Source organism: Dryas octopetala, chromosome 2 (genome assembly GCF_963921425.1).
Source record: "Dryas octopetala chromosome 2, drDryOcto1.1, whole genome shotgun sequence".
NCBI lineage: Eukaryota > Viridiplantae > Streptophyta > Magnoliopsida > Rosales > Rosaceae > Dryas > Dryas octopetala.
Window position 1 is genome coordinate 13117703 of NC_141367.1, and position 72089 is coordinate 13189791.

Here is a 72089-nt window from a genome sequence, read left to right on the forward strand (position 1 = left end):
TATTCGTGCAACCGAATCATTCAAATATTAAAATGCCCTTGTTTTGTATTAGGGTAAGGCTAACTGTGATGGCTGGATATGGGCAGATGAGTTCCATTGCTATGGATTATGCCCACCATGACATACCAGTAAGGAGGTAATGATGTATTCAAATTTTGGTAGTCATTCACTCGTTATACATAGTATTTTTCACTATTTGCATTACTCTTTGCAGATGTTCAGGGACCTAACTGTGGAAATTGCAGAAGTCGCATGGAGTTGTTCACGTCACATTCAAGAATGAACCCCCTTGCAAATTATTGGAAATGTGCTGGAGAGAATGTGAGCTTATACCGTTTGATTTTTTCACCAAAGGGAATTTTCTTGTTTTAATATTCATATTTGTTACCATTGATGTTATAGGGTATTCTCCATTGTGCCGGTTTCATATGGGACGATCATTACAATGGGGGGAAGCCTAAGGGGGACAATGATGATGTGATATTCAGCAATGTCCCGACATCACAAAAACCCAACGATAACCGAGTCTCACATGTCGCGGATTGATCACAAGTCTCAGATGCCCCTAAAGCATCTCAACTGTCCAGACCCCTCACTGATGAGGATCTTGAGAGACATGACGAGGATGAAGCACCCGGAAACGACTATCAGGCAGAGTCATCGCCAGACCGAGCTCACTGTGATTGGCATCCATGGTGGCCATCTAATTCACCGTGGTCACCTGATCCTAATGACATTTACTCACCATTATAAATAATGTAATTCTAATATGCAAGACTAGTTGTTACGTCACCAAACTTTGGAGGCATTGTTATTCGGAATGTATTAATTTTTTGGGTTTTTTAGTAAATTAATGATGTTGCTACGATCAGGGATGATTGCAGTTATGTACTCTTGATTTGAGTCGCAGTTTTCATGTTGTGAGAATTGCTTCTTGGGTATCTACTTAGTTTTTTTTTGTTTTTAGACTCAATCTAACTACTCTAGTTGAAGTGTATACTTAACCATTTTTTTATGCATTTTTTTCTTTTCTGTTGTTTATATATGTGAGTCATGTGACTTAAGAATATATGAATATGTGGGTGCATCAAGTGGTAAATAATTGATGTATATGTATGATCATTCTAATTAAAACAATTTTAGTTTGAGATGTTACTTTTTCATGTGCTTGGAATGAGTAGATTAGATGGGGGTTCTAATCATTCTAATCAGAACGACTTCAGATCTATAATACAGTTTAACCCTATAAACTTGTTACCAAATTAACTTGGCGGTTCACTTATGATGCATTATCCTCTTGACTTTTGTGAACGAAATCAGTCATTACTTTGTCCGTAAAGTATTCAGAATTTTCTCTCCTATGCCATTTATAATTGATGTTACTACAAATTCGTTCGTATATATTCAGGCACTCCAATTGTTGCTACCTTTGGATTTTTGGATATGTTAGCCTAGACAAATACATTCCTTTTGTAAGATGTGCTTAAAAAGATACTGGCTTGGGTTGTTGTTTCCTTTTTCACATATGTATGTTGTATGTTCAGTGATATGATTTGCACTTGATAAAATTTAAAATTGTTGAATGATGTTCAATGCATGGTAAATAAACAATTGACTAATTTTAACATCTTGGATCCGTCAGGGAGCCATCAGGGCGGAACATAAAGCATGAGCTTGCCTACGTAATACTACGTCTTCTAGGAACCCGAGTTGTGCACGAGGATGCAAACCTATCCTTCAATCCCTTGCAGAGTCCTTTGTCCAAGAAGGAGGCAAAGTCTTCAATAGATGCTGCCTCTACCGCCTTTCCAGACTTATCAAACTTTGTAATTTTGGATTGCATGTCAAAACCTGATTGGCAAACAGTAGCTTGTATTTAATAATCAGAGAATGTAATTGCTCTTTTGTATGTATACAGTTGCGATGCATAGTTACCACTTTCTTGACTGACATATCAAGAAAGTGGTAACAATTGTGTTTTAGGCATTTACGAAGTTACCACTTATTAAAACAACTGTCAAGAAAGTGGTAACTCGGAATCAAGAAAATGGTAAGTTTCCAAATCTTAATCAAGAGTTACCATTTTATGAAGAGATAATCAAATTTGTTGTAATTTAGATCAAGCTTGTGGTGGGTTTTCACATTCTTGATGCGTTGTTACCACTTTCTTGACTGACAGATCAAGGAAGTGAGTCAAGAAAGTGGTAACTTGTGTTTTAGGCATTTATGAAGTTACCACATATTGAAACAATTCTCAAGAAAGTGTAACTCCGGATCAAGAATATGGTATGTTATCAAATCTTGATCAAGAGTTACCATTTTATGAAGAGAAAATCAAGTTTGTTGTAATTGGGTTCAATTAGCTTGTGGTGTGTTACCACATTCTTGATGCGGAGTTACCATTTTCTTGACTGACAGATCAAGAAAGTGGTAACTTTTGTTTTAGGCATTTATGAAGTTACATATTGAAATAACTCTAAAAAAAGTGGTAACTTCGCATTAAGAATGTGGTAAGCTACCAAATCTTGATCAAGAGTTACCATTTTATGAAGAGAAAATCAAGTTTGTTGTAATTAGGTTCAAGCTTGTGGTGGGTTACCACATTCTTGATATGGAGTTACCATTTTCTTGACTGGCAGATCAAGAAAGTGGTAACTTGTGTTTTAGGCATTTATGAAGTTAGCACATATTGAAACAACTCTCAAGAAAGTGGTAACTTCGGATCAATAATGTGGTAAGTTACCAAATCTTAATCAAGAGTTATCATTGTATGAAGAGAAAATCAAGTTTGTTGTAATTGGGATCAAACTTATGGTGGGTTACCACATTCTTGATGCATTGTTACCACTTTCTTGACCATTGTTACCACTTTCTTGACTGACAGATCAAGAAAGTGGTAACTTGTGTTTTTAGGCATTTATGAAGTTACCACATATTGAAACAACTCTCAAAAAAGCGGTAACTCTGGATCAAGAATGTGGTATGTTACCAAATCTTGATCAAGAGTTACCATTTTATGATGAGATCGAAAATCAAGTTTGTTGTAATTGGGTTTAAGCTTGTGGTGGGTTACCACATTCTTGATGCGGAGTTATCATTTCTTAACTGATAGATAAAGAAAGTGGTAACTTGTGTTTTAGACATTTATGAAGTTACCACATATTGAAACAACTCTCAATTTAGATATTACCACAAACTTGATCCTGGGTTATCACATCTTAAATGGACATTCAAGTAAGTGGTAACTCCGGATCAATAATGTTGTGAGTTACCAAATCTTGAAAGAGCGTTTTATTTTATGAAGAGAGACTCAAGTTTGTAGTAATTGGGGATCAAGCTTGTGGTTGATTACAATAATCTTCATGCAGACTTATTACAAACTTGACTGATATATGAATTAATAAGTTGCTTGAAACATGGATTTTTTTTTTTTTTTAGTTTGTTAGTTTTGCAAAATGTAATTCGTAATTGCATGTCCAAACCTGATTGGCATATAGTAGATTGTATTGTTTGTCTGAGAATGCAATTGTTGTTTGCCTTTATACACTTGCAGTGAATGGACAGTTCATGAATTGTTTACTTAAAAAATATCACTTTTTTGCAGGAGTTACGTACATTGCAATTGTTACTTATACAGAAGTTGTCAAATAGGAGCTTTAATTTACTGGACAATAAAGCAATTGCATTTATGCTGCTATATAATTGTATCAATTGCATTACATGGTCATTTGGTAGTGTGGCATGTGAACTATACAAAAGGAATCCGAACCATGCACTATACAAAAGGAATCTAAACCATGTACAAAAAAAACCGGGTCTCCTGGTTGATAATTTTTTTCGTTCGACCCCTTCCTCTTTTTGTCTCTTTTTCTGTTTGTTTAGACACTTTGGTAGATGGAGGCTTCTCTGACATCGATTTTTCAAATGAGTCCTTTGGCGACTCGGAATTGGGGTATGATCCAGTCTCAATGTCCTTCAAGATCGCATAGAGCCTAAGGTTTCGTAGATGTTTGACAATTTCAAGGGTGATTTTCATCTGCTTACCTACTGAATCAAAAGGCTGCATGAAACCCAATAATATTCACAATACAGAAACCCAAACACTCAAATAACCAATAATGCATAGGATATTAAAAAAATTCACGTCTTTGCCAAATTCTAAGGCATTTTCAAAATCCATGATCCACCTCATTACAAATAACCCATAGTCGTAGCCATTAGGCTGTTGCGGGACACCATTGGAGTAAATGAGTTTGAAACTACTGAATTCCCACATGTCCTCTAACCGCTCGTTACAAAATAACAAATCGAGTAGGCGCAAATGAGGTAAATTCAATTCAAACGAACATATTAACAATCAGTAGAGCATTAAGAAATAAGATACATGCATATATCATACATCGGACAAGTCGGAAACCATCCCTTGACGGTGTAACTCACAATTAGGCGTCCTAAGTGAATCTCATATCTCAGCCTCTTTTTTGTGAAGCTTAACAACTAATAAAAAGAGATAAGGTGTTTCGGCATCGCGTAAAGTGAAAAACATCTATAACAATTTTAAGTGGTGTCATGCTTGCACCCATATTAAGGAGGCTATAGTGTATATAGATTTATATAGACTTTTGTAGACTTTTTTTAAGTGATAGACTTTTTCAGAATTCATAGATTTTCACAGAGTTCTATAAAGTTCTACAGAGTCTATAGAAATCCTTAGAAATCCGCAGGGGAAAGGTCGAATTTATAATGACTTTGAAATACACATAAAAAGTCTTTCAAAGTCTATTAAAATCCATCATTAAATAAATTCTATAAAAGTCAATGACTTTTTAAATACACTTAGACTTTTACAGACTTTTTAAAAGTCATTAAAAGTCTTAATTGAATACCACATGACTTTTATAGACTCCTTAAAATTCTTAATCCAATACATAAAGACTTTTACGGACTTTTTTTAAGTCTTTAAAAATCTTAATTAAATACCACATGACTTTTAAACTCCACAAAAGTCTTTTAAAATCCATATACAATACACCCACTAAGTAACTCTGTTTGATTAACTAATTGATTGATTTATTGACGAACACAATAGAGAATGAGGTATACCAACCGACAGTTCTTGAAAGGGCAAGTATCTGTTGTTTCAATGAGTGTATTCTCCTCCCACCTTTTCAATTGTTTTTCAGCATTGGCCTTATCGGGAGGTAGCATGTGTGCCTTTTCCTACAAACATTTCGAAAAAATCTCAAAACAGTTTCATTCACCATCAATATTTATCACTATAGTAAAGATATTAGGGTAAGGTACCGAGAATAAAAAAAAGGGAAGAACCAATCTGTAGAACCGTTATGCCTTTGGTATATTCCTACCACATCTACCAAGTCCGTGCTGATATGCTTTTCAGGCCACAATGTTTCAAAACGCTACCGATACAATGTAAATCTATATCCTTTGTCAAGGTGAACAATGTCACATCTATATGACATATGACCTACCCTATGAGTAAGTTTGGAACATCAATTATGTAGTGTATATTGAGAAACTTCTAGTAAGTAACCATTTTATCTGTCAAACATATCCTTCTTAAAAATGAAGGCACACATTGAGATGTCATCATAAGATATATGGCCGGGTAGAGGACCCTTGAAAGGTCTGCATCCTTACCTCTCAGAGATCTTATTAAGTTTCATTTCCAGTATAGAGGCTTTGTTCACTTTACCAGAGACAAAATGCCTCTTGAGACCTTTATCTACATTGATGGTGCTTATCATGCTTGTGGACTCATCGTACTTTGACTAATCAACTAATCAACCAGCATGAACACAATATAAACAAGAACCAATCAACACACCAATACTTGCTATTCAAGATTCCAACCAACAACACAGCAATATGAATAAAAGCCAATCAACACATCAATACTTGTTATTCAAGATTCGAACGACAACACAGCAATATGAACAAAAACTAATCAACCATTACATTTTAACACTACATATACTTGTTATGAAAAACATGGAAAATATTTATTATTCAAGATTCTAAATCTGGAAAATAATTTATATATTAAAAATGAATTGTAAACACTTGAAAAACATGGTTAATACTTGTTATTCAAAGCTTTTTCATACCTCTTTTCGAGGTAGCTCCTCCAAAGACAGATCTTTGACGGGTTATTCTGGGTTCAATTTGTGGTTGTGGTTGCACTTCATTAATTGAAGGTAATCGATTACGAGCTGTTTCACCTTCATTAAGCGAGTTATGGACAAGTGTAATTTGAGAAACCGCCACCATACTAGCAATTTGTTCACCCACATTTTTAAAAAATTCTTCTTTAAATTGCATAAATCTGTTGGACATTAATTCATTGCCGTCGACAATGGATTTCTGAATAGCAAAAACATTTGCATTCATTTCAAGTTGGGATTTCTGGAGGACATAAACAGCTTCATTCCATTTAGCCATGGCTTTCCCCATGGCAGAAATAGATGAGCAAGCATCAGCCACAGACTTCTGGAGGGCAGAAACAATATGGGACAATGTCGCTACCTCGCCCTTTAAGGATGCCACATCAGTATGTAGGTGAACTGGCAAACAACGATTGCCTAGTTCAATTTCAGTGCTTACAAATCCCCCTCTCTCTTTCACCCATTTCATCAGCCTACTTGTCTTTTGCTCATCCCATGAAACCACGGCGGGCAAAGAACGGTCTACCATTGTTCTGCCACGTTGAAGAGCATCAATATAGTACAGCTGCAAAAACAGAACGCAGCCGGATAGGAGGAAAGGACTTGATTCCATCCACCAGATGCTTCAGAGAATAACTTGCCCATTTACCAAGTCGTATGGTATTCGGTTCTTTGAGTGCTTGCAGAAATTTTCTATTCACTATGAGGGAAGAAGTTGGGCAAAAAATAGTTCCCAAGGCGAACAACATAAAACTAATCTGAAAATTGTAGTCAATTTTATCTGCCTCAATAAGCTTTTTTTTGTAAGTCAGCAATCGTGATCTTCCCATCCTTGTTGCAATGGATATTAGCCAAATTTTGGACTTCGCTCTTGTTTAGGGAGTCCGTAGTCAAAATTTTTATTTCATCCTCAGGAACACCCATTAAGACTCTAAAATCTTGGGGAGTAATGATCAAAGTCTTTCCATGTATATTAATGGAACACGTGTCCGGTTCAAAGCGATAAACAAGAAAACGACAGAGAGTGCAACGCAGGCTACTGCACTTAATCTGAGCAAGCATACCGAACCCCATATCATTTACAACTCTCATTTTATCAGCATTAAACCCACCAACGACTTCCCGAAATAGATCAGGGGCGCATCTAGCCTTTATTGTGCATGTGGCTTCCCCAACCTCCTTAGACTTTGGCTTAGGACAATACTCTGCCTTTTGCTTCGCATCCAATTCCTTCCATTGAGTGGACATATCTTGCTTCCACTGTCAAAATCGAGTGCTAAGTCATAAACTATAATAGAAAATAAACAGTTCATCAAAATTCAATAAGCAATTCACCTCAACCCAAAATTAAATATAATAACCTTTTTGTCATTCTTGAACTGTTTGCCAACTTATTTGAGTGTCTCCGACTGGGCTTGCCTAACCATTGACCAATGAAACAATGATCTTACCATTCATAGTGTATTTCAAATAATTTATAAGGAAAACGGATGAGGACATACAGATATTGGAAAAAGGCACCATGCGCAACAGTCGGCATATCGGTGTCGGTTTCTCCCTTTATTGCAAGGCTTTGATTTGAGGGGATTTGTCTTTTCTTAGACATCGAATTGTTGATGTGTGCCTTCAAAGAAGATAAGGAAACTGTTGCAAAAAAAAAAAAAAAAATTAGATAATGATAATTTATTAGTAATTGAAGTGCATGCTTAGTTTAGCTATATGTGAATATGCACTACAAGGAAATATTCCATTAGATATCAGTGGAACACCGATGTCTATTAAGTTTGCGACCGATAAGGGCAGACGTGATATCTAATGTATTCTATTTTCAATATCAGTTTTGGGCCGATGTCTATATCAAATTAGACATCCTATTTGTTAAATATCCGATATTGTTAATAAAAAATATATATCGATTTTTCAAGTTTCCGCTATCTAAATGAACGGATTTCGATATGTAATATACTTTCAATATCATTATTTTTTCAAGAACTGACATTAAAAGGTATATTAAATATCTGTTTGGTTCTATTTTTCGATATTATAAACTCATCAAAAGCTATATTTGGTAGGTTGTTACACCAACTTTTTTATCAAAGCGATATATAATATTTTTAACACATCGAATTTGTAACTAAAACCGATATATATATGTACACATTAGATATCTGTTTGTTCGTTGTTTTAGATATTATAAGTCTCTTAAACATCAGGTTTGAGTTACAATGTGATATAAAAATAACATTAGATATTGGTATTATTTGTTATTTTGATGTATATACCTATATAAATATCAGATTTAATAGATATTAGATATCAGTGTTTAACTGATATTGTAAATGGTTTTTAATTAAAAAAATAAAATAAAATGGGTTGTTAGATATCAATTTTTCCTGCCAAATATTTGATATAAAATTTCCAACATGCAACATCCAATTTGTGCAATTTAAATGCTTCCATAAATTTCATCCAACATTCTCATACATTTCCAACATCCAATTTCCAGAACATTTGTAGAGAGGGAATCTTAACATTTCTCATGTGCATCACTTACACTTACAGTAATTTAATATAAAGCACCACAAAACTGAAACAGAAGCATCAATGGAGAATAAAAATATTTATACTTGTATTAGAATTTGAAGCAATACATATTCTAAGGGTAAGCAAACCAAGATATATGATTCACCATAACGATTAACATGACATATGCTTTTTTCTGTTTTACATAGTTTACCCACTAACTAGGGAAAGCCAATGTATCATGTTTCACTACTAATTTATAACGCAAATCACACTTTTGAAGTAATTGGTGAGAGAGGCTTTATCTTCTCCAGCAACTTTTCAGCTTCAAGAAATCCAAATGATCCCACAGACATATATTTTATATATTTCCATCTGTTCAAGTGTAATTAGGTATGTCACTTCAATGAACAAGTTGGAGGTAAGAGAAACCTCAGGCATATCGTAAACCCCAAAATAGCTTACTTGGGTATGTAGGGTAGTGCCAAACAATGAAGGTGCAAATGGTTAACAGAACTAAATGGAGGCTGATGAAAGCCAAATCTGTCAAAAGGACATAATAACATCACACTCAAAACTCTTTCATAACCAAATTCATCTGCAGAACCTTAGTTCAAAGTAAGTAAAAACCAAGTAAAGATTATTTTGACCTAATTGTTTTTCAGATGAATACTGCATGCATGCCTACTCTAATTCAAGTTCATTTATTCAATTTTTTGTGTGTAATCATTTTAGGTTCACAAGTATAAGTGGATATATAGGAATCAAAATCTGCTGAATAACTCATGTATTGATCTTCTACTTCCTAGGTCTCTTCAAATCATTACAGAAAGACATCTTCCAAAGAAGATGTAAAGGACAAATTGGTCAATGTATAGCCCAAATTACAGAAATTATGAACATTCACATTCTTAACCAGCCCATCTTTGCATTAAGCAATATGGGTGACATGTTAGTAGGACAGACAGAATATAAATATTGAAACTAATCTAGTGTTTTTTATTCTTTGACAGTCAACAACCAGTGTTCACCACCAAGGCACAATTTCACATCCATCGTTTCCATGGTACATAATAAGCATTCAAATGGCTTAAAGAAACAAGAGGGGCGGGCTATGAAGCAAATGTTGGTGCAATCGGTGCCACAAGAATTCAAGAATAGTAGCATAATAACTGAATCAAGTTGTAATACAAAATTTCCAGCAGAGGCAACGCTAGAGGAAACAACCTAAGAGAACAGCTTCTGAAAATCAATCTAACTGTGCACAATTGCACACCCAAAAATCAATCTAATTGTGCATAATTGCATATCAGAAAATAATACAAAGATAAAAGCTTTCGAGAACAGGGCAATACCTGTACTGATGGCATTGAGGTGCATCTCGTTGTAATAGAGTTTTCCCCACTTCTAACATGTGACATACTGAACAACAATGATAAACAATGGGGTGTGAGATTAATACATATATTGATGAAAAAACAAAGAAAAAAGTCCCACATTGGTTGAACCATGAATCATTTAAGCTTGAGCAACATTTAGATTACCCAAAGAGTAGTCTTCAGGTGTTCTTTGAAGATCCTTCACAGTTGGGATGTGATCCACAGGAATAACCAAGTAATGCCTACAAGAATCAAGATTGTTATTTTAAATTGAAAATGGTGACACTGATGAATGGGATTGGGGGGAGTCATTCAATACCTTGCAGCAGCGGGTCTGATATCTTGAAAAGCAACGACCTTGTCATCCTGCAAGACAACCCAGAGACCAATTACAGCCCCAAGATCAAGAGAAAATATGAAACACAGCGTTTGGTTACTGAGAAAATGAAAATTGGGACAAACCCATTTGGCAGCTTGACTTTCTCAGCAGCCAAAACCAAGTAAAAGGGAAAAATAAAACGGAGAGAGAGAGAGAGCAGACAGCATGGAGGAGAGTGGTAGAGGTGGATTTGGTGGCAATTTGGCAGAAGATGCACTGTGAAACTGCTACTCCCGCCATTGGCAACCCTATGCCTGGAGGCTGGAGTTTGCTCTGTGCTTTTGTGGCATCATTCTGGTATTTGGATGACGCTGACTTTGCTTTGCTGGAAACTGATTTTGGGGTTACTTCTTCCAAGTTCCCACAAAGACTACAAAGGCATGTTCCCTCATACATTAGAACCTATAGTTAGATATATATGGGGATTTCAAGAGAATTCATGAGGTGAGCAGTTTCCACAGAATTCTCATGAATAAAAACAGATCATATATAGCTAACAGTATACAAATAAAACATATTGATGATGAAAATAGTACTTATAATATTCAATGCAAGTGGATTATTAAATGAAAGTTTATAATATCAAAGTGAAACCCCATCAATTATTTTTCCGCCCCACACATTCTTTTTCGTCAACCAAATAGAATAATTTGCTCAAACCCACACTTCTCCAAAGTTCCACCAAATATACAAATGGAACCTAACCATAATACATGTGTACAAAAGGTTAACATAAATACACCAGATCAACATAAACCCATATGTGCATATGCCCATATGCATAAACAGGAACAACTGAAAATGGTAATTAAAAATTAAAAAGTGATACATGTCACAACAAAAACTTAAAATGGTAATTAAAATTTAAAAGTGATACATGTCATAATTGATTTCACGTGCACTTTCCCCACCAACCAAACAGAATAGTGGGTTCGTCCCAGAAAAAGAAAAAAAGAAAACAGATCCCAGAAAATTCAAAAAGAAAACAAAGCAAAGCAAAAAATTAGAACTATTCAACACACTCTATACAATGAAATTCTTATAAACGGCAATTCTCATTTTGATTTGTTTCCTTTTCCTCACTTTCTCATCAACCAAACACAACCAAATAAAAAACTCCTGTAAAAAAAGAATAAAAAAAAAAAAAGAAAAAGGTCTGCAACCAAGAATTGAAGTACTAAAAGAGAGAGACGGAAATTTGTACTAACTAAAGCGGAACGAAAATTTGGAAGTTCGAAATCATACCTGCTTGTGATAAGCATGCCAAGGATACCTAACATGACCAAATTAAATGATCCATATATAGCCTAGAACCCCAGGACACACATGAAAAATTAGTAAAATAAATTCAAAACTGAAACTTTAGTCTCAGAGACAATAATGTAAAATTAAAAAGGAAGAAGACAATAATGATAGTAAATTACCAATTTAGAGGCATATGTTACTCTACTCTAGCAAGCGACTCTTGTCTTTGATCTCAAATATTGAATTAAAATGAAAAAAATAAAAAGAGTGATGAGGAATTGAGGAAGAAACAAATTAAAATGAAACATATATCAAATAGGAAAAACATTACCAAACACATTACATAACTTAAATATGTTGAAACACATCATGAGATGAATGATTACCTAATTGTAAGCCAGACTTCATAAAATCTACTTCTTATGTTTTATTGTTCTTTTTCTCCTGTATTTGTTTGTATTTGGCTTTGGACTGGGTTTCTTCCCTCCTCTGCCTTTGCCTCTGGGCGTAATGAATTCAGTTTCGACCCAAAAAAAAAAAAGCCAGACTTCAGAACCCTAAATGTAACAGAAAAAAAAATATGTATGATATCCACAAAAAATATGTGTTTAATTATGACAACCTCTTTAATTATAGCCTTTAGGCAGCACAAAGCACACAAAGGCCATCGACTAATTATATATAGCTAATGTATGTGTACGTCTCTGCTTGGCTGTTTATCAACCTTTCTCCACAGCTACATACAGGTTCAAACTCAAGTACTGATGCTCCAAACAAACTTTGTAAAATTAAGGCAAACCTTACATAGCTCGTTATCACAATACACTAGCTGCTGCTCGCTCAGGCTCACAAGCTCCCCAGTCGAAAAAAATTGTACACCTACCAAAGCTCCTGTGGTGCTGAAACCAAAAGCCAAAATGTGGATTAAACCAAAAGCCAGAATCAGCACAAATAAAAACCCAAAATTCATAAGTTAATTCACATAATCAATCATGCCTAGAAAACCACAAAATAACCCCCTAATTTAAAGAAGCAAATGAAGCATTAAACCCATAGAAAATTAACCCTAATTTGAAGAAACAAATCCACCATATCCCTAATTTCATGAAGCATACGAACCTAGCTAAGAAATCCATAATTTGAAGAAAAACCTAAACAACAGAAAAGCCCAATTTTGAAACCCTAATTTCAGTAAAGAGAGAAGAGGACAGAGAGAAAGAGAGAACGCAGGATGAGATAGAGAGAAGATCGAGGACAGAGAGAGAGAGAGAGAACCCAGGACGATGACTAATCTTACCTTTTGGTTGCAACCCAGGACAATGAGCGAGGCAGAGAAAGCTCTTGAGGGCCAACGTCATCGCCAAGGTCAACGACGCGACGGTGACAAGGACTGTGAGAACGGCGACACGACGGTGACAAGGACTGTGAGAACGGCGACGCGACGACGAGGTCTGTGGGTGAGAGAGAGAGAGAGAGAGAGAGAGAGAGAGAGAGAGAGAGAGAGCTCGGGGTGAGAGGGAGTGTCTGAGAGTTTCTGTGTTAATTGTGTTTGAGAGGGGAGAGAATCGGGTCTAACTTAAGTCAAAACATTTAAGTTGTAGCAAAAATTTGTATACTTGATTTTTAGCTGAAACAATTAATATCAGTTTATAGTGTACATATCGGTTATTATAGAATTTTAATTTCTACCCAAAAATTTAGATATCAAATTTAAAAACTTGGCGATATATAAATGTGCTTAGACATCATTTTTAGAAAACTAAAAATCCAACTAATATAAAAAACTTTGACAATATCGATTTTTTTAAAACCAATATATTTTTAGTGATATCTATTAAGGTTTTTCTTGTAGTAATGATTAGTAAAAACATGGAAATAAAAGCATTAATATTTTAGAACATATAAAGTTCTCTGTGGCTTTACGTTCACAAAGTGTTACATTGTTGAACAAAAAAAATAAGTCCGGCAAGACACAGGCCTTCTAGGCAAATTAATGAGCATAACAGGTAACCAAAATAACTTTTGCAATATTTAACTTCATGGTTGCAAGTTCACTCGTAATTGTCAAACAGTGGGTCGTTTCGACAATTTTAATGTTGCAATTGCCTTTCCGTCCCAACAAAATTGTAACCTTCAATCAAGACTTCAAACAACACCATTACAAAGGAGCTAACCTAACAAAAAGGAGCTAACAGACGGTTTCATGTAAGTGTATAAATAATCCATAAACCCAATCAAGGAATACCACCAGACCACACCAATCAACCAAAAGACCATATTCAGAATAATTTTGCAAAGTAGAGTGAGAAATCCAAAAACATCAATTATAAACAGAGCCCAAACTTGCAAATTCCCTAAAATGTCAATTTTAAACAGAACCCAAATCTGCAAAACCATTACCTGAAGGAGACGACGAGAAGAACGTCGAATGCACAAAAACCGGAGAAGACGACGATTACCACCAAGTGCCCAAATAGGCAAAGACGACGATCACCACCAAGTACCCAAATCAACTGGAGAAGACGACGGCGAAGAGGAGGAAAGCTTGTTGTGCAAAGAGAGAGAGAGAGAGAGAGAGAGAGAGAGAGAGAGAGAGAGAGCGCTTTTTGGTTTGAAATTGACAAAGAATAGAGAGATTTGAGTTGAAAGAGGAGAGAGCAGGAAAGCATATACCCTGCAACCGGTTGCTCACATGTGAGTTGCACATGTACATAAGTTCTCACCTTTTACCTTTTCAGCAGGTTATCTTATATTTATAAACCAAAAAAAAAAGTGCAGGGTATCTTATATGTAATGCCTGAAGTCATGATAGAAGCTCTCTTGTCGCTTGTGCTTAGACCGGCAGGATTATGTGCGTGCTCAAATATTATCAAGGAAGATTAGTCCAAGAGTTTTCGATATTGATACTTCACAAGAAAAAGAAAAAACCTAAAGAAGGTGACAATGTTATTGATCTTTTCACACAGTTTTCTAAAGCCTGACTATCTTATTTCAGGTTTATGAGACATCAGATTTTAATTTTGAGTATGGTTGTTATTGCTCTGTTTTGACGTCGCTTGTATTATAAGAGTGGACTCCTTGTCCACTGTTTGTAACATTGAGTTTGTGTAATAAAATTTTCTCTCTCATAGAAAATAGGAGACATCAGATTCTTATATACTCGTGTACAGTCTTATATATGGACAAAGAGTGCCATCTGCATGATAAATAATTACTTTAATTGTAAATATGTACTTACTGAAATGCTGTTATTAGGGTGTTGAGAAGAAATGCAAAATATATTCAAAAGCTCTAAGGTAGTGGTTGTTTTGTGGTTTTGACACTTGGGAATGGGATTCCTTTCCTGTGTTTGGTAAGTGCAAATGGGTATGGGTTTGCCTTTCTCATGGGTATCCAAAATGGACAAATGTAGATTACGCATTCTCAAAGGAAGAGGTGTGTTTCCCATTCCCTGGTTTTAGCTTTATAGTAAATTATAATGATGACTATACCCTTATATTTATTGTTTCAAAAAATAAAATTTCAGCTGTGTTCTGATAAATGCATTTTCAAACACTTGAATGGGAATGTTTCCATGTGTTTCTAGAAACCACATTCCAAAAATGAGTATGGAATTCCAAAAATCCAGTTCCGCGAAACAAACACCACCTAATTGACTTAGTGCAATTACTGGTATGGTCCATGCTAATTTCGTTTTCTGTCATTGCTTCACTCAAACCACGATTGTTAAGGAACAAAATATTTGATGTCATGAACTTGTATTGCCTTTTGGTTTATTTATTTATTTATTTTTTCCTTTTGAACATGGAATAATGATCATCAGTGACTACTGACTAGTTTATTAAGTGATATATATTTAATGACTATTATAAATGATTTTTATCTCTATAAACTTAGGTATGAGATCCATGAATATTTCTTTTTTTGAGTTCAAGATGCTAGAAGTTGTGTTGCTTCAAAAGATACGTGAATAGTTAAATTCCTTAGGAAATGTTGGATTACTTAACAGAATTACATATTGGATTTGGTAAATCTTCAAATTATCTATGAAGAAATTGCATGCTATCCAGAACCAAGTGGAAGGTGCTCTTTGCTTCTTGGATTTGGAAAAGCTTCTTTCCTGGAAAATCAATTAATCCCTCGTTCTACATTGTTTAGGTCATCCTATTGATCACAAATCACTTGCTGAACCAAACATGAACAATGAAAACCATTTCAATGTTGATTTTGGTATTTTGCAGAAATTGATGCTATGTGATTCTTTTTAGTTTAATTCTTAATTGGTCTCTCTAAACCATCTGAATTAAGGATCTCTCATTTTAGGAGTGCTTTCTTGTTTTGTTGGCAAATAAAATGAATTATTGATGCTCTTTTCTAACTGCCTCTGTAGGTATTATTTCATAACAATGATTACCTTGAGATTCCTTCTGTTAGAGAGAATCCAGCCCAGTTGATACCAGCAAAGCTCTTATTTATATTATCTCTCCCGAATTCTGTTGAGCTTTTCTGATATTTTTCTTCCTGTAGGTCTTGAGGAAAATCTGTTGGTACTTGGTTATGTCACCATATGATCCCATGCAGTCAAGCCTTCTTAATTCCACCCTGGAGGATAAGAATCTGTATGAGATTCCATAGTTTAGGTATAATTTCAGCATTAGCATCTATTGCACATCTCCCCTCATTGGGTCACATATTTAATTCATGCTCTTAGTATGACATATGAGGCCTGCCTTTGTTATTCTGTTGTAGGTTGCTGTTGAAACAGCTGGTAACTATGGAGATCATACAATGGACAACTCTTTGGAATACATACAAGGATGACTTTGAGAATGAGATGAACATGCTTGGAGGCTCTTTGGGTGACAAAGCAGCCGAAGAGCTAAGACAGAGAATAATTGAACATGTAGGTTTTCCCTAGACATCGTTATCTGCTCTCTATTTCACTATTTAGTTATCAATTACTTTTGCTGACATGTGATGCCTTTGCAGAACATTCTTGTTGTTTCAAAGTACTACTCAAGGATTGCCTTGAAAAGACTTGCAGAGCTGCTGTGTCTGACTGACCAGGTTTGGAAATTCTAATTCTTGTTTCTTACCAATATTTTACTTGCAATTGATCTTTCCTCTAGAAGTGCATATACGCATTTTATGTGCCATGCATTCCAGATGATTTGTGGTTGGCTTTAGTATAAAAGTTACCTCTAGAAGTGCATATACCCAATGTTACCTCAACCCACGATCCAGGTAACATTGGGTTAGAAAGTAGAAAAGAATAAAAGTTGGTAGGAGGGGGAGTTTATGCTTCATGGTTGGATTTAGATTTCATTTGCTTAAGCTCCTTTTGGCATGGTGCCTTTTTGATTAATCTGACAGTTTTGGGATGCCATGGCTGGAATTCTTTGAAATCTGCAATTTCTTTTGTTCTTGTTCCTTCCAGTCTAGTTTTATCTATAGTTTTGGTCCCTTTCTATTCAGGAAGCTGAGAAGCATCTTTCATATATGGTTGTGTCCAAGGCACTGGTGGCCAAGATTGACAGGCCAATAGGAATAGTCTTCTTTTATACCGCAAAGGATAAGCAACAATGTTCTTAATTTGTGGGCTATGAACTTGGAGAAACTGCTTGATCTTGTTGAGAAGAGCTGCCACCAAATGCACAAAGAAACCATGGTTCACAAGGCTGCTATGAAGGCTTGAGAAGACTTGGTGTCACAAATTGCAGGTAGAACTCTTCTGCGTGGCATATGCTTGCGGGCTAAAAGATTTTTCAGATTCAAGCATTTGGATTAAATCTTCGAGTGACTGGGTTGATCAGGGATATGTAGCAAAGGAAACATACCTTGCTAGTTAACCAAAGGAAACCAAATGATATTTGTTTCTGGCACTGGAAAGAAATTAAATACTAAAATTGTCTATTTTCTTCTTTGGCCTTGTTTACGATTCCTTACACTCCATGTGGTTCCCGCCTGATATTTCGTGCGGTGATTTCAGTATGATGAGTACGTAGGATAAACAACTGGGTATGTTAGCACTGCCTTACATACCAAAGTATTAGTTTTGTCAATGCTGTATATAAGCACCAAAGTAGTAACAAGCAAAACAAAGGTGTTACTAAAAACCAGGTCAAGTGACATCAGAGATTTTTTGCGGAGATGGGGATGGTGAGGGCAAACCCGACCCACCCCACCCCGTTGTCATCCCTAAATTTTCTAATGAACCAATACAAACGTGTTAGTTTTTTTGAAGAAATCCAAAAACAGATTGTGCTTGGTTTCATCCATATTTGAGCAATTATTAATGCAAATGTATTGCACATATAATTTAGTGGGTACGCCGTCCTCTATGGCTATGGGGCTGTTCTGCTCCATGATATTCATCACATTCCAAATAAACGGCAGGGTGTTAGATTTTCTTGTCAAAATGTTTGCGACAGAACAACAGTACACGAAAACGTATTGTCTTGTGGAAAGTTAGAAAAAGGGAGGTTGGACTATATTTGAGTACATTGCATTTACAATTTTACATGAATATCATATAGCTCAGCACAATTTGATGCTAGTCATATATACAATTTTGAGTGAATCATGCTTGTATATTTTATCTTTACAGTTAATAGTGAAGAAACAATGAAAGAAGAATATCAGAAATCAGAGTTCATAACTATAAGAAGGACAGAATAAATTTCTTCAAATCCTTTGCAACTTCTCTTCCCCAATGATCCACCTCGTCAACCAGCTTGGATCTTCGGCGAAGGATTTACAAGCGGTAGGGATGCTCACAAGATCACTGCCAATTTGAAAGTACTCCTTGAGAGCTGCTTCCATCTCTACTTCAACAGCAGCATCATCTACAATGTTAATTGTTCCCATGTGAAGAGCATCAGCATAGTGCTTCTCCCTCTCACGATCATCTTTGAAAGGCTCAATGCCAGGGCCCTGCATGTTAAACATTTCAAAAAGAATATTAAGGCAAATGGAAACGTACAGCATATGACCAAGAAAGTAAATCTTCACTTTTGTGTAATTGTCATCTTAAATTAGATGTTATACACCTATACATGACAAATAAGTGTAAATCTAAGCTCAATGGTGCAAGAGCATCAAAATATCAGCATAGCATCCAAGAAAGTAAAACTTTGATAGCGAAATCAGGGACACAAGTAGCTAACTTTTAATGGCATTTGTTAGTCTTTTCTTTTGTTTCCTTTTTTACCTACATTGAACAAATGCCATTGAGGCACACCCAGAATGCATAGTAAGTATACAGATTCATCCGTTATAACTGTTAAAACACATAGGAAAGAGGAGATCTTTTCTTGAAAATAAAAATATTAAATACAAAACCAGAAGCATGGAAAAACACAGAATGTCAAACAATATGTTTTGCAAGCTGAACAATAAAAAAGAAGCCCTTTTTTTGGTCAGACGAAGAATGTGAAGAAGAATAGAGAAGTATTTCATTATTTAAAAGCAATAATGCCGGATTCTAATATTTAAAAGCAATAACAGGCTTGTCCATTATTAGAACACGAAAATTATACTACCTGACATAACTCAGCATAGTGCTTATATATCTCACTGCTTTCATCTTGATCACCTAGCAGTGTCCCACCGTACCACCCATTGGCTTCATCAACTGATGTCGTTGATAGGTACCTAAGCACGAAAGCGGAGGAACAAATGATCAACCTCACACTCCATACGATACACCAGTGCATTTTAAACAAAAAGATGTATACTGTAATAGCACCTCCATCTCTACAATTATTGAAAAACAAATTTGAAATAAAGAAATGAAAATTAAATATGAAACATGAAGATTCACACATTTTTATGTGTATATGTACTTTTTTGGAAATGATTTATGCCAACAAGGTAGTAGCATAGAATTTCACATATAATTCTATAAATGCTAGATTTGTTAGTTTAATGATCCTAAAATAATTAAGATACTCGTTAAACAAATCAACGAAAATTCAAGAAGTTCAAGCTCACTATTTGAAAACATTTCAAGTTGTGTATTTGCCTGTGCACCCACATACACACTCCAGTCCAACCTATGCCAAGTAAATTATGATATGCCAAGTAAATTATGATTAAGTTGCACCTGAAGCTGGGCTCACAAGAAAAATATAATCAAGTTGGCCCTAAGTTGGGCCCGCAGGGCATACAATAGAGTCAAATCATTAATTCATAGTAAATCAAGCAGCTGAAATTCTCGGCCTGTGAAAATTGGACAGCTAGGCCAGTTAATGACCAGACAAAATGTAGGAGTTTCTTCTCCTATGTCAATGTAAGAGTTTCAGGTAATATACCTGAGGAAGATATCCTCCTCATTATCATTGCCACCAGAAGAAAGCCAATTTAAGTCACAAAAGCCTTCAACTCCTGTCTCATTACGGGAGCCTCCATTTATGATTTCATGTGAAGTAACTTTTAGTCCAGAGCCACTTTCTTCATACTTTCTCTGGCCAAAAAGCCAATTTGGGCTTTTCAACTGTATTTCACTGAAAAAGAAAATGCAAAGGTTCAGGGACTATATTAATTGCATTTGCCTTGGTTGCCAAGTGCACAGGATAATGTCCCTAAACAAACTAACCACTACAAATTCTGCATTGTATTCTCAGCCCACCAGAAAATAGTGGTCAAAAAGAGTAAATTCAGGGAAAAGAGCACAAGATGATGTCCCTAAACAAACTAACCACTACAAATTCTGCATTGTATTCTCAACCCACCAGAAAATAGTAAGTTCAAACAAGAGTAAATTTAGGGAAAAGAAAAAAGATCAGAAAAAAGATCAAACAAGAGCAAGGCTTTGTAAATAGTTAATAAAAATAGCCCATGACCAATACCATTTGAATACTCAATATTAACAAATATAACCCATATTACTCACAATATTCTCAACAAATATAATCCTTGTAAACAAATAAAATTCTTTTGTCAATTTAATAAATAATTCATATATTTATACATAAATTATGGAAGTATAGGTCACCAGCGTACATTGTTTTCGCTAACATGTCATACATTTAAAATGGAAATGCTATTTTATATCAATTACATGTCTAGTTTATACATTATTGATTGGTATAGCATCTTCTAAAGTTTCATCCAAAATTTCCATGTTTTAAAGCAAATTTTACTGATAATGACATTTCCATAAACCCGAAAAAAAGAGATATTTATACTGTTATATGATATTTTCATTAGTTTCAATCATTTTACAACTACCATTTTGTATCTTTCACCAATATTTCTACTGCTAAAGTCAAAGTGGTAGCTATGAACTATTGAAACTTGCAGTCAACCTATGAGAATTAATTTTAAAAAAACCCAAAAGGAAGTCGAGTATATTGCTATGACAGCATACCAAAGAGCAACCATCAAAACAGCAAATGAAGAGCACAGAAGTGCGTGCGCTAGTGCTCGCAAGCATACGTTAGAACCAAAGAGAGAGAGATGAATAATAAAAAATCACACATAGGATGAAAATTTGTGGGGTAAGAACTGCTTGGGTTGAGAAATAATTACGCTGCATCAGGTGCCACACTAGAATTTGCAGTAACACCTCCTGGTCTTTGGTCTGGCTCACTGCAAAGTCTTACATTCTTTATTGAACTACAGGTCTTTTCAATCAATTTATCAAAGGATGTCAACTTCATCCTTAAAAAGTCTTCTCTGCAAGCTGGAACAGGGGCAAGAGTGTTTCCCAATCCTCCCGAGTGCACAGCATTATCATGTGAACTACAAAGTTGAAATCAAGTATCTTATTGTCAAAAAGGGATTATTAAATTGATACATTAAGTAATTGTAAACGTACAAGGTGCATCTATGGATGTGTATCACATGTGCAAAGGATGCAAATTAACTCTAAATCCAACTAGGAAACAAAGAAATAGAAATGCTAAATCTTGGAAAGCCTAGTAGATGCTCCTGCATCACATGCGCAAAGGATTTAAGTCTAGATCATATAAAAGAAACATAGAGATTTTACCATGTGTCAAGGAAAAGGTCATCAAACCCGGATACATGAAGATAATAATCAGAATCCAGCTCCCAGAGAGCAGGCTTCCCTTCCTGAGGTTTAAAGTAACCCAAAAATCTGGTGAAACCACAAAAAGATTAAAGTTTTAGAAGAATTTTTAAGCCAAAAGACAGTATGACAATGTGCAATATAGTATTGTATGGTACATTGCAATACAATAAAATTTAGTGAAACATAATATGATATAGTATAATATAGCAATGTTTTCAATACAATATAATACAATGCAATACAACATAATATAGTATGAATAAAGTTAAAGGAATAATGTATTATAATCTCAGCAACACAATGAGATTCCATATATTCTAATCTCAGCAACACAATGAGCTTTATCTGCTAGGTAAGAGAAGATCATATGTTAAAAATATAAATATAAATTCGCTAGAAACTATGGGAGAGGAACAAGTACAAATTTATGGCATCTTGCTTTTCACCGTCAGTGTAAGCATTGCTGTAGTATCGTTTAATAGACTTCAGAAACTCTCTCGATTGCGTTGTGGCTTTCCACTTTCCCTGTCTCTCAGGAAATACCTGGCATTCATGACAAAAAAAAAAACAATGGTTTCAGGAAGTAAAAAACAAAAAAAAAAAAGTCTCTCTTCACAAAGAAAGAGAGAGACAGAGAGACAGAGAGTATCTAAAATAAGTAACCAATCCTAAACCATTAGACCCAAGCTTAAAACACTTTAATGGTCAAGATTAAAACATTCTCCCTTTTAAGTGTTCTAATCAGTAAATTGTAGCAAAAGTTCCTCAACTATTGCCTGATTACCACACTTTAGTCCCTCATTTTTGAATTATATAGTCCTCCACTTTGATCAGCATCTCACTTTCATCCTTATCATCAATTCTGTTTTATTTTCAGTCTATTTTAGGGGTATAATAGGCAACCAACTTTTTCCTTTATTTTGTCTCTCTATTCTCTTCTTCACTCTCTTTTGTCTCTAGACAACGAAACCAAAGTCTCCACTTTGCAACCTTTGATTCCACAATCAGCCATCTCAATTTTTTTTTTAATGAGAAACAGACTTCCATTAAATGATAACAATGGAGTACAGCCGTACAGGAAGGTACAATACGGTAAACAAGATATCCACCTATCCTAAAAGACCCAAGAAAAAAAGGCTCAAAGATATTATAAAAGCCAACAAACATAGTACAAAAGTGTAGCAAAGTCAGCAAGAACCAAGCCCTAAGACACAACCCAATTTTTTTCCCACCTTCAAATACATCAATTAAGAAGGTTGTCAAACTTGCCCACTGAAATCTTTTTGCATTCTCTATGCGCCTAGGCTTAGAAAGACCTATTTGTAGTCTTCAGTCAGAACCAATTGAACAAACCAAGAAAGAAAAAAAAAAAAAAAAAAAAAAAACAACTCCAGCTTGAGTTTCTCATATCAGATGGGTTTGGTCGTAAATGGGTTCTTTTTGTTGTGAAAGTGGCTCGTCAGAAGTTCTAGAAGGTTTGGCCGACTGGTCGGAGCTCTGGCTGACCGGTCGCCCGAGATCAGTGAGGAAGGGAGTCGAGTTTTTTGGGGCAGATTTTGGGTTTCCTAGAAGGGTACGGTTTTGGAAGACAAAGAAGACTTGCGCAAGACTTTCCTAGTGTGGGAAGGAGTTCTAAAGGGTTTTCCTTGTGTACAAGGGAATAGACTTAGCTAATAGGTGAATTACCTAATTCTATTAGGTTTAGGAATCCATATTGTAAGTGGTAAGCCTATGCTCTATAAATAGGCCACTACAAGTCTCATAGAATATAGAATAGCTAGAGACTTCAAGGGAAGAAACTCAAAGGGAGACTCGGGTTAGAGACTCAAGGGTGAGTGACTTCAAGGGAGGGGTTTTTCAAGAGGGAAAAACACAAGAGGGCTATTTGTGCAAGAGAGAAGAGAGCGGTTGTGAGTTGGGTAGTCTAGGGTTTCAATAAGCTCTTGTAATCTTATTTTATACATAGTGCAGCTGTGATTCTCTAAGGATCACACAGGGACGTAGGCAAAGTTCGCCGAACCTCGAGAACAAATCTTGGTGTTCTTATTGCTTTATTGTTGCTGTTATTGTGTGTGTTTGCTAATTGTCTAATCCTAGAATACATCAAAGAAAAAGGTCATAGGGAAGGGTGTTAATTCACTACACTTTTCAATAATGGACAAAGAAGTTTTTGTCAATCAAAATGGGTTTCTTTCCCCTGTTCTCTCTCTCTATTTGTTTGGTGTTTCAAAAATAGTAAAAATTAAAGATGGTATGGGGAGATCGGGTGTAAGAATTGAGCCAGATAGTTGTAGGTCTTGTGAAAGATGGAAAGGGAGTTGGGGTTTCCTTGTTTTGCAGTCATGGCCCCTGTTTTGTAAAGAGAAGAAAGTGAAATAAGGGGATGGGGAAGATGATGGGGAAGAGGAAAAGAAAAGGTAGAGATTTTTGTTTTTTAATATTTTTAATTTTTCTTCTTCAATTAATAATTAGGAAGCCAAATTCTCATTTGCCCCTAAAAAGTAGTAAAATAGAGAAAACGAAACAGAATTGATGGTAAGGACGAAAGTGAGACAAGGTCAAAGTAGGACTACAAAATTCAAAAGTCGACTTGAGAGACTAAAGTGGGAACCGGGAAATAGTTGAACGACTATTGCTACGATTAACCCGTGTTTTAATCCTAACTGTGGAAAGATATTTAAAAGCTCAATATTGTTTACTTATCTATAGTCTATGCACACACACCCACACAAGTGGTCTGATAAGGACTTAACTTGAATATAATATTGTTGGGGCCCACCCCCCAATGAGCGCAATGAGGTCACATGATCCAAAACATCTATTTTTTAGGTATCCCATTCAATGATCATGCTTGGAAAAAAAACAAAAAATCAGCATATCGAAAATTATTTAACCATTTGATTCATCATGGTATTTGAATATATATCTGCAACGCTATCTTTGTCTATTTATTTGACCACACTTAGGTGACAAAATGATTTCTAATCTGTCTTTGCAACAATTATTCTTTAAGAAGCCTTAAAAGCAATTCAGATAATGGGGAAACATTACGGGTTGACCCAAAAATCACACATGATAAAGAAATAAAAAATAAAACTAGTCACACACACACACACACATGAATATAAGTTGTTAGATCAGATCTGAATGGCAGATAAGCATCTCACCAACTTACAACCAATTATCTTAACCATCCATATTTATCTAACAATTTAAAAGCCCTTATGCGAAGTCCTCAAATTAGGTCATCAAAAAAATTTCGCATGTGGGCCCAACCCCCAATGAAATCCAATGATCTGAATGTCCATTTGTTAGGTCGCCACTCAAGCATCATCCTTACAAAAAATCAACTAAATTAGAAACCATTTAATCATCTAACTATGACCAAATAAATAGAAGAACACAGTGTTTCAAATTAAATGGTCAAATGAGTTCCTAAAGGATTCCTGTATAGAATCCCATCCGGACCAGGTGTGGATGACCTGGATGTGGATGCCAGAATCCCTAGATCTACGACACCCCGGACATGAAAATATGTATATTCTAACCCCTAAAGAAAAATGAAAAATATAAACAAGGAACTTCAATCTAGGTGGGAAAGAACATACAGTGTTGTGAGCTGCAGAGCCACCATACTGCTGGGCAAGAGCATCCCCCATACTCTGGTACATGTCCATGAGAGCTGCAGCAATAGTACTATCAGGATCCACTTTAGGCCTGTTCGTCAAACCAATGGCATGAAGTTGGCGGCCTAAAGCTGCAAGGCCATAAGCATACTGGGCAACATTTGTACGATCCAAGCAATCAATGCAGTTTGTGCGCAAAACACCACTTTGAAAATGTGGAGGTTCACCACCAGAATTATCATTCTTCTGTTGACTAGGATCAGTCTCCTTGTCTCGAGTGACAGAAGAATTTAGAGTTTCATTACTGCTTCCAAACCTTGGAAGGTCCCCAGAGTTTGCTCTCAGATCTCTAAGAGTAGCTTCCCTGGAAAATTGGAAAAGCAGATATAAAAGAAACACCACTTAACAGTCTTATACCAGGGGAAATTTGTAGTTATTAAAATTACTCATTTCAAAATAATTCTTATATGTGCTACAGTGTAGAAAAAAAAACACCAGTATCTAGCCTTGTTTTTGGTGCCTTACAAGCCTTCAGGTTTACTTTGCTAGAAACACTGGGATATCATCATCATTAAGACACTGACCACTATTTTGTTTTTTCTTTTTAAGAAGAAACACATTCTAATAAACAGTCCACAAACGCCATGAAAACTGAAAAAAGGAACTATGTGGTTCATAACACAGCTGCATAATGCTGTCATATCCACTAGTCCTATTACAATTTTTAGCCTACAATTTCTTACTATCAGCAGTTATTTGATAAATATTTTAATGAATAATTTTACAATTACTACATGATAATTTATTAATTACATAACAATGATGATAGAATTATTTTTTTAAATGATGATTTAATCAATTAAAGATAAGTTTATAGTGTAATGTTATGAATATATATATATATATATCTCTCTCTCTCCCATTTAATGGTAAATAAGGGATCCCATGTAGATCCACTCCGCATTGTAGGTCGATGATCATAGCTGTTTTTCTTCTAAGTCTCTATTCAAGGATCATCCCTACCAAAAATTAGACAAATCGGAAACCGTTTAACCATTTGATTAAATAGCCGTCATTTCAAGTGTTTACCAAAATCAATATGTTTGTCTACTCATTCAATCACAATTAGATGTCTAAATTGTTATAATTTTGATTGCAGGGATGACCCTTAAATAGAGACAGAGAATAGACAGCTCTGATCATCGAACTACAATACGGAGTGAGTCCCACAATGGATCCCTTATTTACCCTTGAATGGTATCATCCAATTTAATCTTTCAGTCAGAAAAAGTTTGTACCACAAACTCATCAAACCCACTGGAAAATGTAAGAATAGGCTGTGAATACTCGCCGCAGCACCTTTGCACATCGTGCCCTACTGTGGGGATAAATATAAGCATGGCTAGTACCAGTGCACCAGTGCAGAATTTATGTCAAGGTTTCCTTTGAACAATCGGTAGGATAAGGTGCACATTCCCGGCATCTTCAGGTTAGGTGGCAGGTGTACCAAAAACTATTTTGTTGCATTTTTTTTACTCTCTCTCTCTCTCTCTCTCTCTCTCTCTCTCTCTCTCTCTCTCTCTCTCTCTCTCTCTCTCTCTCTCTCTCTCTCTCTCTCTCTTCTCCATTTATTCTTGCAATTGAATATTTTGTTGCAGCGAACATCACCAACATACAACCCAGGAACAGGAAAAGTGAAGCGCTGCCTGAATTGTAAGCATCCATTTTTCATAATCGTTGTTTATGTTTTACATCGTCAGATCCTAAAACAAGTGTTGAAAATTTTTCCTTTTAAAAAACAAATGACATGTGATCCATATCTATGATCACTTCAAGAATATTTAGCTACCCAAAAACTAAGAAAGAAGCTAAGATAAAAATTGCCTTACCTTCCGGTGCTTGTTCGACTTATTTGATTGAGCCTCCGTTTAACAACGCTAGGTTTGCCACTGTAGTAAAAACCAGTCAAATCAAGTGCTTCACTTGCCACAGCACCCAAAACTGCTAAAACATTGGCAGACTTGCTTCGGAAAATAGAAAAGATAGAGAACAGTTAGATTGAAGAAAACAAATGCACGAGTGCACATATACCTGTATATAAATATTGACATGTAAATAGAATTATTTGCGAGAAAACAAGGTGCGAACAAAATGATGCATACATATATACATGATATGTGTGTGTGTGTGCGCGCATGATGTGTGCACACGTTTCCACTACACCAGAAAAAGGAAAAAGGGAAAAGAAAAGGAAAACGCACATGGTTACCTTTTTGCAAACTTGTGAAAGTCCCAGTGGATAAACTTAAGATGATTTTCTTCTGAAAAAATTTGGTTCAAATACCCAACCGCACTTGCAAACTCACGCCTCAGCATCATTTCTCGAGGCCGTTTTTCAACAGTCTACATTACAATTGAATGAGATACATGAAATGAAAAATATCAAGAAAAATAAAAACACAAAACTACATGATGGGCAATTGAATAAATACACCTTAAGTAAATCTTAAGGCTAAGAAAATATGAGTCTTCATGTATGAACTAATGTATGTATATATGCATCATGAGTAGGTTATAAAAGCTCAAATATTGCTTAATAAAAGAATTTCAAACCAGAAAGGTCTTTACCAATTAACAGATCTTTGTAACAGAAACTACCCTCAGAGTGAGAGTGAGAAAGAGAGAGAGAGAGAGAGAGAGAGAGAGAGAGAGAGAGAGAGAGTAAAAAAAATGTACATGCACTGTATATCAGAAGCATAGGAGAAATTTTCAGCTTAACTTGAATATTGGACAGATGTGATGAGCAAGAGATGCATTTTAATTTTCAACAACACTGAACCATGAAAACATACCATGCTAATCTAAGCCCCAAAGAGGTATTGGGGTCACAACTCACTCCACAACCCCACTCGCCAGCCAACAAAAGTAAAATACATAGCTCTGACAAGTCAAATGCTGTAAATCCACAAATTTATTGAATACAGAATCCATTGAGGTGATAGCTATCATATAGCCAATTAGCCCCTGTAAATTAGATGCACATTCAACTAATCAACTAAATCCAGCCTATATCAACGACACTCCCCCTCAAACTGGAGAGTAGATATCGACAACTCTAGCTTGCCGCAAATAGAATCAAAAACATGTTCAAGAGTTTTTCGAAAAACTAGGACAATGAAATCTGAGCGAGACAATAACCAAGACAAGATTGGAGATGAGATTCGAGCAAGACAAGATCCAAGCAAGACGAGAATATTTAATGATATCTATGGCATAGTAATGAGAGATAAGTTGTCCAGAGTAGGGTAAGGGTAGCAACAGATTTAGGTCTTAGGACCCTATTACTCTGATTCCAGGTTGAAAATAAAATTTAGGAAAATAAGAGGATAATCATTGTATTGCATTACTTATCAATAGAATACATTGGTTTTAATGAAGGACAGCAAGACATAAATGTGCTCTGAAGATTAGCCTAGAATAAAGCTAACCATACAAGAATTCAGCTAACCCGGAAATAAGACTCAAATTAAGTTAATTATACAATTAGATCTTAATTTAAGCACAGACTAACTTTAGGCTAAATGCCTAATAATCATCCAATAAATTCAATGACTAATAACCAATTATCAGATTATATCAACAACATGTTCTTACTGCAAGCAGCTGTTAAGAAGGTATTAAAAATAAACCTTAATCAAATTAAGCACGATAATTGGGTTGCCATATCTCTTTGCCACGTCTTCAAAATGTAATTTGGTAGCCTGATATGTAGGGTCATATCTCTGTACTGAAGTAAAAAAAGAAAGCATGCAACAAAAGATTAATTTAAATGAAGCCAGACATCAAATGGTGTGTGCGAAATTTAACTATGATTTTGCAACCATGAAATCAAAATGCATTGCAAAATGTTCTTACAGATTATATCAGGTTTAGGACTAAATCTTGAAGCTTCTTGTGACCAGAAGAGGGGAATTGAGCCACGCATCTGGACAACAGAACTCATTTTTCCTTTACACGACCCAACTTCTTCATCAAGGATAATCTGCTCTGTCTCAACATCATTTGCAACTCTTCCCCTATCATTCACTCCCCTTTTCAAGTAACTGCAACCCAATCAAAACTCTTGTTAAAACATTGACATGCTATAGCTAGACTAATTTCTGGATAAAACATCTAAAGTTCAGTACAATATTAAGAATTTTTGGTCTCTCAAAACATTACTAAAATTGATACTGGTGAAATATAAAGAGACAACTGAGTCCAAGAAAACAATATATATATATATATGCGTGTGTGTGTGTGTGTGTGTATAAAAATACAACAATAAGAATTAAAAATATTCCTGGTCTGCAGCAGCTGCTATCTGGGCAGCTAGTGTAACCATGTACTAAGGTTTTTATGTCCACTCCGCTTGCTTCTTAAAATTTCTTTATTTTTTATTTTTAAAATTGAATAATAGTTTGATACAATGGAAGGCACTTGACTAGTTCTACAAATTCCTCTAATCTTTAGTGCAATATATAAACTATACAAACAGACAAAAGAATACCAGATGTACTTCTCAACATGTACTAGGGTCTTTTATTTGTCCACTTAACTTGCTTCTTAAAATTTCTCTATTTTTTTTTTTTTTCAATCAAATAAACAGTTTGATGGAAATGAAGGCACCTGACTAGTTCTACAAATTCCTCTAATCTATAGTTCAATGTATGAAATATAGAAACAGATAAAGTATACCATACGTACTCCTCAAACCTCTTTATACCCCATGGGATATGTCTTTCCAGCAGCAGCCTGTGGAAAGACATATCCTAGGGGTATACTTCTTTTTGGGTGGGAGAAAACTCTGAAAATTTCTGTTTCTCTGAAAATTCTGTTTCCCAGGCTTTATAACCTGTGCAGGTTTCATAACAGAGTTATCTCTAGTATTGTTGACTCTTCTACTGTGTTGAGGAATTGGAATTTTGGACTTAGGAGGAATTTGAGGCAGGATGAGGTGGCGGAACTCTCTTCTTTGTTGTCTTTACTTGAAAATGTTTATGTGTATTCATCCAGGAATAGTTCAAGAAAATGGAACCGAAAACCCACATGGACTTTCTCCAGCATATTGTATTGCTGCTTTCTAAATAATTCAGGTGTGGAGTCCTCTTTTCAACCGTATGGTTTATTTTGGGAAGCTAGAGTTCCCTCCAAGGTAAAGATTATATCATGGTTAGTGGCTCATAGTAAGGTGAATACTTGTTACATGGTCCAAAGGAACCAAGTACTTGCTTATCCTCCCAGTGGTGTATTTTGTGCCAGAAGAATTTTGGAATCGTTTAATAAATATCATACCGGAAAGACCACAAACCTTCCGAAGAACCCTTCATTATAATGAGAAAGTATTAGATAACTGAACTAAAATAAAAATCTTAAAAACTCTTTTGACCCAGGTCCACTAGTATAAGCTCAAGCCACTAAAAGCCCGCACCAAAAGAGTACGAACCAAGTACAAAAAGATTTCAATACTTTGAAAAAAATCATTGCTTGTGTTTTTACATGCCATATAGACTGCTTTGTAAATAAATAGAAGAAATGAAGAAGGTGTGATAATCAAACCTAGGACATACCGTGTCCCTGCAAAATGTCGAGAGCGTCTAGACACCAGAGAAACACTGAAGTCCCGCCCAAAGATTGATAGCCTAGTCTGCCATCATCAAGTAAAATAAACTTGATTTAAATATTGAGAATCTCTTCTACTTGATCAGATTTAATCACAAAACAATAAAATCAAGCAACAATATATGTTTAGGGAAAAAAATACAGAAAAACAAAGATAAATAACAAAACTTTGGAAGGCAGTGACAGAGACATGTTCCAGCAAGAAGTGGGCACTAAAAATAGAAAGATGAATCTTGACTCTTTGAAATCAAGAATTTAAAGACATAATTACAGTTAAAGTGAAAAGATTTGGTATACCTAGTTATTCAGACTAAACACAAAACAAAAGTAATTGAAACAGTAAATTAAAAAGAATATTAATATGAATCCTTGCAGTAAGCCCAAGTGATGAGGGAGGGTGGGAAATGGGTTCAAAACTTAGAATTATGATAAGTCAAGTGTTTGATCCCTTCCAATGAAACCAAAAAAAAAAAAGGAAGACAAAGAAAACTAATATGTGAAGTCACACGCTAAAAATACAACATATTCTACAGAGTATGTTATTTTGCAAAAACTGCATTTTTTTTTTTTATAAGAAACAACTTTCATTAATTAAAGATGAAAGGTACAAGCAGAGGACAGGGAGTCCGCTGATCACAAGTCTAAACCTGAGAGAAGAAAATAGACAAACTACACAAGAACTGAAACTAAGCAACACCAAAAAGAACAGAACCACATTAAATAGTTATTTTGCAAAAACTGCATCTTATTCCATGTAAAATATTGTACAAAATATCACAAAGAACAGAACCACATGAAATAGTATTACTAACATATACATGAGCTTTATAATTAACAAAACTTCCTTTTTTGATTGGAAACAAAATATTATTTCAAGTACAAACTTTGTGACAAGTTGTCCACCAAAAATAGTAACACAATGAAATCTAGGCTACAAAACATTACAATTTCTTCCTTCAAACAGGACCTTAAACCTCAATTTATTCCTTCAAATGGGAGAGGAGATCCTATCAAGGCAAAGATACTTAATCGATTGAAAGGGTAAAAAGAAATTAAATTGTTCGGTCAACCAAAAACCACATTAGTGGAGATTCATTGATCATTGATTAAATTGAAGAGAGAAGATAGACTTTTTGGGAATTTAATTTTAATAAGAAACGAATTAGTTTTTGGGTATGATCAGTGTTATAGAAATCAGTGGCAGGATGATTTTATTGGAAAATACAACAGTAGCAAAGATTCTGTGATCATTGTTAACTGGGTCAGAGAAGCACACAAGGGAAGTTCAAGGTGGAGATCATAGTAAAGGACAGATTACCAGAAGGATGAAGCTGTTAACTATGGCTTCAGCTTTTTTGTGAATACTTATGTACATGATAAATAATGCATATATGATAAATCGTATATCCAAATTCGACCGATAACAAGTGTAGATTACATCTAGAACCATGTCTATGGATATATCTATCTTCCCCTGAACCAGATAACAACATTACCACACACACACACACACATAGAGGGAAAGGGAGGGACAAAGGGAGGAAGATGGGGGGAAAAGGAGGGGGGGGGGGGGGGGGGGGAGGTAGAGAGAGAGAGAGTTGCATACCTGCTTAAAATGCCCATGCACTAATGCTATTGTCCAGATTGTGTTATTGCACCTTGATCGAATTGCTTGTGTTAGATAGGCATTCCATACGAATATATTATCATATGGCATCCCTTCTTCGCCCATTGATAACACATTTTTTTGCAAACTTTGCATTATAGGATAAGTATAACTAAAGAAAAAATCTTTGGTCAAATCAACACTGGATAGAAGCTTTTTGTACCTGCAGGTAAGGGATAAAAATATAACTAAATTTTTTTTTTTTTTTTTGGATAAGTGACATACTTTTATTAATAGAAAACAAAAAGTACATCATAGTGGACAAGCTATCCACTATGGCAGAAACCAAATTACTTACAGTAACGAACAACTAAACAGAACAGATATATAAGTAAAAGTAATATCAAAATGCAATAGAAATTGAATTAGCGAGCGTATTAGCTGGTTGGCATGAAGGTCAGAAAAAATGAAGCCTGCAGAGTCCCATTAACATGTACTTATTCCTAAATATGAAACCTTCTATTGATTACATAATGGAGGGAAAATTCTATTAAGCCAACCCATAACTGGGATATGAATTTTAAAAAATAAAATAAAATGATTCTATCCATCTTCCATGCCCCAAAATTCAATGCAGTCTTAGAGATTATGACAATTTTTCACCATTTGCTTTATGACATCTTAAAGCATTTACATCCACCATCCTCAATATCTTAAGATATTGGAGGTCAAGTCCCCCCCAGCCCTCCCACCAAGCCAACTGACCTTCATGTAGTCCCTATGAAAATTATAAATGGAACCATTACTAGATTCATTTTGTGAAGACTATATGTGTGAAATCATCAGTTGCTGTGTCTAGCTAAGAGAAATAGGTAAGCTCCCAAAGCAAAGTTCCGCTCCTCTGATTGGACATAGAAAATCTAAACCAGGGTTTCTTTCTTATCATGTGCTGAGGAAGACTAGTGTAATGTGGTTAGTTGTTCCATTGGTAGTGGCTCAAGCAACCCATGAATTCTCAAGGGAAATCGATTATCTTGTTAGTTGTTACACTGTTGGGGTAACCTCACCCTGTGTCCCTCAGTCAAAAACACTATCCATTTCATACAAAACAGGTTTTAGTCTGAAAGCTTCTATTTCTATGTTATTCGTTTCTTCTCTGTTTTGGCCTTTTGTTTGTAGGATATTCTTTATTAGCTGGTCTCTGCTTCTCATGTTGCTCAGAGATGTGTCTACTATCCCTGAACATATATATTAGGTCCATCACGCATACATCTATATTATAAAAAATTATTCCTTAATCTCAACATATACACACTCTTTGCACTGGGGTATCGTCTGGGAGGTGTATATATGAGAATTTTACACCTCTTACAGCCCTAGAACAACGACCAAGGCTGGAAGTAGGCAAGTTGCCATCAGTTGCATTGAAAAGTATAGAAAAGTTTTTAACCAAATTCTCATATTTACAACTTAAGAAAAAGTGTTGAAAAGTCTAATTACCATACTCAAGAAACTGGTCATAACTACAAGCCTGCTGTCTAATTATCATATAACATTAAATAAACCAGTGACCATAGATCTGAACAAAGCAATTACGAACTGAATACACCTATGATACATTTTTGCTACCATTTAAAAATCCACGGAACACAAAAACCTGAAATTATATAAATATATACACAAGGGAAGAAATTACCGCAGCTCGGTCTTAGAATGCGCGATATCAGTTTGAATCGAGACGTGCGGAATAGTAATCAACTGGCTCTCATCTATACTATAAATTGCATGACCACATATACTTCCTATTTGCCGACGCTTGGTGACCAAAATCAAGTAATATGATTCAAGAAACTTAATGCAACCTAGAAAACACCAAACAAGTATTAATTTGTAGTTCTAAAATAGCCAATTAAGCAAGGTAAGGACTAAAGAGGTCTAAGACACTGACCGGCGATCCCATAAACCTTAGCGACAAAGGTAAGGCCTCCGGTGGCGCGATTGCCCTCCGAAATTCGCTGAAGCAGATTCTTGATCTCTTGGGGCGAGTAGACGACAGGGTCTTCGCTAATGTTCAGATCATCGGGCTCCGAGCGGTCGATCTTTAACACCCGGTAGAACCTCTTGTTCCGGTCACTCCCGATCAAGTAAAACCGCTGTTATGCAAGTTATGAGCAATTGCAAAATCGTCAATCTGAGAATGATGAAGAATTGGAATCCCTAGAATTTGGGCGGGGTGGGTACCTGTCTGGTTTCGTAGAGCCTGAATTTCTCAAGGGAGTAGGAGTTGGGGTCGATGTCGGGGTCATTAAAGGGGTGAACTTTGGCGTTGGGCTTCGAATTCCCAGGCTTTGCCATTGCTGCACTGTGAATTGAATTGAAGCTTCTTTCAGACTTTGACAGGAAGAGGAAGAGAATTCGAGCAAACGAAACTGTCAGTTATAATAAATTAGTGTTCAAAATATCGGCCGAGATCAGAGACTAGTCGATATCGATAAACGGGTGAAGATTAGCTCCGATATTTCGCCCAAATTCGACAGAAAATATGGGAAATCTCCGGCATTGTATTGAAAAAAATTATTTTATATAACCAATACACTGATACGTAATGTCATGTAAAAATTATTTTATGTGTTATAATATAAGTTAATATTATTAATATTATATCCTACTAATATAAACACATATATTATTAAATTAGTTATACCACATAACGACATATTGGTTATATTTTATAATTTTTCCCATATTCATTGAGTTTCTCCTCATTTTAAGGTTTTGATTAATTTATTAATAGTGTTGAGCTTATAAATAGATTTTTTATTAGTGAGTTTGGGCTTCTACTACAAATATTGAGTTTAAAACTAAGAAATAAAATTTCGATTTCAATAAAATTTTATATGGAAATTTTGACGAAAATTTTTGTAGAAATTTTGATTAAAATTTTTATTTCGACAAAATTAGACAAAAACGACGAATATTATTATCAAAATACGAAAATTTTGAATGAAATTTGACCATATGTTTATTTAACATATTATCTACTATATTAATAAAAAAATATTGAAGAAACTAAATTATATAGTAGATTTCATATGAATATGTGATATAAGGTGAATATAATATGCACTAAAGGTAAATACTGTTAGATAAAAATGGTTCACAAATTAATAATTACATAAAAATGACCTCTTTTTAAGGGATATTTAATTATTTTGAATCCAATTGTCTTTAAAACATATGCGGACAAATAAAAAAATGACATGTATTGTTATTTTCTAAACCCCTTAACCCAATAACCAAACACAATCAAAATAGATTATGAAATTCCAGAAAGTTGGTTTATAATTTATTTTAGAGTAAATAGTGATTTATTGATAATTATCTTGTTAATTTGGAGATATTAGAGTTTTTCTGAGGAATTTTGGAAGGCAATAAATGAATTTAAAATCGTAGAAAAATAAGATTTATCGAGATGAGTTCACGGGATTTTCCAGAACGTTTTTCGGACCTCAAAGTTAATTTTGGTAAATTATTTGGATTTTAAGTGATTTCGACAAGTCATCAAGGAACAATAAAAATTAGGAAAGGCCCAGTCTTGATTTTAGTCTTGTTGGACAATTCCCGGGTCAACGAGCGCGTAGATACAAACGGAACGTGTTTTGAAATTACAATTTGAGAGTTATGGACAAACGAAGATTGAGAGGTATCTTAGGCTTTTCACCAACTAGGGTTTTAGTATAAAAGAAACCCAAACTCATTTTCTATTTCATTCTCTCTTCTAAGTTACATCCCACACGAGATCTTAAATCAAACTGAGGCCAGTAATTCTTGGATTTAACTAAATTACAAATTGGTAATTAAGTATTCAAATCTAGATTAAACAATTTCATTTTCGTTTATACGATAATGCATGTCCACTGACATTGCACACACATGACACATCTTCTTAAAGCTTAATTGGGCTTTATTATGTCAATTGTCAAATACTAAGTTAATAAACTAACAACTTTTTATATGAAACCTGGTTTTAGACTTTTAGTTTTGTGATTTTGGCCATACGTTTCAGACCATCTCTCTAACTCTCTCATCTCTCTCTCTCTCTCTCTCTCTCCCCAACCTCATCTCTTTCTCTCTTCTTCCAGCCGCCACACATTAGACACACCAGACATCTCTCTCATCTCTTTCTCTTTCCCCAACCTCATCTCTCTCTCTCGACGTTCCTCTTTCCCAACGAGAACTGAGAGAGAGATATGATTCAAAGCGAAATTTCGCCGAAGTTTAGGCAAAATTTGGAGAAATTTTACAAAAACATGTCTGCCGAGTGTTCGAAATTTCGGCCAAAATTAATGGATATGTGATAAAATTTCGGTACCACAAAAAAACGAAATATTTCGCCAAAATTTTTGAAATTTCATTCCTTGTTTAAAACAATATATATATGAACCAATAATGCACTGTGAAATAAATAATTCTAGAATATGTATGAATCTTTTAGGCTCTACCCTGCCTTTGACCGGCCCAAGAGATTTGTCTGGTGCGCAAAAGCTGGCCCATGATACCCTTGGTTACCAAAAAAATAATAAAATACTGATACATCATTTGAAATCCAAATTTAGAATCTCTAGTAATGCTCTACATAAGACATTAAATTAGGGGATTTTTACAATTTTTTTAGGAGTTTTTTATTAGTTAAATATCTTAATTCTACATTCTCATTTAATAAGGAATAACATTCTGATAATAATAAATTAAAAAAAGTATATAGATACGGTTTGTTTTTTTTTATCTAATAATACTTGTATTTATATAGTTTACTGTTTTTTATAATAGCTGTGTTTTTTTATTTGATTATAGATGTGTTATTTTTTGGGCATTTTATCCATAATGGCTTTGACCTATTTTCTATTATAACAATCAGGGCAATTCACTTGTGAAAAGACTAAAAAGGGCAAAGTTGGTTCAGCTGATCTATGTTTTTTCAAATAGTAGTCTATTTGTTTGTTTTTGAAAAGTCAAAAGTGGTGGAAACTTTTGCTGAAAGTGGATGTTATCTTCTTGCTTTTGTTAGTGCATATAGATGCTCTATTATTGTTGAGGCTGTAGATGAAAATGTTCCACTACTAAAATTGAAATGACGTAAGATTCCTGCTATGACTCCATCATATTTTCGAAATTGTGGAGCTCTTCATTGGTGAGATTGTTCCAAAAATGATCATATATTATCCTATTTTGCTTGTGTTTTTGCTGGTCTAACTGTGAAGTAAGCTTCTCAAAAGCTTCATGAGTCTTTGTACACATGTGAAGGATAGATCCAAAAGGACAATCTTCTCTTTGCTATAAATGCTCATATTATGTTCTTTCCTTATAAGCGTAAGCTTGGGACACGTGTCATCGAACTTATCGAATTGCATAATTCATGCTCCTCTAAATCTCTGAATATGCTCAATTGTAGGTGTCCACCTATATCTTACTATTGGTATGACTTAATATTTCTCCTTGTTAAAAACTTTTAGGTGATAAGGTTCATTATGAATTCTGTCATAGAACCATTCAGGTGGAATGCTGACAAAATCTATGTAAAGATCTTACTGAAAAATAGCTTGAATTCAAATACCATTAAAATAATTAGGTATAATTGTTCTGTTATTGCTAAATGGTAGTGGTGCTCGTGGCATTCCTGCAGGTAGTAATAAGGGATTGGAATATAAAATATTGTCTTTCTATTCTTATAGGTATGTTAATTATATAATGAGTTAATGTGACTGGATCTGACGCACTAGCCAGGTCCACTTCAAGCAGCATAGCTGTTTTTGTTGTTTTCCCACATGGGTGGGACCCACGGCCCATTACACTCACTCTCTATCACCCTCAGGCCATCCACAGTGTTGTAGTGAGAGTTAGAGTAATATAGTAATATAGTAAATTGGAAGGTGATTTTGTGGCTTGAAAAGTGATTTTGTGATCTGAGAGTGAGAGTTATATGTGCTGAAGCTGAAGTGGTGTTGAAAGTCTTAGCTGAGAATAATGCAGTTGTACCTAATTAAATTAATCCTAATTTAAATTAAGTGATGGTTAAATTATAATTTATAACTTAAATATTTATAAAAATTATACCATTGGTTTTATTTTTAAGAGATCTTTCATATAAGGTCAATATTGAATATATTTGGATTTATAATTTTATCACCCAAATTATAAAATATATTTTTTTTTTCTCCACCAACGGTCTTTCAAGTTGTTTGGTATTTTTTTAATGTTTGAAATTCATAAAAATTATAAACACAACACAATTCATTGTATTTCATAATACGAATGACAACAAATATATAAAGGAAATCACACTGATTCTAAATACTATAACAAGTATATAAAATTAACAACAACAACAACCCCCAACAATAAAGAAACGATGATGAAATGACAAACACAATCTTCATTGGTTCCCACAAGCGGCCTCAGGCGAATCACAAACGTTCACGTAAATATTCTTATATCCTCCCCAAAATGAGATATCTAGTTTGGTCTCACAATCGACACATGGTTGAATGCCCTTTCCGCAAGTGCATGAAACCGGTTTTGGGTCTTTAGGTATTGGGAGTTTTAGGTTCCGCTTAATATAATAGTGGTACTGTGGTCATTTTCCTTCAGTATCGCACTGATATTATTGCGTTATTGGTAAGTTTTGAAACCATGTTGTACAAACGTCACAACATGAATTATAATCGTCGTGACTGTTGCACTTATACCTTTGGTTACCCATCGGGTCATCAGCGAGTGATCTGGAGCGCTCATCGAGGGCTTGCTTGGATATATAAAACGAAAGGCTCAGAACGCGCCACGTGTCTGGGCCGGATATATATTTTAAAATGTTAATGGTCATTTAATCTGGACCATTGAGATGAAACGGTCCAATTATCTGGACCTTTTGTCACATGCATGTGCGAGTGAGGGTGCATCGTAGACAAGCACTGACGTGCAACAGTGGCTTGTCGGCCACTTTTCTCATCCCGCTCGTTTTACAAATTACCCCCTATTTTGTATCAATTCCTTCAAAAACCAACGTGCTCTCAATTTGTGCAAAGGGCGTATCCGTCTTTTTCAAGGATCCGGTTGTAGCTTTAGCTTTTCTCCCACGTGGTGGGGCCCACGAAAAACTTGCTCTCAACCAATCTTACTCTTAGCTGAATCTTCCCAAAGCCCTCAGTTGTGACTCTCACAAACTCTCACTCTTATTTGTCAGGCCTACCGTAAGAATTTTTAAAACTTTGCCTCACTCTTTCTCATTATCACTCTCAATCTCATTACTGTGGATGACCTTACTCAGATCCATGCATCACCCTCACATTTTGCACTCAAATGTCTTTGCACTCATTTTTTCGGCCCACTCAATGAGGGCCAAAGTCATACATGGCCCTTATATTACTCTCACTCTCACTCAACCACTGTGGAAGACCGTACTAAATATAAATGGACTTATATAATTACAAAGTCTGTGATAACTTATAATCAGACACTTTATTGAAATTATTGGCCCATTTTAGTCATTTCACAACAAAATTATTTTGATTATTAATAAACAATGGGTCAAAGCCCTTATGGATAATATGCCCCTTATTTCTAAATTAAGATAATCTATCATAATCTATCTTTTTCTAGCTTAACAGTTAAGGTATTTTGTAATGTTTCTTTAATAGCTTCTAAATTTTCTATTGATTCGTGATTGATTCTTATAACTTCAAAATAATTGGTTATAACTTGCTCACTAAAATTAGGTAATTGCAAGACAAATAATAATATGATATCCTTAATTTATGAAACTTAATAGTCTGTTTTATTGTTTCTAGTCTAGCTTTTGTTCTAGTAATAGTATAATTTTGCATATAAATTAACAATTTTATAATAAAAAATAATTCTTATAATTGACTATTCAATAAGAATACAGATAATGACTTATCAATAATATGTAGAAATAACTTCAATCCTAAATATACTCTTCTATCTAACAATATTATTATAATGATAAATAAGGCTGTAATACTAATTTTCTAGTGGATGTTGTGTCTTTGAAACTATTGCATATGAACACTATGTGGGGTAAGGTACAACAAGTATAGAACACCGCATGCAATTGTTGTGCTCATAAATTCAACATTTGTCCATATTAATTCTCGATGTTTACATAATTTTTGGTACAGTTTTGCAAGACAAGTCTACATAATTGAAATCAGGACAGTTCTGAGTTACTATGCGAAAAAGGAAATTTGAGACCTTTCCGATTTTTCTTGCATGCATGCGGCTTACGCTTATGAGCGGTTGCACACCGTTCTTCATAACAAGAATATGTCTTTTATCAACAGCTCATTCCACTGGTCCACATTATTGAGTGTCATTCTCTTAAGTTCTGCACATGTGAAGTCACCCTCCAAGTGTTACAATAAACCAAATGAGGTTATGATAAATAAACAAATGATAACATAAACTTTATAAGAGAATAAAAAATGAGGATATAGTAAAGAAACAAACAAATCCATGTAACTCCCAGACGGAGGAGGATGCAACAAGGCACTTCGATGTTTAGTCAAATTGGAAGTAAAATCTTAGTAACTGGAGGAACTTGCAGTACAATTCTAGCTGTTTGTTGTATTCTGCATATATGATGTTGACACCATAGTTTACTTGACATCTTTTATATAATTCCTTATTGATGGAATGCATACTCTTTTTTTTTTTTTAAGTTCCTTTCATGAATCAAAATGTCCAGCAACATCTTCAGGTGTTCCTCATACATTGTGTGGACAATCTTTTATCACAACCAGACATGCAAAGACCAAAATCAAAATAATTTACCCGAAACCCACAGACAATAGTCACAACATAATCTCTTTTCTCTCTTATTTACTTTCATCTCTCTTTTGTTCTAACAATTTTTATTCAAAATAAGAACGGAAATCAGATTTGTAAGCTTTTTATTGACAAAATCAAAAGCAAAAATCAAACAAAACAGGATTGAATATGAAAATGAAACAGAAGGTGAGCACATACTAGGAAATTTGCCTTTTATACCATAATTGACTTCTTATTCTTCCTTTGACTAGGATATATGTCTGATTGCTTGCATGATTACATGGTAGTCTACATTGTTATACTACTTTCGATATATTTTCCAAAAAATTCGTAAAGTTGAAATCACTTTTGATAAATTTTTTCAAAAATCCGTAAATCTAAAATCACTTTTGATAAATTTTCTCGAAAAATTCGTAAAGCTGAAATCGGTTTGAAAAATTTGAACTTCGGGACGTAAGATCGATGAAAGTTGTCAAATTTTTACCTCTTTAAAACATGACACTTACAATGCATGGTTCATCTATCTGAGGAAAGTGATATATAAGCTTTCTTTTACCTTCACATCCTTCAGAAAATGTCTTTCTATCCACGAAATGAGTTGGATTTAAATATTGCTCCCCCTAACAGGTAACACTGGATGCCAGTGTTTGAAGCACATACTTCTGTTTCCAGACTGATTCTATTACGATTAAGTTGTTATAACTTAATATTTTCTGACAGGTTTATAAGTAAATCAATTATACTATTTTTATATGATGTTATTTGTTATGTAAGATATGCTTATATTATTTGGTATAAAAATGACAAATTAAAGTGTTATTATCTAAAGTAAGCTTTCATTTTTTGATGCTCATTTATTTCTAAATTAAGATAATCTATCATAACCTACCTTTTTCTAGCTTAACTGCTAATGTATTTTGTAATGTTTATTTAATAGCTTCTAAATTTTTTATTGTTTCGTGATTGATTCTTATAACTTCAAAATAATTTGTTATAACTTGCTCACTACACTACAAGAAAACTTGGCAACCCCAACCTTTTTTTTCCTAGTTCTATTGCCCACTAAACAACCATTTAGAGTTGCAAAATCCAGTAGCAACTGTGCAGCAACACTTAAGCCAAAGGATGTAGGGGTTGGGGTCGCTAAAGACCATTTGCACCACCTGTTTTGGTAAGGTTGCTGGTTCATCTGGCCCCTGACATTGATGTTGACATGCACATTAGAAACTAATGTGTCAGACAGGTGCTATTCTTAAGCTACACTTATAAATTAGTTGGTCAATAGGTTTGAATAGGAGAGGTTTGAATCTGTTTTTCACCCCTGCTATAACAACCTTTGTGCAGAAGGTTGGCAGCTACTGCAATCTTTGATAAAGGTTGCCAATCTACTAAACAAATTCTGCAGAAATGGTTTCCTAGAGCATTATTTTTACTTGTTTCTATGCTAACCAACTATCTTAATCATATACATATTAGTTGCCAAATGGAGTTGCTTAAGAAATAACGATTTGCAATTTGAGAATGGTTTTGTTTGTAATATCCATATGCATAGCAGAATTAAATTTTGGAAGGAGGACCTAATGTAGCTTTGGACATGGTTTCCAAATGTGCTTGCTGCTAACCAATTAAAGAACAAAATAATAATTTAGTAACTTGCAGATAAACCAAAAAAGTCACAAGCTGATCCAATAGAAATTATAATTAACAGAGTGAGCATCCATTACAAAACACCTCTTGTGTTATAAATGTGCTGCTTGACAATACACGTACTTAAGCAGAAAACTTAAACCTTCTACTCATCTTTTCATTGTTCACACCCCTACCACATTCACAAAAGCAAAATAATCATGCACAGCACTTCCCTGCTCCATATATACTACCATCATCAAAATAAACCAGAAATATATAACAAGTCCAAGCAAACTGGCATGACTTATATTATGGCCTCATTCCAAATATAAGTCAGCAAGTTCACAATCTAACTTCCAAAACAGGGAGATTGACCATATATAGCATACTAATACTTAAAAGCTATAAACTATCTTACTGAGAATCCAAACAGCAGCCTCACAGGTTACTTGGTCCCTCATTCGCACTGCTTGAAGCTGTGTTGCTTCCTTCACATGCAGCTGATTTTCCTTTTTGATTGCCACTGAGTCGACTTGGTGTAGTACTAGGCTGCGTTTGGCCTCCAGCAGGATTTGGAATTGGGGAAGTCATAATTGCAGCTGCTAATGGTACTTGCAGGCTCGGCTCCATCACTATTGTTGGTGGAAATTGACTCATGCTCGGAGGGGCAGCCAACGACCCTCGGATGTAGTTGTCAACTGCATGTGACACTCTTCCATTGAAATTAACATCCATGTGTTGTTGTTGCCTTTGGAGCTGCATAATTTCTCCATTGTGCATTAGTCGAAGCCTTTCCACCTCTAGGCGGTATTGGTCCATTAGCATTCTGGTGTGTTCCATCTCTTCCCGATGGTCCATTGTCAATCTTGCAGCCTCCCTTTGTAGCACCTCATATGACTCCCTTAAGGCATGTAATTCCGCAGCCACACCACGTCGATCAGTGTGCATGCCTGGAATGTCAGCAGGGGTCACTCCAATCCCATATCCCCTAACGCCACTGCTATTCTCAGGTCCCATGACTGCTGCAAAAAGTCCATTGATGACTTCCATGGTAATTGAGGGTGTATTGGGGAGCTGTTCGTAATGGGTTACCCTCTGTTCCAGATCAGCCTGCATACAAACATTTCAAATACATTTTTAGTAGCCTGACACACAAGCATGGCATATAATATAATAGCCTTTGCTATCTTAAACAATCAGTCACAAATCGAGAAGAATCAGTAAATAAAATTCACATGGTGCAGAATGATTTTTTACTTGATGATAGAATAAAATAAAAGCCTTTGCTATATTTTTTTAGAATAAACAATCAGTAAATAAAAGTCTTTGCTATCTTAAACCATCACCATTACAAATATGGTTTTTTTACTTGATGATAGAAATATAAAAATGTATAAATATAGTTTCAGATGGTGAAGATTATATATGTATCGACTGGCAGTAAGTAGTTACAAAATATGCTTCAAAGTTGGATTATTGTTTCTGTTCTCTTTCAACTTGTCAACATGAGTCAGTGCCTAACCAATACCATCATTATTATTAGAACAAAGAAGAAATACATTAAACCTAAGAAATTACCAATTAAAAACTCATAAACCATCATTAAAGTATCCATATTGTGCAACAAGTGAAATTTAATTGAAATTGTACCCAAGTAAACTCACAATAATTTCCCTTGCATTAGAGTTCACCGGATTCCCGTTGGACCTGCAATGTGTGATCTTGAAGAGTTCAATTCTGTTTGGTTCCACCCCTCCGTGGTCCTGTGCCTACGATTTGATACACAGAAAACAAGCTTAAACTTTGCTCCACCTGATAACAATTATCTAATGTAGCATTCAAACTCAAATAAATAATTTAAGAGCTCTGAATTACAAGCTGGTCAGTAAAACCCTTAAATGCCAAATTTATTCGCAGGTCGTAGAACACTTACATACTCATCCCGGATTTGCGCAAAGGTCTTTGTGCCAGACGTATGCATCACCCTCATTTTGTGCCTGTTGTTAGTGTTCAGTGCAGCACGCTCCTAATAGACAACATTTACAGAACATGTGCAACTGGTGACTGACATGTAATTGAATTGATGGTCATATAAATCAACCATTTATTTTGTAAAAGAAATTTCCTACTTTGAAATCTATATATATTGTAATCAAGAATCACTTGAGAAAGCAACTGACATCCTACCTGTGCCGGCAAAGAATCCCAATGGCGAACTAGGTGAATCCATTGATCAGGATCCACATGGGGATCCCCACATACAAACCTCCTATTGTTGGAGACGAAAGGTTTATACCAATCCTTGCGCAACAAACACTTATGGTGTTTCCACCGCTCATTCATTTTTGCCTCAGCAACATAGCGTATCTTTTGCTTCAATGCAAGAGTCCTCTCCTCAGACCAGTCAATGGTTACCTTGCAAAACAGATCATTTCACAATTTTTTTTTTATTTCTCAAGAATAATATAATTTGTGGAGTATCCCATATTAGAACTTTATGCCATCTGTTGACTAACATAGGTGGGCAAGTACATGTATACGTCAATCTTTGCCCAAGCTCGGTCCATTTCACGACCCCGAAATTTCCTCCAATCAAGTACATTGATTGCAAACAGGGTTCTATCAATTGCCAATTGGCCAAGGAACCTTGAAAATCTTGCTACCGTCCTTGAGGGAGCAACCGCTTGTCCGAAGTTGTTGAACCTCATCAACTCTGGCCTTTCTAAAGCCCAGTTTGGTCTATTCCTTCCTCTACGTGCTCGGATGTCAGCCACTAGCCCCGAGGCAACATTTGGTTCATTTGCCTCATGCACAACATCCCCATGTGGGAGTTCTTCATTGATATTAGTTACAACAATTGGCTCAGGAGGCATAACAGCTTGTTGAGTCCCATCCTCTACTGCCTCATTGACAATGTGACCTTCCACATGGACCTCCTCTTGAGTCCCCGATCCAAGGCCAATATCCTCAATCCCTTGTGCCTGTGAGTTATCCATACTTGCTCAACCTGACAACATGTAAACAAGAATCATTGTTAATTAACATAGTGCAATTGACTGCATCTGTTTAATTGGCATGTATTAATATAGGATAGCATGGCATTTATTACTATATCATGGTAAACAAACTGCATGGAATACACCATTTTCCTTCAGCCTGGTAGTATAGGTATTTGAAAATGTTGAAAGGAAAAAAAAAATTTGTTTAGATGTACTGTGCTGACTAACAAGCCCAAAGCAGAGAACATTCATGCTAACTTCAATAATGGTCTGTAAACTTATAATTATACTTATCTTTGTACATAACCATATAAGCAACCTCATATAAATAATTAAAACTGTAAATTTGAAACAAGAATTTAAATTGGAAGTCTGAAATTAATTCAAGCATCAACGAAAACTGGAGGTTTCATATAGAAGATAGTGAACAAACCTGTTGACGTCCTTGGTGCTCTTCACTCTCACGCTCAAGTCTCCTATTTGATTTCTCTTTCAGTTGTTCCAATCTCTGAGAGAAGTAGAATGTGAGTGTGTTTGTGAAATGCTCATCTCCTTTCCATATTTATGTATAAGAAGTGCCATATCCCTCAAATCAACTAATCTTGAAGTAGGTAAAAGCTGTCAGAGCATTGGGCCAAGTAACCATCCTGAGCATCATGTCAAGTGGTAGCTGCAAGTCAGCCAATTTGATAGCGGGAAAGGCTTTTTTTTCCCTCTCATTTGGATTGATAATTTGATCCCAATGGAATTGGGTTTGCAGTTGGCGTTTCAGTACTGGGGTAACGAGAATTATTGAATAATTCAGTTCATCACATATTGAAATAGAAGTGAAAGATTAGATAAAGCGGCAAATGAGTTTTTGTTTGAATAAATTTGGATTTGGCGCACTAACATAGCATGATAGAAAATTTTAGTCCATATTGACTTCACTAATAAGTGGGATAAATATCTGCTCATTGGGACCATCAAAGATTCTATTATATTTTGATAAGATAGGGGCAAGTATTAACTACAATGAAGTACCAACAAAATAAACCAAGATTTTTGATTCGGCTGACCTCTCACAATTTAAGAAGATTCAAGCTTTGTCATGATTGACGAACAATATAATTAATGCAAAAAATGTATATAGAATATGAAGAAGAAGATAATTAGCAGATAATCTTATTTTTCTGAAAGAAAACGATCTACAGCTAGTCTTTTAATATTACAAGCCTAGCCTTTTAATATTACAAGCCATGGTTCAACCAAATGTCAAATCTATATATAAGTACTGAAACTAATATGACTTAACTAAATAAATAGCTAGAAACTTATAACCATTAATTAACTATTGGTCACAACAATAATAATAAATAAGGGAAAAATTTACAAACAGGACACATACTTTGATGACTATTTCATTTCAGGACGTTAATTTTGATTCGTGTTAATGAAAGATACATACTTTTATTTTGTGTCACTTAAGAACCCTGTTTTATCTCAACTTTGGCTCAACATTGGACCCATCAAAACTCTACCAAATTTAGCAAACTTATACTTGGTTTAAAGCTATGCATCTCCTCTTTACAACCATATAAAGATCACTTAAATCGGACATCTACAACTCCAGATAATTGGCCCAAAAGTAGGGTACCCGAAACTGTCCAATTGGACCTCTGAAAAAAAATTTGGGAAGCTAACAATTTCGGGTACCCTACTTTAGGGCTGATTATCTAAAGTTGTAGAGATCCGATATGGGTAATCTTTATATAGTTGTAAAGAGGAAATGCATATCTTTAAACTCAGTATAATTTTTCTGAATTTGGTTGAGTTTTGATGGGTCAAACGTCGGACCAAAGTTGAGATAAAAACTGAAAAAAAACATGGTCCTTAATTGACACAAAATGAAAGTATGTGTCCTTCATTAACACAAAGCAAAATTAATGTCCTCAAATGAAACAACCATCAAAGTATGTGTCATGTTTGTAAATTTTTCCCAATAAAAAAATATATATAGTTAATGTTACAAAAATCCACAAAAGACTTTACAACGTTAAAAAAACTAATATTTTGAGTCAGTGGCGGAACTAGGATTTAAAATTCGGGTGGGCTAAATCTCTTGACAAATTTTTTCCTAGTAAAAAAAATTCACAAATATTTATTTAGGAACTTGGAAAAAAAAAAAAAAAAATCGACAGTATGAGAGAATTTTATTAATATGAAAAAAAGATACACCTAGTCATGAGGGGTATATTGACCCTTACCCTTCAAAATGCATTATACAAATATTAATTAAACAATAAAAGTTTGAAAGCATATGCTCGAAAAAATATGGCAGCAAACACACAAATTTCATATAAATTTCATCAATCATACCAACAAATTCTAATTGAAAGAAACGGTAACATACTAAGTTACTAATACTGGGCTTCTATGTGATATATATATATATATAGAAGAATGCTCGAAAACTAACTAGTTAGTAAGTTAATACAAAACTAACCACCCTGTTGGGCCCACTGCATAATGTAATATCAAAATCCGAACCGTATATTGTTTAGACCCTACTTCAAAGATCATTCTTGTAAAAAATCTCTAAAATCGGAAGTCATTTAGCCATTTGATTATAATAACAACTATTTCTATGCTTTTATCAAAAATACTGATCGTCTATTTATTTGATCTCAATTAGATGACTACATGATTTTTGATTTTGTTGATTTTTTGCAATGATGATCTTTGAAATGTGGCCTAAATAAATTATGGTTCGGATTATAAAATTTGTGATGTGGTGAGCCCAAAAGCATAGTTAGCTTCGTATTAACTTGCTAACTAGTTAACTTTAGAGCACTTCTATATATATATATATATATGTATATAATCACTTTTTTCGCAGAATTCTTGGCTGGGCTATAATGTGTTTGGTTCCGCCCCTGTTTTGAGTCTATACCAATGTGGTTCATTTCTAATCAAGCGCTTGAATGCGAATACTCACAAATAGCATTCGAAGGCGGTTGTTCAAGCATTCGGTCGCCTTCTTTTGAAAGTTCAAGCTTTCTTGTAGTTGTCTAGCAATAACATTCAATTACTACAATTATAATTTTATTTTAATTTTTAAGATTTTTGTTTCTTTGGAGTTGTGTATTAATTTCTTATAGTACGTTGTATATCAACATTCCACAAATAAATATAACAAATACTAGTCTCTTTGGAGTTGTGTATTATTTTTTAGGGTAAAAATACTAGTCTCTTAATATAATTTTTTTAATTAAATATTAACTTTATTTTTCTTGTAAAATTGAATTTCCTTGTTGAAAATTTCTTTCCCTTTTAAAAGTTTTTTTTTTCTTCTTTTAAAACTCACAAAGCCATTGCTATACTTTTGTGCCATAGGGAAACTTTTGGTTTTCAAGAGGCAAACGGGTTTGGTAGAACTAAAACTGTTAAAACTTAAAACCATAACTGAACTTATATTAAAACAAAAAAAAAAACAAAGATACTGTTACAATAACTGGAAAATGTCCTAGCTTCTTAGAAAATGACATTTCATGCCTAATGATACTTGCAGTAGGAACACAAAATAGTGCAAGGATGACATTTGTAGCATACCCTATTGCTTCCTAAATAAAAAACAGTATGTAGTTACATCTTGTGCTAAAAAGGTTTAAGCTGAAGGTTAACCAACATTGTGGCACACCATTAAGCTGAAGATCATGTTGACTAGTTCATGCCATAGCTATCTGTGCTCGAAGACTTATATGTATCTGGTGCAACCATATCATCCCAAAAGGGAGCTTTTTGTGCTGCTTGGTCTACATTATTTGGATTGCCTTCTACTTCACGTACTCCCTTAGTGACTACCCTTGCATTATTTGAAATTTTAGCCTTGGCTCTAGTACTTTGGGGAGCAACACCAGTATGAGCTGTGCTATTCTCAGCATGCTCATTTTGTGTTAGGATCACGGTATGTGCCTTGCATGACAAGTTCATGCTGCCCGGTAGTGCGATGTCTCTTACCTTTGATTGTGGAGTGCTATCACCAACCTCCACTCTCCTGTTATTCAAGTTAGTATCCATAGGATTTAGGTGCACCGGAGAATAATTTAACTCACCATGTCCATTCCAGGGATGACCTACTGTGAATTGATTCATAGGCACCCAAATGTTAACACAAGTGTTAACGAAATCAGAAAGCTGGTGGGGGGTTGGATTGGAGTCTGTTTGTGAACAAGCATCTTCTGGAGGCATTTCAGAACAGGGCTCTTCAAACCATAGCTGACGGTATGCATGCAAATTGATTGGTTTTCTAATGCCTCTTCTAGGCATGCCTTTTCTTGCAAAACAGAAAAAAAATTCCTAAGAGGGAGGCAATAGCTGAAATAGTCTTTCTTTCTTAAGAGGGAGATGACACTCTAATAATGCATTTGGGGTGGGAGGCAATACGTATTTGTACATTTAAAAAATTCCCTGCATTGAGTGTGGTTTTTTTCATGACCCAATTGAGTGCAATACTGACCAAGAAATGAACAAAGTGATGGAAGATTCTGATTCTTGCTGCTTGAAAAGAATCTTGTCAATTCAGCACTTTGTCAAGACAAGCATGATGGCAAAAGCACTTTGAGAAACTATATCTGCCAAAAGCAGAAGAGGACAAAAGAAATACTTCAAGCCTCTGACGTGACACTATGGAAATATAATTCTCTTATTACTTTAACTCCTGAAAACAGAAAGAGTATACAAAAACTCTCATACCTGAAAAGAGTCATAAAACATGGGATAATCCTTGTTATAGCCTTCTATTCCTTTGGGTTCTTCCAGTAAAAAAAAGGTGCACTTTGGAAGACCTTTCACAAAAATATGAGCCCTAGTTCTTAGATTAATCAAAAGCATTTTTTGTATTCAAATCACTTATATGTAGTCTAGTAAACATATTTTCAAGTTATGAATTGTATGAATAAAAGAAATATAAACACGCCGCAATTCTTCTTTTGAGTTACACCACTCCATTCTCAAATTTAATTTGGACCTCCATATGCTACATAGACAAACTCATAATGTGATTGTAACAATGGGCATCCAAAGATGTTCTTATTAAATGGAAGGCAAAGGTGTACCAAGAAAAGATAGAAGTAACTTACAGTAAAGGTCAAACAAGCAGCTGTGCTTGCTACAAACAAGCCTTTCCTGGTAAAATGTAATGGCCCTAGCTTCATAATTAAATATGAGTAACCTCCCAGAGATGGAGGAACAAATTTCATAATCCAATCATTGCAGGAGGTGGGATTGTCAACTGAACAAGGGGCGGTGCACCATCTAAACCCAGCCGTAGCGTAATGAATAAAATTCCACATATCAAAGACACTCTTCCCAGTTGGTCCTATATCCAAGAAACTTTGCTGCATTAGTACATTGATTATCTAGTAAAAAGAGAGAAAAAAAAAACATACTAGATGCATGAAAAGATTATCAAAATATTCATCAAATTAGAACCAGCTCCTGACTCAATAGATGGTACTTAGTTACTGACCATCCATGTCTGTCTTGGCAGAATCCATATTCACAAAATGGCCAAGTATATTACTAAACCAAATCGTACTATTATATGTGGCCATCCATAAAACAACTAGAGCCAAAAGCCAAACCTGCATGATCAAGATGACTAAATTAATATCATGTTTTTTAAATACAGCAAAATCCAAAGAATTAAATATGTTAACTTTCCCATAATTCGCTAATCATGCAACTTTACCAACAATTAGAAGTCCTTCACAAATAGACATTTGAGAAAGAACAAACCTCCATGATGCAGAATGATATCATTGCCAGTGGATTGTTTAACTCATTTTCACAAAGCAAACAGCCTCCACTTTCATATGCTAATTATGTGATATATCATATTCCTAAATTTTGGTTTGACTGGAAGTTGCTATTTTATATGATGTTTTACCTTTCCAATATTAGTTACATTATAATTTAAATAGTAATATCATAGTTTAGGCAAAATTCTCCAACCTCTGACCTGTATTCTCAATTAATTTTGGCTAGATGGTTGGCCGATAAACCTTCAGCTATTAGTAATGTGTAGAGACCAAGTATGAGAAGAACAAACAGACCAATTATTTCTATTGGTATTAGTGATATTGACAAAATTATGCTTACCAGACTCAATGGTTATGATACTAGAGGGCAGATCATAAAGTGGCAGAGAGTGGGGATAAAGGACGATCAATTGTTGTGCCCTCAATGTCAACCCGGGGTTGAATTGATGATTCCTCGACACCAACATCCAATCTATGGTCAGCACAAATGTCTCCAGCATTGACAGTATTCATGTCATACATGTCACGCGGCTGAGTTTTAACGGCTACTTGCCAAACACTGTCAATCGGATCAGGAACATAAAATACTTGCAAAGCATTAGAGGCGGGAACAAATGTGTCGGTGGTTTCCATAAGCTTATCAAAGTTGACCAATTTGAAGCCGAATTCATCTGTTTTAACCCCAGTAGTCGTGTCAGCCCACTCACAATCAAATAACACAACCTTTTGATCATCATTATAGTGTAGCTCTATAATGTTGATTAACACACCGTAATATCCAACAGGTCCTATTCTAGGATTGCGGTCCCGAGCACTAGCGTAGCTATTAGTGTCAGCCACCACAAAAACTCCACTATTTTGGTTCTTCTTACGCACATCTACCTCCTTAATTCGAAAACGAAAACCATTGACAACAAAGCTCTTATACCTTACCGCCCATTGACTTGGACCAATTGAAAGTGCAACCAAATCCGCAGGAATCTGCTCACCACTATCCAACAACTGCTTAATCTAAAGAATAACAAAAACTCTATAGATCAGCAACAAGTGATTCAGTGTAATAGACATCACTCAAGTTTGATCACACTTACATGGTCTTTGAAATATGTGGTGAAAGAGTTATCTGCCTGGCAGTCGGCTTCATATTGTGTTGTTCGTCGAGATCTTGTAGCACGGACAGCAGCTCGGTGTTCTCTGGAGATGGCAAAGACAAATAAAATAAATAAAAGCCTCAGATTATGCAAAAACAGTTAGTGTGTATTAACCGAGCATATTATATACCTCACATATGAATCAACTTCATGACAATTAAATAAGGTGCAACGATGGGTACGCTCCCACAAGGCATGGTCCATGTAAAAAGCTACCCCAGCACCCCTGCTTTCACCTTGGCCATGAAATATGGCAAACCCTTCACGCACTATATTTTCACCATCATTAGTGTTTCTACCCACACGGTTGCGACGTGTGTCTACGTCTTTTAAGTACATAGAGCAAAATGATAAGCATTCATCGACGAGGTAACCTTCAGCTATGCTACCTTCCGGCCGGCTCTTATTCCTAACATAATTCTTTAATGTTTGCAAATACCTGCAAATATATTATGGGATTATGAGTGTAAAGTATCCACAACAACACCATATTTTAGCATGATTCATATTTAGGCCTAGTTTGGTATTGCTGTGCTATAAGAATAATCACTTTTAATTGAGCTATGAAAATAATCAGCTGTGAAAGTAAAACAACTGAATGTTTGGTAAACTGTTATTCTAAAAGCGCTCTGAATATAAAAAACAGTGTTTGAATATTTGGTAAATTTTTGTGTTGATTTGCTGTAGTTGTGTATAATGACTAAAATGAACAAATACTTTTTACTCGTTTACTTGGGACCAAAAAAAAAAATTCAGCTACATTTATGCATTTTATTTTCTAAACAGGATGATGTGTTCATAAAAGATAATAAAAAAATACCAACACTTTAGAAAATACAAATTAAATAGAAATTAAATTAAAAGACCATTAAAAAAGGCCCAACCCGCCCACCTGCAGATTCCAACACTCAGCACCCCATCGCCATCTTTTTCTTCTTCTTCACCACAGTACCCACCATTCCACTCCCACCCCTAACCCATGGCCTTCTTTTTATTCTTCTTCTTTTCTCCCACCATAGTACCCTGTGTGCTTAGAGTCATCAAAATTTGAAGACCACCAAAACACTAACTCCATCATTTTCTTCAACATCATGTCTAGGAAAAACCCACATTCTTTTAGCTAGATCATTTACCTCATATTGTTGCTCTTTATTTTAATGATTTTACTTTTTTATCTTGGCTTTTGGAGAAATGAACAGGGTGAGATCCAATAAAACTAGAGAATGGCTATAAGTTAGAAAAATTAAAGAACAAAAAAAATTTGAAGAGAATGATAACTGGAGAAGAAGACTAAAACAGTGAATGAGAAAGAAGATGAGCGAAAGAGATGGAAGAGACGAAAGAAGGGACATCTAACGTAAATGGTAAAAATGATCTAGGATATTTTGGATATTACTGAAAATTCATTAAATTCCCACCATTTCTCTCCTGCTTTCCATAAAAGTGGAAATGAAAAGCAGCCTTTGAACTGCTTCTCCATATTGCTGTCACTCACAGTGAATTTTGATAAAAAACAGATATCTAATATTTTACCAAACAGGTTGTATAAGTGATTTTAGTTCTAAAAAATAAATACTAAACGGGGCCTTAGTAGTGAGTTAAAAGTGAGAGATTTGCATTACCGTTCTATCGGATACATCCACCTATACTGTACAGGCCCCCCAATAGCAGCTTCATTGGCAAGGTGGATTGGCAAATGGACCATGACGTCGAAAAATGCAGGTGGCATTATACGCTCCAATTGACACAATGTTAGAGTGATGCGCAAATTCAAAGCGAGGAAGTCATCTTTTGTGGCTGACTTGGCACAAACATTCTTGAAAAAACTACATAGCTCAAGAATAATTGAAGTTACCCCTTTTGGTAGAACACGTCTAACAGCTAGTGGGACTAAGTGCTGTAAGAGAACGTGACAGTCATGACTCTTCAGCCCCATGATTTTCCTTTCCTTGACATATATGCATCTTGCAATGTTGGATGAATAGCCATCTGGGATCTTAACCGTCTTCAAAACCTGACAAAACATCTCTTTTTCTTGCTTATTCAAGGTGAAGGCAGCAGGTGGTAGATAAGTTTTACTGCCACATCTCACTGGATGAAGGTTGGGCTTCAATTGTAGCAACTCTAAGTCCGCTCTAGCATTGATGCCATCCTTATTTTTTCCGTCTAGGCCAAGAAGGGTTCCAACAAGGCTGTCACACACATTTTTTTCGATGTGCATCACATCTAAATTATGCCGGAGAAGGTTGTATTTCCAATAGGGTAACTTGAAAAAAATACTTTGTTTTTTCCAAGGACCTGAATACTCAATCAAAGTGCTATCCCTCATTCGTTTTCGAGCCACTGGTTTTCTTTGTTTCTTCCCAAACTTAAAGGAAATAGTGGATAATTCATCCAAACAATCAGAGCCTGATAAAGGAACTGGTGGTGTCCTACGTTCACCTTCCCCATTAAATGCACATCTCTCCCTCCGGAAACGGTGGTTTGTAGGAAGGAACCGACGATGACCCAAATAACAGTGCTTGTGACCCTTAGACAAGTATTGAGACTCTGTAAGTCCATGGCACTGTGGACATGCAAATTTGCCTTTGGTGCTCCACCCGGATAGATTGGCATAAGCAGGAAAATCATTAATCGTCCATAACAAAGCAGCCTTCATATTGAAGCTTTCGGATTTGGCAACGTCATAAGTTTGAACGCCACTTTCCCATAGTTTACCAAGCTCTTCCACCAATGGCTCCAAGTATATATCTATGTCATTTCCCGGAGCCTTGGGCCCTAGAATAAGAAGTGACATAAACAAATTGGGCTTCTTCATGCACATCCATGGGGGGAGGTTGTAAATTGACATAACTACGGGCCATGTACTGTGTGCACTGCTCATATGACCAAATGGATTGAAACCGTCGCTCGCAAGACCCAATCTAACATTTCGTGGATCACTTGCAAACTCAGGATATCTGGTGTCTAACTCCAACCAGGCAGGTGAATCAGCCGGATGTCTCATTACCCCATCGTTGACACGGCTTGTGGCATGCCAGGTCATATGGTCTGCTGTGTGCCTTGACATAAAAAGCCTTTGTAATCTAGGCACAAGTGGAAAGTAGCGTAACACCTTAGCCGCAACTTTACGACCATTCAAACTGCTTTCTTCTGTGTATCGGTCTGCACCACACTCTCTACAAACAATATCAGCTGCACGATCATTGAAATATAACATACAATCATTTCGACAAGCATCTATCTTCACATATGACAACCCGAGATCACTAATAAGCTTCCTAGTGTGGTAGAAAGTGGCCGGCAAAGTCTCCCCCTCAGGAAATGATCGTTTCAGCAGGGATAATAGGTCAGAAACACCACGATCAGTCCACCCATGCAAGCACTTGATATGGTACAACTCCACAATGAATTGGAGTTTCTTCATGGATTCACAGCCTGGCCAAAGTGGGGCATCAGCATCCCGAACGAAGTTGAAAAACCTCTCAGCTTCAACTGTGCATCCAGCATTGGATGGTGGATTGGTATTATTGTCTTCTACAATCTCAATATTGGCATTCCGGAATAGGTCATCCAGCAAACAATGCATGTCAGGGCCAGTATGGTCATCATGTAATGGACTTAATTCGCTCTGTTCAATTTGATCAATCGTTGGATTTAAAATGGTCTCCCCATGATTTTTCCATGGCAAGTCCATGTAACGGGTGTCCATACCATCAACTATCATATGGTTGTAAATATCAGTTCGATTCCTCCAAAAACGATTATAGCACAATCGACACGGACACTTAACTCTCTTGCCAATTGCAACATGCTCGAAACTGTGATCCAAGAAATGACATAAGCAGGTCTGGTACTCTTCAGTATTTCTATCCAGTCGAACCCAACTCTTATCTATGATGTTTGGCATCGTACAATTTTCCAAGTGGTAGCAGATTTTGGCATAAAGCAAGTAGCTGAGTTTATCTCCTTTTCAATTATTCTATGATAGTTACCTTTGAAAAAGAAGCCTACAAAAAACAACCACAAAAAGAACAATTATATGCTGGTTGTATAATTAATTTTTCATTTACAAAGTGCAAATATTCCTAGAATGCGTTCCAACTTTGTAAAGGAAATAAACAAACTAAAAGTTAAAATCTAACCTACATGTTTGTTTGCAATTCTAATTTAATACAACCAAACTTATGGATCTGCAAATATATGAGTTGGCTATTGTGCTTGTTAAATACATAATTTGAAATTGATATGAAACTGATACAACAGTGGATCATCATAGTAACAATGACTACAAAAAGTTGTTGCTAAACTACATCAGTGATATTTATATAAATATATATCCAGTATTCTCTACTTTCATGCTCATGTCATGTTAATAAATTATATGAAATTCACCCCAAATTCTTAAAAGCTCAATCTGGTATATTCTGCCACTTTGTAATTACAGTATTAATTTGACAAGATTATGATGATTAATAGAAAAAAACTTATGATGAGAAAACAAGAATAATCTAGAGAGTTTAAGGTAGTTGCCATAAAATTAGCCTTCAAAACACATGCTGAACTAAATTGCATTGGGTTCGTGGAGATTATGATTAGACTAGCCCAATCACTAAAGGCCATTCGGGTAGCACAAAGAAAAAGAATAAACTTAAAATCAAACTCAAAATTATTGGAGTTTGGTAACAAGATATTGAAGAATTTAGAGGATTAAACTCAAAATTAATTGGTACTAAGTGGAGATGTTCATAACATTATATATTGTAAGGTTTTGGTTTACATTTCTAATGCAAACACGTGTGTGATGTAGAAACACTGCATAACTGTTGAGCATAACATTTATATTGCTTGCTCTAATACCATGTAATCTTCTCAGTTTTCATTAATTAATTAACAATGCAGACTAGTACATCGGTTTATATATATTTGAAAGGTAAAGATAGATGAACTAAATCCACATAAGCAGCCAGCTGTACAACCAATTCATAATATACTGAAGCTAGTTATCCTATGTCTTGATTCCCAGGTTTAGGTCCACTAGATGCACTTCTAGAAGCTAGTTGCTGATGTATTTGAATTAAACCAGTTCAACTCCAGTCAATCATGGCTATCCAATACCCACCAGCCAATCATGGCTATCCAATACCCAAAGGAGGCTACACTCAATGTTTCAACACCATTCATATTTGCCATTCCAAGATTGATGAATGGTTGAAACGATGTAAACAACAGTACTCCTGTATCTAAGGGAGGTATCAACTATCAACCAATTAACATGAAATTCACCCCAAAACTCATATCAAAGTCACCAAACAACTTAAACTTTACTACACCTGCATATTGGATATGACATCTACTTCATAAGAATTCGTTTAATAAGTGCTAAAAATTCACACCCACAGAAGATAAAATTTATGAATCAAAATTTTCATCTCCATCAAGGTCATTTGGTTTATACACATAATCCAAACTAGAATTTCTATGACTTGAAGAGCAGGGTTTTAAGTAACTCACATCAGACGGGTTGTTTAGGCCATAATTTGTCAAGCAATATCACGTTCCTTCTTAACCCACGAGCAGATAAGGTGCCAAATGAATGTCTGAATAACTGAAAAATCAACCACTGCAATACAAACAAAAAAATAGATTAAAATAACTTCAACTAATAAGGCATACTAGCTGGTGCAAGAGATGAGATTCTTACCTTCAAAAATTCCAATTCAATTGCCAGCAAGCCAATTGTCAGACCTCACAATAATAATTTAACCATTATACCCAAGCAACCCAGATGCAGAGGAGGTGGATTGGGGGTTTCAATTTGATGGAGGTTGGAGGATGTGCCGAGCCACACTATTTCCGTCGGTGTAGGCGACAACGGTTTGGAGATCGGTGACTATAACTGCGTGGGATTAGCTGCCTCTGACCATTTTCGATTACCTTCCCCTTAAGGGATATCTGAATAAGTGACAGAGCTTGCAACTTCGGGGTTTTTTGTTGCATAACAGGGCTGAAACGAATAAAGCAACAACATTAAGAATTAGTTACTTAATAAGCAATGGTTTAGGAGTTGTATTAGTCAGTCAAAGTATAAACAGTGATTTTTGACCAAAAAACACAACAATAGCAATGGCTTCCAGATTAGTTGAAAAAAAACGTGACTTTTGCTTAGATTTGTTGTAGTGCTAAGATTAGATAATTGTCAAACTCCTAAATAATATGTTATCCTTGATTTATGAAACTTAATAGTCTGCTTTATTGTTTCTAGTCTACCTTTTATTCTAGTAATAGTATAATTTTGCATATAAATTAACAACTTTATAATCAAAGATAATTCTTATGATTGACTATTCATTAAGAACACAGATAATGACTTATCAATAATATGTAGAAATAACTTCAATCATCAAGATACTTTGCTATCTAACAATATTATTATAATGATAAAAAAAGCTTTGATACCAATTTTCGGTGAATGTTTGTCACACCCCAATCCTAGATTAAGAGTTAATCTTGGATTAAGGTGTGAATCACATTCTAATTATAGAATTAACTTCTATAATCAGAATGTGACAAAAGAAAATAATATAAATAGAAATAAACTCATTAGCCCAAAATATCGGAGTTAAAACCTAGCTAACATGCAGCCTTTGCAACGCTCACTCTATATCCTAAGAGGGGAAATACCCTTCAAATAGGGGAAATACCCTTCAAATCGGGAAATGACTTTATTATGAATTAAAATGATTTTCTTATAAATTAAAAGGATTTTATTATGAATTAAAATGATTTTATTATGAATTAAAAGAATTTTCTTATAAATTTTAAAATACCCCTGGTTTCCATCTAAAAACTGTTTTTATTAAGGAGCTAAGCCTAATTATCTCTAATAACAATAGCTATTATTAATTACTATTATTGAACAATAAAAATGAATCAACTAAACTCATGTATCATTTTGCCAAAAAAAAAAAACTGAACCCATGAATCAATTAAAAAAAAAAAGAAAAAGATGTATAAAAGGAACATCATATGGTTGCAAAAAAAAAAAAAAAAAGACATGACAGCTAGTAGTTACTTGTAGGTTTGAGTAAAAAAGGAAGGCTTATTCACACCAATGCCATCTGAAAGTAACTTCGATTTTCAATTTGCCTCTTAAAACTTCATTCCTCCCACTTTACCCCCCGAACTTTATAAAATATCATATTCTGTCAAATCCATTACAAGCTCCGTCAAATAAGCTGACGTGGCAGTTTATTGCCCTTTCCACATAAGCGCCACATAGGTTTTTTTGACGGACTCATAGATAGACTTAACGAAATATGATATTTTGTAAAGTTTGAGGGGCAAAATGGGAGGAATGAAGTTTCAGGGGGCAAATTGAAAATCGAAGTTACTTTCAGGGGGCATTGACGTGAATAAGCCAAAAAGGAAAAAAAAAAGGTACACATGACACATGTCAGCTGTAGGTTTGAGTAAAAAAGAAAAAAGAAGGTACACATGACACATAGGAGCTGATAGTGTACAAAAGTAAGGAACAAAAACATATATTTGAGTGGTAACTGATGATGTACGATAGACTAAAAAAAGTTAATTTATGTTGTTTTTAATGGCTTTTATTTCACTTTCTTTTGGTGTTTTAAAAAGTGGGCCGAGTAGGAAAGTTATTGTAGTGTGTGGGTTTTTTAATAAGCTCAATTTCTCAAGTGAGCTTTTAAAAAAAAAACCCAAGATAATATGGTATGCAATAAAATAAATAAATATATATATATATATATATATATACTTATGACAAAGAAAAGTTTAACAACAACTTACTGTCTTTGATAAAAAGAAACAAAAACATAAACATAATACAAATATTTTCATACAAAAATTAGTAAAAATTCAAAAACAAAATAGAACCCCATATGTACTTAGAAGACATTCATTCTTAGCCACAAATCTCCTCACCCAACTAACCTAACATTGGGCTCCAATCGATCGGCCCACTCGCCGACCACAACCGTGCTCATTGCGTCCTCCGCCCATTGTTGTGCCACAGCCAAGAACGAAAAGCTGTGGCGACACCTTCATAACCAACAAACACCATAATTGTCGATGTATCCGCTGTTATCGTTGTGGCCGCCATAAACTAATCCAAGTGCTTCATTTTATGGGCACTTTCAGTAAATTGGAATACATATCTAAAATCACCTCCAACAGATTTGGATTTTCGAGAAACATCCAGAAGGTCAATCAAAAGGAGACATTGGAAATACCTCAAGCAAATCATTCAAGTCGGGAATCATCTGAAACCAAATCCTGCTCTAGAAATCGAAGCACGGGCACCCTTTTTAGTGAATCATTTCACTTTCTGACTAGTTAGGACTTCATCAATTTATTTACTAAATTCTTTGTTTTTTCAAACATTTTCTGTTTGGTTGCATACTTTCATAACTTTTATTTATATTTCATGGAGTTTCTATTTCTTTTTTCATTCCAAAGAATAAGATGACGCTCAAACCCTTTTAACTGTTAAATAAAAATAGTGGATGTTAAAAGTAAGGGGTATCTGTAATAAATGAAACGTGGGGGGTGTGCATGTAATTAAACGAAAAGTGAGGGGGTCAGAGTGAAATTGTCCCTTTTTTTTTAAGAAAAAACAGTTATCAAATGATTGATACACGTGTGATTGTGAGGAGGTCGAGGTCCTCGCCAATCAGCATTGAGAAATTATTCTGTATAATCGATATATTGATATGTGGTATAATCAGTTTAAGTTATAATATGAGTGAATATTATTAATATTATACCCTACTAATATAAATACATCGTCCAATAATACTCTTACATGTTGGATGACGTAGCAGTATATCGGTTATATCATATAATTTTTCAGCACCTAACTATGGTTGAAAAAGAAATAACCGGTCCAACCCTCTTTACATAAACCCCTTGAGCGGCGTCCCGCAGAGAAACTAGAAAGTACAAATTGCTATCACTCAGCCGTCACAGCACAGCGGAAGCCATAGTTGCAGCTCAAAACGAAAACACCTTGGCGTTGTGGTAGTTGTTTCAGTTGTGCTAGGGTTTCTTCCCGTTAAGATTGGCCATGGATGGCAGAAGCAAGGACCAGTCGCACAAGGCACACAGGTCGAGGCAGTCGGGCAGCAAGGTCGACAAGAAGAAGAGCACTGAAAGCTCTCAAAACGACAAGAAGAAAAACCCTAAGGCATTCGCTTTCAGCTCCACTGTGAAGGCTAAGCGTTTGCAATCACGCGCCGTCGAGAAAGAGCAGCGCAGGCTTCATGTGCCAACCATTGATCGCTCCTATGGCGAACAAGCTCCGTATGTTGTTCTTGTTCATGGACCTCCCAAGGTACCACAATTTCAGCTCTCACCGCTATTAACTTGTTCAAATTATGTTTTTCTTTTAATTTTAATTCGTTATCGTTGATTTTAGGTTGGCAAGTCTTTGTTAATTAAGTCGCTTGTGAAGCATTATACTAAGCATAATCTGCCGGAGGTTCGAGGCCCGATTACCATTGTAACAGGTACCAAATTTGATATATTTTGTTTTTTGTTTTTTTTCCTTATGATAATTTGAATGTTTGATTTAATTTAGTATGAGATTGAGCATTATTTATTAAAGTGATTGGTTGGTTGGTTTTGTTAGGGAAGCAGAGGCGGGTACAGTTTGTGGAGTGCCCGAATGATATCAATGGTATGATTGATGCGGCAAAGTTTGCTGATTTAGCATTGCTTCTTATAGACGGAAGCTATGGATTTGAAATGGTGAGACTCGAGTCTAGACCATCTTATTATTTTTCTTTTGCTGTTGCCAACTGAAACTGTAGATTTTATTCTTTTTTTTTTTCCCAGTGAATTCAACCTGTCATACATACACACACACACCCACACATAGATAGATGTCCTTATTTTTATGTATTGTGAGATGACTCTGCTTGTCAATATTCATTCAATGGGAGTTGTGGGTTTTTTGATATATCATTCATTACATATATGATAAATGAATTCCTTTTTCAAGGATTTATTGGGCTGATCACATATGGTCCATTGAAATGATATGAAGACATTTGGATTTTGATATTATATGATCTGCTTTGCTTTCTTTTACAGGAAACATTTGAATTCCTTAATATATTGCAAGTTCATGGCTTCCCAAAGGTTATGGGAGTCCTGACTCACCTTGATAAGTTCAAAGATGCAAAGAAATTGAAGAAAACAAAGCAGCACCTCAAACATCGTTTCTGGACTGAAATATATGATGGAGCTAAATTGTTTTATTTATCTGGTCTTATTCATGGAAAGTAAGTAGTTCACTCTCTGCATTGGACCATCCATTCCCTTGTGAAAATTGACAATTATTTTCATTGAATTATTTTGTTGTTAATTATCTCCTATTCCATTTAAATGAATAGGTATGTCAAACGTGAAATTCACAATCTGGCGCGTTTCATATCTGTTATGAAGTTTCATCCTTTATCTTGGCGAACTGCTCATCCTTATGTTTTGGTAGATCGTTTTGAAGATGTCACTCCTCCTGAAAAAGTGCGTTTGAATAATAAATGTGATAGGAATGTCACACTTTATGGTTATTTGCGGGGCTGTAACATGAAGAAAGGAACAAAGGTATGTGTTTGATTTATGAAGCTCTTATCTCATTGCTTATACTAAGTATATAAAGTTTTCATGGAAGAAAAGATGTGGTCTAGGTTGAGAGAGGTTCCTTTAATGCACTCCCAGAATTCCAATCTTGGACAGTATCTTGGGATGCCAAATTGCCGTTTGATAATTTAATGCTTGTGCTTGATATAATTTTGGTATAGAATTCTGTTTAGTTTAAGAAAGTGTCACTACAGACATGAAGAATCTTTCCACTTTTTTCTTACCTGTAATTAATAATAGGGAAACAGAGGCAAGCTGTAACATTCTTATAACAACTTAAGCTGTTCATGACATTTGATAAGAAGATTTTAAAGGAAAACCTCCCTTTTTCCTTCCAAATTAGTAGTTAAAATGATTTTCCCTCGGCACATGTCTTCGGGTTGGTGACTTGGTGGCTCCCTGTAACAGGCCCATATCCTCAAAAAATAAAGCAAGAATACATGAGATGATATGAATATTTGGATTAGTCTTTAGGAGTGATTGCTATAATCCTACTGAATTGCCATTCATCTGTGTTAGGTAAAAGATGAAAATGGCCACCTCTGATATTAATCTGTTTTTTTTTAAGCCACAAAAAATAAAACAAAAGATACACTTGGTGACAAGATTGGTCATCATATTAATTGGTGATGTTTAGCATAAATTTTTGTGACATGTATAGTATGAAAAGATAGAATAGTGCATTGTTTATAGCTGTTTCAAAATTTGATGTTTTCATAATTCCGTACTTCTATGAAATTTGCTCTACTTTTAGGTTCCTCAGAGTTGATAGAAATTGGAGCTTTTCCCGCAATTCTGGAAATATGATTCATAGATGTGTTGATGTATTTTTTGAAGGTTATATTGTTATCTGATGTACATTGTGTATCAGATTCATATTGCAGGTGTTGGTGATTACAGTTTAGCTGGCATGACAGGCTTAGCTGATCCATGTCCTTTACCCTCTGCTGCCAAGAAGAAGGGACTACGTGATAAGGAAAAGTTGTTTTATGCACCCATGTCTGGACTTGGGGATCTCCTGTATGACAAAGATGCTGTCTATATAAACGTGAATGATCACTATGTTCAGTTTTCAAACGTTGATGAAAATGGGGAAGCTACAAACAAAGGTTCAATTGATTTTTTTTCTTATACATATTTCTGTTGGTGTGTGAAGGATACCTTTATTTTATTCTCATTCTCATTCCATGATATATTTCTTTTGCTCTCTCTCTCTCTCTCTCTCTCTCTCTCTCTCTCTCTCTCTGATTTTTGGATTTTCAGAAGTGGAATCAACATCTTATTTTTTATAATGAAACTTTAGTTTTATTTGCAAGGGAAGATCAAGTTTCTTTTCCTCTTTTCTAGACCCATATCAATTTAGTTCCTTGAATACTCTTGTTTCTGTGTAATAGGAAAGCACCAAGAAGTGGGTGTGACTATGGTGAAATATCTTCAGAATCCAAAGTATTCGCTTGATGAAAAGTTAGAGCAGAGCTTCATGAATCTATATGGCCGGAAACCAAATTTGTTATTGGAAGCTCAGAGTAATGGAAAGGATACTGATGAATCTAGTAAAAAGATTCGTATGATAGAGCCTTTAGAGGAAGATCAGTCTGGGGAGGCAATCAAAGCTGATGGGTCTGGTAAAGAAAGTGATGTTGAGGATTTTGATGGCTCAGAATCAGAATCTTCAGATCAGAATGATGCTGCTCATAAAAATGCAATGACAGAGAGTGATGCATCGGATCGAGATGCTACTCTTAAAGATCATTTGAAGGAACATGTTGAGTTTCATGATGGAAGGTCAAGGAGAAAAGTTCTCTTTGGAAATGATCTTGATCATACCGATATGGAGGTGAACAAAGCTAAAACTCATCATGTCTGTTAAATTGAACCATCATTTGAAGAAGAAAAATTATGTCATTATTATGTGTGTCGCTGCAAGTAGATTCTTGAAGTCCATTTGCCGTGACTACACACATTAAACAGCTATAATTTCTTTTCGGTACTTTTCTATATGCATATTAAGGTTTTTACTTCTTGATTGCTTACTGAAATCACGTGGCTCATTATATGCTAGAGTTATAATATTACTTCAGTAAATAATGAATATAAATAATCTTATCTTCTGTTTTCTTTTTCCTTTTTACTTTTATTTCTATGTCTAATCCTCATGGGTTACTTGGTCCTGGCTTGATGGTACTAAAACAATACGATTTTTTGTGGAGATACCATCATGCTGGTAATTCTGAATTGAGCAGTGGATATTTACATCATAGATTAACTACCTCTTAGAACTTGTACTTGTTGTTACTTGACATGTCCTCTGTCTTTCAGATTGATGTACTTGTGGATATGAAGAATAAGAGTAGTTACAACCAAAATCTGTTTGCTTTAGAAAGCCTTGATTTTTTGTTTAATTTTCTTTAATACTACTCATGTCCTATACATATCCTTCATTATAGGTTTCAGATGAAGAGGCTGAAGATGACGACAATGATGCAGATAATGTAACATCTTCTGGTTCAGAGTCGTCAGAGGAAGATGGAGAAGTTCATGAGGCAGACGGTACAATTATTCACAAATTTTCAAATTTGTTGTATAATGTTCTCATCAAACTCATGTTTTGTAATAGATGCAACTTTTTTGGCTAACTGGTATATGGCAAACCCTGATACTGTGAATAGTGATAACACTTATGAATGTATTATATAAGTAACTGATAGGTATATTGAAATTTTTTCCCCTCAATTGCATATGTGCTGGAATCTGTCAATTGTTAGAAAAAACTGCTTTACCAATGAATTTTCCATTCTCTCTCTAATTTTGACCCCCTTTCTGGCCTTGTACTAGATGACATGGGAAACATTGCAAAGTGGAAAGAGTCTTTGGCAGAAAAGACGTTCTTGAGACAAACTACTAACCTTATGCAACTTGTATATGGGAAAACTACAGTGATACCAACAACTTCGATCAATGAAGAACACGATAGTAGTGCAGACGAGGAAAGTGATGATGAATTTTTTAAGCCGAAGGGAGAAGGAAACAAGGTTCATTCTAGACCCTAATTGTTTATATATCACAGACTCACAGTAAAGAGGGATCTTGAACTAAGAAATAGATTCTAGAAGCTAAAAAAGGGTATCCTGAGAAATTTCAATAATCAGAGGTGCATAATTTTTAGAGAAAAATACAATTTGCACCCCTGAGGTTTGGGGTGTTTTTCAACTTGCAACCAATAGTTTCAATTTTTTTCAATATAGTACCTAACGTTTTGATTTACTTACAATTGACTACTGCTATTTTTCTGACTGTCTAATTATACGTTAATTGATGACTTGACAATTGTGGCCCACATTTTTGCCAACCTGTAAGGCTGAATGACCTCTCTGCATGTGCATTTTCAGTACATCAAGTTTGATATGGATTTTGGAAGGTAATTTAAAAACCAAAAATCCATATCAAACAACTGAAGCACTTCTTATGGGGCAGTCTGGGAGGTCGTTCGGCCGTACAAGTCAACAAAATGTGGGACTCACAACTGCCATGTCATCAATTAATGTATGATTAGACAGTCAGACAGATGACAGTAATCAATTGTAAGCAAATCAAAACGTTAGGTACTAAATTGAAAAATTGAAACTATAGGGTGCAAGTTGTGAAACCCCCCAAACCTCAGGGGTGCAAATTGTAATTTGCTCTAATTTTTAACATGGGAGGGATTTGTATCTTTTTTCTGATCAGAAATTTAATAGTTGGGTTAACCTTGGATAAGTGGGGAGAGGATTGTTGTATTCTTATTGTCCTTGTTTGTTTATTGTAGAAACATAGAGGATCAGAAGGTGGAAATTGGAATGTTGAGGACTGTTCCAAATTCACAAATTATTCAAACCTCAAAGACTGGAAAGACGAAAAGATTAGAGAGGGTATTCGTGATCGTTTTGTTACTGGTGATTGGTCGAAAGCTGCTCAAAGAAATCAAGCCACAGAGGTTACATTTGAAGATGATGATGCTGTCTTTGGTGACTTTGAAGATTTAGAAACGGGTGAGAAGCATGATGACAATCATACAAATGACACAATCAATGGTGCAAACCACAAGGAAGATGACTTAGCCAAGGAGGAGCGGAGGCTAAAAAAGCTTGCTCTCCGTGCAAAGTTTGATGCTCAATATCCTTTTTACTCCAAAGATTTTCTTTATGCTTCCCAAACAATTTTATTTTGTTCTGCCACCCTCCCCATCCCGGCCAGCAAAAACCTTGCAAAAGTTTTTCTGGATTGTTTGGTCTTGTGTGTTTCGAATTGTATGGAGTTGGGGGCTATTCCAATTTTAAGGTTCATGGTTGCATGTTGCATTTGTCACATATGACATTCTTATAGTAATTATGGTGTATATGGTCTTTTTTATTTTGGGTTTGGTTGATTGTCTTACATTTGTAGAGGGAATGTGCAATTGCTTTTGTGACCTTAATTTGATCTACGCATAATGACTCTGAGTCAACTGATGAGGAACTTGATGATAAACATGGAGGCAAGTTTGGCCGAGATCAAACTAAAGAAAGTGACTATTTTGACAAGGTAAACTTTCTGGCATGTATTTAATATTTATATTTACCCTACAAGGTAGTGGAAGCTCATCATGTCTGGTTCTTCCAGCTGAAGGAGGAGATTGAAATTCGGAAACAAATGAATATAGCTGAACTCGATGACCTTGATGAGGTCACCCGATTAGAGATAGAGGGTTTCCGGACAGGGACTTACCTACGGTTGGAGGTTCATGATGTTCCTTATGAGATGGTTGAATATTTTGACCCCTGCCATCCTATTTTGGTTGGTGGCATTGGTCTTGGGGAAGAAAGTGTTGGACACATGCAGGTTAGTGTACACTAATAGTATTTAATTTTGTTGGTTTTATTTTGGTTTATACACCCCTCCTAGGTATGCTCTGCACGTGTAAGATAGCTCCCCTAATTTTTGGTATTTTTTTATTAGTCAATGGGGGGTTGTATTTGAAACAATTAGGTAACTTAAGACACAGGTAGAATTGGTAAACTCTTATTGTTTAGTGTTTACAAACTCTTATTGTGATAGAATGACACCCTGACCGGTTCTCGCCTTATACAATGGATATAATTGATAATGATGATAATCTATTATATTTTTACTAAATTACTGGAAACCCTCAAGTGGGAGTCCAATTCAATTATAGTACAATATTATTTTTAATTTTATAAGGTTATTGGGGTTTATTACTGTAGGGTTTAGTATGACTAAGGAGTTCTAGGGCTTAGGTTTTAAGGTTGACTCCTTTAGGGTGTAGAATCATTGTTTAAGAGCTTAGGGTTTCGGGTTTTGGGCATAACCCAAAACTCGGGAGCTTACTGTAAACTCTAAGAAATGAACAGGATCCTAAAAAATAAATGAGTAAAAATGCAACCCTAGAGGTGTAATTGTGTTGGGGGCTGGAAAAACGGAAAAAATACTAGGGGCTGAAAAGCAAATGCAAAAAAGCTGCAGGTGATTAGAGAATCCCAAGGCATTTAGGGGCTATGAATTAATGCCCCTTATATATTTAACCACTGGTGTTGCTACCAGTTATGTCATCATTATGAGATTTTATTATTTCTTAACAGACTGCATTGTTGTTTGAAATTTAATTCAGACTAGCACCTGCCGCTCTTATCAGTTGACTGGCTCCATTTATTAGGGAATTTTACTTTGTTTAATGACCTGCTAATTTGTCATTAATTCTACTGGTGCCAATTAATATATTTACAATATGGTAAAGCTTGAAATGAATAAAAGACTACTTTGATTGGTATCTTGTAAATGAGATAACATTTTGTCCATTGTTTTCAAATTAATAAATCCTTCTTGTAAAAAGGTTGTTGGTAGTGTATAAAAATCTAACTAAAGAATTCTTGATGATGTCTAAACATAGAAAGGGCCATAGATTTGTAATACTGTGTTGCCTCATTTACCTCAACATGACATGTATGGGCCAACTTAACTTAAAAAATTAAAACATGTTGAGATCATAATAGGTAGTCCTTGGTAACGATAGATAGACATGGAAACTTGTGATTTGGTGCTCAGTATTCTCATATACTTGGAAAATTTTCGTCTCATACGATGTCTTGTTCCATTTGTTCCAGGCAAGGTTAAAGCGGCATAGGTGGCACAAGAAAGTTTTGAAGAATAATGACCCTATCATTGTTTCTATTGGGTGGAGGCGTTACCAAACAATACCTGTTTATGCCATTGAAGATCGCAATGGGAGGCATCGCATGCTTAAGTACACACCTGAACATATGCATTGCCTTGCAATGTTTTGGGGCCCTCTTGCCCCTCCCAATACTGGTGTGGTTGCTTTCCAGAATTTATCAAACAATCAGGTTTGACAAGTTTCTTTTCTTTTCCTCTTATGCTTAAAAACTCTTCCCATATTCTATGATCCGAAAAGGGAAAGCTTTGAATATTTTCCATCTACAATCTTTCAGTGGCTATCTAATGAGGACCTAAGTTGAGGATTTATCTTGAGGATCACATGTGGGGGTGCAACCTGTAATGTGGTCTTATGACATAAGATTGTCCCTTCAAAAAAATATTAGCTTTACAAAAAATAAGCCAAAAATGGTCTTATGAGTTTTTGCAGGGCTTGAATGAGACCTAAAAATTGGATGGTTTGAATCACGGGATCACAATGCTGGTGGCCCCCAACTTAGGTCCTCGATAGACCTTAGATCTTTTGGTTTCTCACAAATTCCATTACCAAGGATCTCTGTGGTTGTTAAAGTATCTTTCTGTAAATATCGGAGCTCTAAAACCTTTGTTGTACTTAATATGAATAATAATTCAGATGAATAGATTCCTACTGTATAATGGGAGAGAATGGCTTGAAATAGACATGCTGACTACCATTTAAATGTTGTCATGGATATGGATCCACTATTTGGTAGCTTTTGAAGGAAAAAAATGAGAGCTTTGAACTCATCAGTAGTTGTGATGGGAGAAGTAAGACATAAGGTTATTTTAATTGGTGGCAGCGAGCTCCGTGTTAAGGATTAAACATTAGTGTTTCTCTCCTATGTGCATAGAAATAATACACTTAAGAATTATGTTATGCAAAACAAACATCACTCTAAAGTATTAAAAATCTTTGGAGGGAATGAAGTGAAATTTTTGGGGCAATAAATTATAAAATATCAAGACATAATTTAATGCAAACAATGTAAATTTTATTTTGAATTCGTACATATATTATAGTTCAGAAAAGTAACATGGCTACTCCTAAGCTTAAGCATTTGGATATCAATTATACTGTAGGAACATAAAAGAAATCAATGAACATTTGAAATGTATAGTTACATTTCTAAATGTTCTTTTCTTAAATTCTGATAAACTGCAAAGTTGGAACTGAACACCTATATTATAGAAGTTCTGCTTTTTTGTTATTGGTCTAGCACTTATGTGCTGGTTGTTAGTTTTATCTCTCATAAAAGTCAATTTTTACTCTATGGAATGTATAGTCTGAGTGTATTGATATTCCACGGTCTGCTTACGCACATAGGGTGGTTTTGAAGGTCAAGTTTGGGTTTGGGTTGATCCTGTTGATTACTATGTATTTTGTATAAGTTGATTTTGTGCAATGCCTTCTACCATAAATTGAATTGGGTAGAGGAACTAAATGGTGTTATAATAGATACAGAGTTTGTAGTTGTTGCATGACAAATCATTCTTTAGTCAGACAAGGTTTTGTTGCTTTCTTATTAGAAGCGTTAACCAACATTTAGTTCATCACTAGAACGCAGCCTCCCTCTTTCTGCCCCCTCAAAGACAAAAAAGAAAAAAAAAAAAAAGAAGTCATTCATAGGAGGGGTATTTAAAAAAAAAAAAAAAAAAAAATCTCATGCAGGAGTTGTTGGTTCTACCTGTTTTATTCAAATGTTCCTAATTTTAAGTTTATACCCTTTTCCTTGTTCCTAAGCCCCTTTATTTGATTTTCCAGGCAACATTTAGGATCACAGCCACTGCAGTTGTGCTTGAGTTCAACCATGCATCACGAATAGTGAAGAAGCTCAAACTAGTTGGTTACCCTTGCAAGATATTCAAGAACACAGCTCTTATAAAAGATATGTTTACCTCAGATCTTGAAATAGCTCGGTTTGAAGGTGCTGCTGTTCGCACAGTCAGTGGCATCCGGGGGCAGGTGAAAAAGGTATGATTGTTTGATGTTGAATATATCTATCTTTAGGCCATTGTTTCTTTAATATCTTTCTGCAGGTTTTATTTGTCCATGTGGATTCTGCCAGTTGTATTAGCTTGTTAATATGTATTCATATTAGCAATAGAACTCCTGCATATATAAAAGCATG

The 72089-nt window shown here is 35.2% G+C and overlaps 4 protein-coding genes, 1 long non-coding RNA gene and 1 pseudogene across 23 annotated transcripts in view; 2 read left to right on the plus strand and 4 right to left on the minus strand.

Moving 5' to 3' along the window:
- Nucleotides 1–7539: 7539 nt before the first annotated feature.
- Nucleotides 7540–14327, minus strand: LOC147293218 (bifunctional adenosine 5'-phosphosulfate phosphorylase/adenylylsulfatase HINT4-like). 19 transcript variants are annotated; one of them, XR_015120357.1, is made up of 11 exons: nt 13009–13232; nt 12516–12610; nt 12098–12212; nt 11712–11773; nt 10629–10836; nt 10407–10453; nt 10253–10329; nt 10064–10130; nt 9174–9251; nt 7688–7829; nt 7540–7604 (listed from the first exon to the last, which is right to left on the minus strand). XR_015120357.1 is itself a non-coding variant. In XM_086231896.1 (11 exons), exons 5-11 carry the CDS (start codon nt 11744–11746, stop codon nt 8978–8980), a joined length of 618 nt encoding a protein of 205 aa, XP_086088022.1. In that variant the 5' UTR covers nt 11747–11773; nt 11891–11935; nt 12098–12212; nt 12516–12610; nt 13009–13230; the 3' UTR covers nt 8791–8977. The 19 variants fall into 19 exon arrangements, 18 of the variants coding, with proteins under 18 accessions (XP_086088022.1, XP_086088017.1, XP_086088016.1 ...); XM_086231896.1 differs by lacking the exons at nt 7540–7604; nt 7688–7829 and adding exons at nt 8791–9083; nt 11891–11935 and having other exon boundaries at nt 13009–13230; XM_086231891.1 differs by lacking the exons at nt 7540–7604; nt 7688–7829 and adding exons at nt 8791–9083; nt 11891–11942 and having other exon boundaries at nt 13009–13230.
- Nucleotides 14328–16134: 1807 nt separating this feature from the next.
- LOC147293219 (26S proteasome non-ATPase regulatory subunit 12 homolog B-like) lies at nt 16135–17406 on the plus strand (annotated as a pseudogene).
- An 808-nt stretch (nt 17407–18214) lies between these two features.
- Nucleotides 18215–35139, minus strand: ATSAC1 (Phosphoinositide phosphatase family protein). Its single transcript, XM_086231834.1, has 16 exons — nt 34882–35139; nt 34589–34793; nt 34337–34502; nt 32641–32863; nt 30983–31059; nt 29289–29476; nt 29063–29160; nt 27643–27776; nt 27263–27397; nt 25356–25737; nt 22169–22290; nt 21706–21813; nt 21243–21455; nt 20024–20215; nt 19253–19364; nt 18215–18644 (listed from the first exon to the last, which is right to left on the minus strand). The coding sequence occupies exons 1-16, from the start codon at nt 34993–34995 to the stop codon at nt 18396–18398; spliced, it is 2718 nt and encodes a 905-aa protein (XP_086087960.1). The 5' UTR covers nt 34996–35139; the 3' UTR covers nt 18215–18395.
- Nucleotides 35140–49751: 14612 nt separating this feature from the next.
- LOC147293221 (uncharacterized) lies at nt 49752–56761 on the minus strand. The gene is made up of 6 exons (XM_086231033.1): nt 54687–56761; nt 53195–53503; nt 53005–53107; nt 52254–52924; nt 51622–51736; nt 49752–51471 (listed from the first exon to the last, which is right to left on the minus strand). Exons 1-4 carry the CDS (start codon nt 56759–56761, stop codon nt 52286–52288), a joined length of 3126 nt encoding a protein of 1041 aa, XP_086087159.1. The 3' UTR covers nt 49752–51471; nt 51622–51736; nt 52254–52285.
- Nucleotides 56762–56873: 112 nt separating this feature from the next.
- On the minus strand, nt 56874–59038 carry LOC147293222 (uncharacterized). The gene is made up of 3 exons (XR_015120633.1): nt 58769–59038; nt 58579–58687; nt 56874–57074 (listed from the first exon to the last, which is right to left on the minus strand). It is a non-coding gene; the product is annotated as an uncharacterized LOC147293222 (long non-coding RNA).
- Nucleotides 59039–62015: 2977 nt separating this feature from the next.
- LOC147293223 (P-loop containing nucleoside triphosphate hydrolases superfamily protein) overlaps nt 62016–72089 on the plus strand; it is a 12340-nt gene continuing 2266 nt past the window's right edge. Inside the window, exons 1-14 of the mRNA XM_086233270.1 lie at nt 62016–62422; nt 62507–62597; nt 62720–62838; nt 63184–63374; nt 63486–63696; nt 64604–64841; nt 65127–65569; nt 66180–66282; nt 66568–66764; nt 67538–67884; nt 68196–68292; nt 68371–68589; nt 69870–70109; nt 71723–71932. Coding sequence (XP_086089396.1) covers nt 62156–62422; nt 62507–62597; nt 62720–62838; nt 63184–63374; nt 63486–63696; nt 64604–64841; nt 65127–65569; nt 66180–66282; nt 66568–66764; nt 67538–67884; nt 68196–68292; nt 68371–68589; nt 69870–70109; nt 71723–71932 — 2973 coding nt within the window. The 5' untranslated portion in view covers nt 62016–62155. The remainder of the gene's footprint in view (nt 62423–62506; nt 62598–62719; nt 62839–63183; nt 63375–63485; nt 63697–64603; nt 64842–65126; nt 65570–66179; nt 66283–66567; nt 66765–67537; nt 67885–68195; nt 68293–68370; nt 68590–69869; nt 70110–71722; nt 71933–72089) is intronic.

Coding starts and splice junctions, on each gene's coding strand:
- ATSAC1 (XM_086231834.1), bottom strand. CDS start 34,995: ATGGCAAAGCCTGGGAATTCGAAGCCCAACGCCAAAGTTCACCCCTTT. Junction 27,777..29,062: donor TCGTGCTTAATTTGATTAAG/GTTTATTTTTAA, acceptor ATTGTAATGTAG/ACTGTTGAAAAACGGCCTCG. Junction 21,814..22,168: donor AAGCAAGATGCCATAAATTT/GTACTTGTTCCT, acceptor TGGTTTCACCAG/ATTTTTGGGTTACTTTAAAC.
- LOC147293221 (XM_086231033.1), bottom strand. CDS start 56,761: ATGGACTTGCCATGGAAAAATCATGGGGAGACCATTTTAAATCCAACG. Junction 53,504..54,686: donor TGGATGTATCCGATAGAACG/GTAATGCAAATC, acceptor ATATATTTGCAG/GTATTTGCAAACATTAAAGA. Junction 53,108..53,194: donor GAAGTTGATTCATATGTGAG/GTATATAATATG, acceptor TGCCATCTCCAG/AGAACACCGAGCTGCTGTCC.
- LOC147293218 (XM_086231890.1), bottom strand. CDS start 11,746: ATGTTAGGTATCCTTGGCATGCTTATCACAAGCAG. Junction 10,837..11,711: donor GGCATGCTTATCACAAGCAG/GTATGATTTCGA, acceptor ATGCCTTTGTAG/TCTTTGTGGGAACTTGGAAG. Junction 10,454..10,628: donor CTACCACTCTCCTCCATGCT/GTCTGCTCTCTC, acceptor GTTGTCTTGCAG/GATGACAAGGTCGTTGCTTT.